General features: G+C 47.0%; 1 long non-coding RNA gene across 3 annotated transcripts; it reads left to right on the forward strand.

Moving 5' to 3' along the window:
* Positions 1-3,222: 3,222 nt before the first annotated feature.
* LOC125084109 (uncharacterized) lies at positions 3,223-26,129 on the forward strand. 3 transcript variants are annotated; one of them, XR_007122474.1, is made up of 5 exons: positions 3,223-3,387; positions 6,062-6,170; positions 7,018-7,165; positions 16,757-16,942; positions 23,443-26,129. It is a non-coding gene; the product is annotated as an uncharacterized LOC125084109 (long non-coding RNA). The 3 variants fall into 3 exon arrangements; XR_007122475.1 differs by lacking the exons at positions 16,757-16,942; positions 23,443-26,129 and adding an exon at positions 15,090-15,842 and having other exon boundaries at positions 3,225-3,387; XR_007122476.1 differs by lacking the exons at positions 16,757-16,942; positions 23,443-26,129 and adding an exon at positions 12,193-12,342 and having other exon boundaries at positions 3,225-3,387.
* Positions 26,130-72,089: the final 45,960 nt, after the last annotated feature.

Consider the following 72,089-nt stretch of genomic DNA (forward strand, 5'->3'; position numbering starts at 1 on the left):
AAATGGAATGGTTGATTCCCCATCCCAACCCTACTCCAACAAGCTGGTTCCCTGCCCCAGCCCACATTTCCCACCTTGCACCTCCGTTCACCCAGATACTTGAGCCAGCAACTCTCAGGAGAGTCTTGACTCCTCCTCCCCTGTCACCCCCCATATCCAGTCCATCAGCATTCCCTAAAGATTTTCCTAATCCGCCCCTTTCCCACTTCCTCCATTGCCACCTTTCGAAACCATGACAACAGCCTATGAAATTAATCTCTCCCTTTCTGCTCACATAAGCCACATCGTATCACTCACCTGCTTAAAACTATGCATGTATCATTTCCCTTATGCATACAGTTAAATCCAAGCACCTCCCCTCAGCCCGAGACCAGGCATGATTCCCATCTTCTTTTCCACCTTCTCCCTTCTCCCTGTTTTCACTCCTCTTTCTCATAGCACTCTAGCCACACTGGCCTCCTTTCCACTCCTCCAATAAGCGGATCTCCTTTCTTTCCATGAGCTTGAGTTCCCTCTCCCTCCCCTTCCCCATATTCAACTCCTTCTCATCCTTCAGGTCTCAACCTACATTTAACCTCTTTGAGTATCCTTCTATGACCCCCTTGAGCTCAGTTAGGCCCCTTGGCCATTCCTTCTCATAGCACACGGATCTGGTAACCTTCAGAAGAGGAAGGACAATCTACTTACCAATGTATATGCAATGCTTTGCATAGTGATTATTGAGTATTTGGTCTATAAATGAACGAACCAATTAAAAATTCCACTGCCCTTATTTCAACCCATCTCTGAGCCCCACACCTTGATTCTCAGCCACAGGTATTAGGCTGTTCCTTCGGCCAGGCCCACTGTGGCCACAGAGGCCTCTCTCTGAAGCTCTCACACATCTGTCTTGGCCCATTCCTCTAGACCCACCTCCTAGTTGTCCCACCAACCTGTGCTACCCTTCGAAGATGGGTGAGATGGTCTCTTTGCTCCAACACTTGGTGTGCACACATGTGTACGTGTTAATTGTGTGCAAGTGTACACAATCTTGCATTTCTCTTGCAATGACTGCTGCCTCTAGGTTGTCCAACCAACAACTCCCAAAAAATGGGACCATGCAAATGTTAACAACGGACTATAGGCCATTGCTTACTGAAGTTGGGCCCCATTCGAGGCCTTCTCCTTGTGATTTCTGAGGTGGTTTCCTGCTGTTGCTGAGGTCAGCATTGAGAGCAACTTTGAACATGGAAGTCTCTCCCATCCCAGGGTGACTCTGGCTTTCCTATCAGACTCTGCACTAATGAGAAGTGAATGCTGCAATCACAGGGCACCCTCTGAGGTCGCAATTACGTAAGGATTATTAATGAAGCAACAATGTCAAAATTGTGTGAAATCAAACTCAGATTTAAGTACTTAAAATAAACAGATATAAAGTAACAGATGTCCCGTTTTGTTCTCAGATGATTTCATCCCTTGTTAAAAATAAATGTCTGGCATGAAAGGAAGAAAAAAATAAAAGGGAACTTTACTTCCATGTTAAAAATTAATTGAATCCAGAGGTTGGTAAAGCAACTAAGTGGTGTGGGTTTTTTTTTTCTTAAGGCAAAGACATATTTGTGTTGATTTTTATTTCAGTGAGTAATGAATTCATTGCATAGCCCCAACTTTGATAGACCAAACTCACGTCCTTTGAAACCCAAAGGGAAAATTTCTCCATAGTTATTATGTAGATAAGAATGGGGCCCAATGTATCTATCTGAGGAGAATTTAGTTCCATGCTAAACCCCCAAGGATACAACAGCAGACGCTTCAGAAATCACAAGTCCTGATTGTCATTCTCGCAGCCATGAGAATCCCATTGAGGTGCTCTTGCCTTGGAATTTCAGTGTGAAAGTCCCAGAGAAGACTCTTACTGAAATTAGTAATGGGAAAGGCAAATTAGGTCATCTTGTCCGTCCCCTTGCCAGCTTCCTACACTGTGGTTAATTTTCTCCCCCTTTGATCAGATACATTTTAAATGTTTCAAGAGATGGAAATTGCACCAGTTGTCTCCCTCCAGAGTTCCACGGTCTACTGAAGTTACAGGACTCACTATTCTGCCTGTGAAACTCTGTGGGAATCTTTCCAAGAGTGGAAGGTTGTTTGTGGGCTGGGGACTGTCTTTCTACCCCCAAATGTCTCCTCCTTGTTTCTGGTTTTGACCCAATTCACAGGGACTAGAAATCCGGAGGAGTGTTCATCTGTCCAAAATCACAAAATGGCCATGGTAACATACAAAGGAAATAATTTATTTGCAGACTTGGAGTACAAACCAAAGGGATTGATACTGATGCCCTTTGAATAAAATATGGAGCAGCTCAGAGCCCTGATGCTGGCTCTCTGTGCAAGAGAGTAGCATGGAGCAACTTTTACTGGAGGGGGGGGATAAATAATCCAGATAAGAAACCACATGTTTCCGGGCAGAAAATACATGTGCTTTTAAGCTGTTAACACTTGGAAAAGTAAAAATATTTTGCATTTTTGAATGAATTAAAATTTCATTACCCTTATTTCAAATCCCCACCTCTGAACCCCATACCTAAGGAAACCAGCATTGGATTAGCAATGAAAAGTAAACAATGGGATCGTGGGGATGGTTGCACCACGTGGTCAAGGCCCTTAATAGCACTGAACTGTACACTTAAACAGGGTTGAAATGGTTTTAAAAAATTTAAAAATGAAGCCTTTCTAACTGTACCCAAAGGAAGCAGGGGTCTACCTTATGCAATGGGAAGAGTGGGTGCCGTCTGCTGCCTGGCTTTAGCACATGCGCCCTAAACTCTGGCAGGTGAAAAACGGCACAATAAAGTGCACATCGGTCAGGGGGTTAGAGACCAGGGTGCTCAGTATAGTTCTGCTCAACTCCAAGCCGCGCTTCTCTGCATTTCATGCTACACCTTCTCCAGAGACAAAGAAAGCAGGACAAAATGCCCTTGAAAGCCTCTCCAGCCCTGGAAGACTCTCCTGTTGCCAACTCCCCATCTATTTTCCTTTCCTACGGACTAAAAGAACTTGGATTTTGTTTTTGAGTGTCACTCTGTCCAATTATTAAAAAAGAGAGAGAGAGCGAGAACATGAAGATCACTTCCCTGCCTCCCTTTCAGCTGGAGACTGATCATGTGACTTGGTTCTGACCAATGAGATAGAGGTAGAGCCCCTGGGGCGAGAGCCGCTTTCCCTCTTCCGCTTCTGCCTTCTTCCTTTTGCTCCTTAAGGTCTGCGATGCTTCAAGAAGCAGCAGCCATCTTGCCAGCCTGGGGAGGAAGCCGGAAGAGAGGAAGAGGATGGGGGGCCGGGGTGTGACATTACAGAGCCACCATACTAAGCCCTTGCAGGGGCGGAAAATTTTCCCTTCCTCCCTTCCAGGTTTGTTGGTCCGTCTAATAATTAAATTGCCATAAGACAGATTAACAGAGAAAGACAGTGTAATTTTGTCTATTCAAGAGCCACAAAGATATGAGATTCGAGGGCAGTTGAGGCTAATATGCCATCCTGAGCTGAGGAATGGGCTCAGGGTCTGGGCCTTCGAAGGGGAAGAAGGGCGATTCACAGGAGGAGGAGAAGAACAGATGTTTAGTAATTAGATGTCTATCCTGCCATACAGATAGGTCTTTCATATAGAAAGTTCTCTGGTGATAGCTCTCTTGCTGGGCCAGACTCCCTATCTAAATTTTTTTAGGTCGTTAAGGGAGAGGTGGAAGGTGTTCCTGAGTCTTCTGGGTCTTCATTGCCATCATCTCAAAATAGCCCATATGCCAAAGTGGCATATTTTGCTCTCCTTGAACAGATGCATCAACAGCGTTTGTGTGTGTATGTACGCATGTGTGAGTGTGTGTGTGTATTCCTAGAACACCTTTACTTTTTTAAACCATTTACATTACAAATGGCTTTACATTACAGCCAAACTCATTTTTAACTGATGTAAGTTCTATGACCTATCATTTGAAATTCACGTTAGTCCTTTCAATGAAGTGCTGAAGGCCAGTGTTAAAATACAGACACTCTTGAGAGGGAACATTTTTAAGTTACAACAGCCATTGACATCTTACTTCGGGGGAGTCCATCAAAATCGCTGTCTGGTCCAATAGCAGGAGCCTAAAGGAGCAGGCCCAGGGACAAAGGGTCTGGATGTGAGGGAGGGTGCAATGAAGGCTCTCTGCTGAGCCCCTGGAGGGACTGAGTCCTGGGGTCTAGGGGCTGGGGGAGGCGAGCAGTGGTTGAGGAGAGATAGAGATTGGAAAAGATGTGGAAAAGGCCAGATTGGTCCTTGAGCTTGGCTTTTGTAGAGGACATTTCAACTCTGAGCAGCTCTTGAAGGCCCTGGGGGTTCACAGAAACTGTTCTCAGACCTTTAGAAGGAAGGTGGGAGAGCTTCATAAAATCACCCAGGAGATTCGAGACTTTAATTCAAAAATACCTCTGTGTACAGTTTCTTTGCCCGGAAATTGTGCTTTCCTCCCCCACTGCCACTGCTTTACATCGCACCCTGCTTGAAGAGCCTACTCAAAGCCCAGAGCCTGCATTGACCCCTTTGGGTCCCCAGAACACTCTCAGGATGCCTGTGCTGCCTTCCAGCTCTTCCCTCCCAGTTCAGATGTGCACTTGCCTCAGCCCCTCATGGCTGAATATCCCCAAAGGCTGAGCTGGCTCTGATTTGCCTTGGTATCTCCTCCAGTCCCTGGTCCCATGGCCTACTTTTAAGCTAATAGTAATTGAGTGCTTGTGATAAGCCAGGCACCATTCTAAGGCATTTATGGGGGAAAATTCCTCTAATCCTCCATCCTCTGGTTGGTCTTCACCAAAGCCAGGGGCCAGGGCCCTCAGTGTTGTCCTGACAGTGTAGGGGCCCCATCTGCTATGTAATACCACTGGGCCCATTCACTCTACCTTCTTCTCTTCTACCAAACCCTTACTCCAGGTAACCTCCTGGCTTCTGCCAACAGCTCCAGACCCTTAGCTACTTCTACTGTTAAAAGATACACTAGTCCTTGTAAAGTGTTTTTTTTTTTTTTTTTAAGATTTATTTGAGAGAGAATATGGGCGGGGGAGGGGCAGAGGGAGAGGGAGAGAGAGAATCTCAAGCAGACTCCCGATGAGCATGGAGCCCACATTGGGGGTTCAATCCCAGGACCCTGAGATCAAGACCTAAGCCTAAACCAAGAGTCAGATGCTTAACTGACTGAGCCACCTGGGTGCCCCGCTGTAAAGTTTTTAATAAAGGAAATAACTTCATCATGAGGCTTAGATCAGGAGGGCAAGGAAACAAGCATCCTGGAGAAAGAATGTTCTAGAATACTCCAGAAGAGGGCCCAGTAAAATCACTCTTACACAGCACAGAGGCGGAAGGCCCCATTGCCAGGCACCCAAATGACCTCAGTAAAATAATCCCATGGAGGTAACAGGGTACCTTGAAGAGCATAGTTCAATGCATCAATATAGGCAGAAGACAGACGTGGTTTGTGTCCCTGCTGTACCACCACCTCACTTTGTGCTCTTGGGCAAGTCTGTCAGTGTCTGTTAGCCTCATCTCCTCATCTGTAAAATAGGTGTATAGTTCCATTGGTTCACAACTCATAGGTTTCTGTGAGAAGACGAGAACGTCCACAGAAAACACTGTGGGTATTTCAGTAGGGGGGGACGTAATACCAGAAACTGGTACTAATGTTTTACAAGGGCTGTTGGAGCCAAACCAGGAAGGCAGTGTTACCCAGAGAGAAATCAGTAACTGCAGGAAGACACTTCCGTCTAGGACAGGAGACACCAAAAAGGACATGGGTTTACCCACAGCTCACAAACTCCTGTCTCCCGAGGCCGCGGGGGCCACCACTGTTGCCATGCTGAGGAAACCAGGAGATCGTGCCCTTGTGGGGCTGAGAGAGCCCAACAAACCCACAGGTGTCGCCACTCACCAATCATGTCCCAGAACCCTGCGGTCACCTTCCACGGCCTGCTGCTGCTGCCACCACCTGCTGCCACAGACAACTTAATTAATTAGATAAATGCTAACATAATAACTTCTCCCTTGTTCCCATTTCCCAAGATTCTGTGAGTGCTTGTCAGTGATAGGACCTACCAGAAGCTGACGAGGAGGTCTGGGAAGTGTAGTTTTTCGGCTGCCAAGCACTGTACATAGAAGGGAAAATAGCAAGGTGATTATGGAGCTGAGAACCAACTAAGAAATCACCAGCATGGGAAGTTAGCACGGTTCAGGTACTTGATTGTTAGCTGTTACCAGGATCATCATTCCCATTACCCTTGTTCATTCTAACACCAACAAGCAGTGGGACCTCTGCTCTCCGGGTTTCAATTGCTTTATCTTTAAAGTGAAAGAGTTGTACTGGGACCCTCCCAACAAAGAATTTTCTTCTTTCCCTCACTTATCCAATCAACAAACATTTGCTGAGCGCCCTGTATAAGTCAGGCACTGATGGAAAATCGGCAAGATCGGGTTTGCTAACTAAAGATTACTGTCTGGTGGCAGAGACCAAGAAATGAATAATTGTGCTACATAGTCATCATGAGATCACCTACCTAGTTAAGAGCAAAACGAACGGACCCCAGTCCAGTACTCATCATCCCTGTTTATCTCCACTTCCCTAATTGTTCTAGCAAATTCCATAGTCGGGGAAATTTTCTTCTTTTGCCTCTGGGTATGCATAGAATCGACAGTCCCTCTCTCCAATAAGCTCCATTTCCCATTGTCCGTCATGCACCCCCTCCCCCACCCGGGCCCCAATATCCACTTGCCAATGATGTAGCAGGGAGATGAGCTACAGAGCAGGTCATCAGCCTGGGGCCCTGGTCAGCACCTGCAGAGCAATCAGGGTAATAAGGGATGTAAAAATATGAATGCTCTGGGTCTCCATGATTTCCCTGTTTGCCCAATCCGTCACTCTGCTACCCACGGATTTCCCACTATTGCTCATGACCCTAATGTGGAGTGGGAGACCCTGCGTATTCCATCTCTTATTCCTGCTCACTCGGAATGCATTTCAGATATTGCCGTGGAAACGTCAATTCCCCAGGCCAAGAAGACCCCCCGTTTCCCAGAAGCTACTTCTACAAACTCTAGAATATAGATGAGCCTGGCCCAATCACACGCTACGTCCGGACCCAGCGGATTTGCAGCACACCTGCATTGGAGGTAAATCGATTTGGTGCTTCTTAATCCTGGCTCCTACCAGGCAGGTTCTCTCCTACTCATTGAAGCTTAGTAGCAACATGCCCTTCACTGTAAAGAGAATTTTTTGTCCTCTCACTTGGGACTAAAGGTCAAAGTTTAAATCTATATTTAATGCCATTTTCTGAAAACTGGATTTGTGATTCCCTTTATGTTGGTATTACATATCTTAAGGGATTTCAAGGGGAGAAATCTGGGAAGCCCAGTTTCTGAGAATGACCTTTACTTTAAATGTGTAAATAGGATGGAGCTTTTGTTTCTGCTTTTTAAACCTTCTAATTGTGCTTCCAAAGACTGTTCTGGAAAGCATGGGCTGCACAGAGTGGTTACACAGGAGCCACTTTGAAAAGCAGCGACTTTGATTTTTGTCTTATGCAGATGAAAGGCCAAAGGTTAATGGCGCCTGCACTGTTGGCCTGCTAGGGACAGTTTCTTTGGAAGCTTTGTACCTTGAGCTACAGTGATCCCACATTAGAATATGCAAATAGTACGGCCTTTAACTGCCTCGGCAAAGGGAAAGTTCAAATTTACTTAATTCTATTTTTCCTCTGAATTTTATAAAACATTATTGAAGTGGTATCAGAATATCATTCAGAATGTCAGTTTTAGAATATTTCAAATATTTACCTAAAGGTTTTCTAAACGGCCGCTTTCACAGTCTGAATGTGGCACTAAAAGCAGATATAAAATTGACTTTCCTCGCACTACAGAAGCTCAGACTTGCGTATTTAAAAGGCAGTGATAGGGACCTCTCAGTTTGCCAAGTGTCCCAGGCATGGTCGGTAGGTAGATGGGTAGGTAGGAGTCATTGCAATATTTAATAAATATACCATGATAAGCTTATTTTTTCCATGGTTGACCTTATGTTATTATCACAGAATCCCCTACTCTCAGATTTCCTAAAATTTGGCACCTGTTGTTTTGAAACAAGACATGATTGTATACAAAGAGGGAAGGCTCTAGAATTAGAGTTTTCATGACTCAACCACATCATAAAATCTGTCTCTAGGAAGTTTGCTCTCTGAGTCTGCCCTTGTGTCTCCCTATCACTTTTGCAGCTAAGAGAAGACCCCGGTAACTTGCTCGACCCTCTCTGGATGCTTTCCCTCTCGCCACAAAATTCACCCATGATAACCTGTGAGGGTGGCTTTTCTGCAGAGGCAGCCCAGGAAAGGACACAATGTGCCAAAATTCAATTCCAAGGTGGTAGGACCAGGCTTCAACCCCAGGCCGGGCTGACCAAGAACTTACACATTGCACCTGATTTCACTCTGCTCCAAAACTGAGTTCCCTGGGCTCTTGCCTTTTGAAAAATGGACTCCTCCTCTTCTTCTTCTTCTTTTTTAAAGAGAGCCATTTCTTACAGTGTTTAATTTTTTTCTTTCATCCACACATGTCCATCAAGTGCCTCCTCCCAGCTGCCTGCCTCCTCCATCATGAAGCCGACTCACGAACAGGTTGCAGCAGATTTAGGCTGGCTTTTGGGCACTTTAACGACCAAATCAGGTCTCTTTGTGGTCAGCCCTGAGCTGGCCAGATGGAACAAAGCTGTACACGCCTGGGGCAGATTTGTTCACAATTTACAGCCACAGTGAATTTCAGTTTTCAGAGATGCATCTAAATATCCACTTTATGATTGCCCCAGACTTTCCTCTGCCTCCCGTGGTCATTGCTGCCTTCGCTGTCCCCTACTGCCAGCCACTTCCGGCCGCTGAACACCCCTTAGGGACACAGCAGTTCTCCGCCTCTGTCCCCTCATCATTTTCTTGGTCACTCTTTGTTTCTTCCCTCTTAGAACCCAGGCTCCGTGGTCTCTTCCCCTTTGTCCCTTTGCTGCCACGTAGCTGTCACCGAAGCCACCACTGACCCTTGCCTTTCCAGAATGGCCAGTCTCCCGCGTCCGGCATTCTTTATTTAGCTGTGGCCGCCTTAGGCGAAGCTGATTAAACTGGGCTCCTCCACTGCCACGCCGCTTCCCTGGGGCTTTGTGTTACCTCTGGCTTTCTTCCTACCTCTCCTGTGATCTTTTACCTTCTGTTCTCTGAGCGCCCTTCAATTCTCCCTTTGCACTTTGTTTCTATCTGACCTCCTCTGTCCCTTCACTTTTAACTGTAGCCGACTTGAGGGAATGTCTTTAAAAAAAAAAAAAAAAGAACACCTGAACACACTGTCTTCCCTCTCTATTCACTACCCTCTCTCTCCCGGCCCCTCCTTTCTCTTTTAAGGCAAGTTGCCTCCTCCGCCTGGAACTAAAATCAAGTTTTATTGTCTTTTGCCTGAGGCCGTTTCCTCTCTCATTCCCAACTCCTACTCTCCAAGCCCTGAGCTCTCATAGGGTTTCTCTCAAATGGAGACCCTCCTTTCTCCAGAACTCTTTCTTCCCCTCCATCCTCAGCAGAAATGTCTTAATTCAGGATCTCTTTCTCTTACGCTTTGGCTGATGAAATGGATCGCCTTTTCATGCCGCTGTCCATGACAAAAACCAAGACTGGCTCCTTTGCAGCAATCTTGGAGGGCTTATATGGTTGTAATCCCATGAGAAGGGGACTGTCATTGCAAGGATTTAATTAATATTGACGAGGTGCAGAGACAGTTCAGAGTGTGGTTTCTGGAGTTGGACAGATGAGGGTTCAAGTCCTGCCCAGATTACTTACAAGTGCCTCATTTCCTCTTCTGTAAAAGATAATGTATAATAAGAGTTCCCATCTCATGTGCTTGTTGTAACGATTAAGTGAGATACTGTGTATAAAAGCTGAGCCACAAGTCTGGTATAAAATATTGTTCAAAAATATTAACTGTTAATCAGTAGTATTGGATAGGCAAGGGGAAACTCCATGGGATAAGATGGTAGTTTCTTATAGCTGGTGTTCTGACTCTTTTTTAAATCTCTGCTTATTTCTAAGTTTCATGGACCCAAAGCGGTTCACCCCTTTTGATTCCCAGGCCAAGTTCTAGTTGTTGCCTATGAGGCATATTTTGGGTATGACTAGCTCCACATGAACCAGGCAGCCTCCCAGCTATGTCTAAAAATGTCTAAATTCACCTCTTCACTCTATTGGCATCCACTGTCTGGGGGTTTCGAGGTACCAGGGTTGGGGGGAGGAGGGGTCACTTTGGGGGACAAGTGTGTGCTTTAGGAAAGAATTTTTTGACTTCTTTGGCCCCCAAATCAGCTCCAGGCATTTTCTGTCATTTAAGAGCCATCACAAGAAAGGCATGGGCATGATTCTTCCACAGGAGAAGTTCACTCTTTTAACTCTTTTAATTAAATTGGCCAACAAATTCAATAAGCATTTTAAAGAAGGATCAATTCAATCAAAGAAACAGGGAATGCAGGATAGCCTTTTTGGTTTTGCTTTTTGGCGAGGGTCGGGGGAGGGGTTCTTTGTGGATGAGCCGCCATTTCAATGGGGACAAGATGGCTGGATCTGGATTCCATCAATCTACTTTAAAGCACTTTCAAGGAAGTCGCCTTGACCAAAGGGTGAGAAGTCGGCATTTCACTGCCTTCTCAGCAAATGGTAATTTTTTCATCAGCCCTGTAAGTGAAAGTCGAAAGCCGAAGTGTTAGTAGTTGTTCCCACGAGAAGAAAAGGGAGCCCAGTGTTGCTGCCAGAGCCAAGGACTGGAAGCCAGGACACTCGGAGCTCTTGGTTTCTGTTGCATGACTAATTCTCCATGAAGGTGCTTTGTTTCCTCTCCCTCGACTTCCGCATCTGTAAAATAGGACTGACTGGTATCTGGATTGGCCAGAATTCACGGGCAGGAACAGGCATTAATGAGGTGGCATATGAAATATTCGGTGAGATTCTTGGATGCGGAATTACCAGGGATTACATACTTGCTTTCCCACTTCCAGATTTCACAAATCTGGTCTGTGAACGCACACTAAAAATTGAAGGAGAGCAAGAGGTCCAAATTTTATTTTGCAAAAACTGCTTCAGACAGAGCCAGTTTGGAAACGTCCCTCTGAGCTTGGGGCTTCACCCTAGCTCCCTAAGTCCGGCACTCACTGTGGTGTGGGACGGATGCTCCAGACTGAAGTCTTGGGGTCACCCGCTCCACACAGGACCCCTCCTCCCCCAGTCTGTGCTATGGCCTCTAATCTTATTTCATAATAAAAGATCACAAAGCTGCCCTTTTTGCTGCTAAGCCTCGACTATGCTCTGATATTAACCCTTTAGAGGCTACAAAAGTATCTTTGTCTTTTTTTCACTGCTGTTCCAATATTCACATAAGTGGGTCATCGAAGTTGCAAGAATATACTTGTTTTCCCAGAAGACTCCATAGAGCTGTTTTCCTTTGAAAGGGGGAGTAAGAGGCCTTTGAAAATACTCTGGTAGTTTTGTTTCCTTAACTGACCTTTTGGTGAAGAGAGTTGGGTAGCATTTGCCCTGCCCTCAGATTACCTCATCTGAGCTACCTTGCAGAGAGAGCCCCCCCTAAACATCCTCCAGACCTCACCCTGTCCTGTCCCCCAAAACGAAAGCGCGTGTTCTAGCCTGGGAGGAATGAAAAAGATACAAGCTGCTACCTTCCCTCGGAGAAGGCTCCTGGCCTTCCGGCTTCCCAAACCTCAGCCTTACTCTCTCCTTCATGTTTTCCTTTGTCCTGTTTGTGAAAAGAGCCAATATGCAGAGCATGTGTGAAGCTGGTCTCCAGGGAGAAGTATGCACTCACTAGTGAACCCAATGAGGGAGGAAGCCAGACAGGGTCATGGCCCCCCCTCGGCCCCCTTAGTGAAACCAAGCTGGCAGTCATCTTGGAATGTCTAAGGAGGGAGACTCCCGTATCCAATCCAATTGCACAACCCTGCAACCCCTTGCCATCATGAGTCACCCTCCCCCTGTGAACCCACAGTGCTTTGATGTAGTCCTTTTCAGAGCCCCAGTCAAGTTGTTGACATGCCTGTCCAGCCCTCTCCCCTCCGAGTCCGGGGCTGGGGAGGGGGGGGCAGCATTACCTCTTTCTCTGTGTCCCTCTGTGCCTAGCAGTGTGCCTGAGACTTTGGAAGCCCTCACTAATTGTCTGTCAGATGAACGAACACAGATAAAATATCGGCTGACAATTAACTCGCTTCAAAGGATGGAGAACTCTATTTCTGGAAGCTGTATTGAAGTAATTGGTTCACAGATTAAATCACAAAAGTGCTTACTGGACAAATGAGTAAGTGACTTTCTTGGCACACTTCATAACAAGTGACACATCTTTGACCAGTCACCAGGAATGTGAGTTTACCCATCAAGTATTTATTGAGACCCATTGATGAGCTCAGGACTGTTACAGTCCCGGGGGGGGGGGTTGGGGAAGGGGGCAGAAAGAGGAAGACAGACTAGTGAGACCCAGGCCCTACCCTTGAGCATCTTAATTGTAATGAGGAGGGACAGATTCAGAAAGCTCTCTGCAGAACCCTTCTGACACTCCAAACTGGTGCCAGAACCCTGGACAAATTCTGTGGGATTGAGACATGGCTCAGCCAGCCAGACTGGTTCTGGTCACAACATCTCAAGACCACATCATGTCACAGTGCGCTATGGTCACATTACTAAAACATCCTGACATTCAGCCGTCATGCAGCCAAACCAGTGTCTGTGGGGAGATGAGTGGTTCCGGTACAATCACAAGTCTGAGAGCAGACAAGGCAAATGAAGAACTCCAGGGGACACAACTGGAGTAGAGATGGGGATGTGCCAGACTCTTCCATCAGAGCTGTTGTCTCCTCTTTCTGTCTGTCTAGATTTCCTCACCTCCTCTCACTGAGGAGTGTGGTGAATATTTTTTTTTTTTAATAACTCAACGTCTATTTCCAACTCTTTTTCTTTTTTTTTTTTAAAGTTTCTTTTTAATTTTTTTTTATTTGTTTATTTGACAGAGAGCTAGAGAGAGAGCACAAGTAAGCAGAGCGGCAGGGAGAGGGGGAGAGAGAGAAGCAGGCTCTCCGCTGAGCAGGGAGCCCAATGCGGGGCTCGATCCCAGGACCCTGGAATCATGACCCGAGCCGAAGGCAGCCGCTTAACCAACTGAGCCACCCGGGCGCCCCTCCAACTCTTTTTCTTACACATCCCTTCACTGAAGCAGCTGGAGAGGCTGACTTTGACTTTTCCCAGCTGCTTTGTGAGGACGGGTGGTCATTTGGTTCCTCTGACGAGGTGGCAGCGTAAGCCCACTAAGGCTTCTGGGAACGCTTCTGCTTTACTGACACTGCTCCCACCCAAACCCCCATTTCTGTCTTGAATACAAACGTGACATCTCTAGTTGGGCAATCTTTTTGGGAGCATGAGATAAAAGTTCAGGATGAAACAGACACATCAGTCCTGACATCACTGAGCTATCCAAGCAAACTGCAGACTTCTTGTTAAACCCAGTTTTGTTGAAGCCGCTGTTAGATTTTTCTGTTACTTGCAGCTAAATGTATTCCAAACTAGATTCAGGATTAAAGGTCGTCTTTTTCTTTACGTGAAGAATGATCAATGAAATGTCAAACTCTGAAGCCCAACTTCCTAAGTTTGAATCCCAACTCTGCCACAAGCTGCCTGTGTATTTTGGCCAAGTTACTTAACTTCCCTTACCTCAGTTTCCACATCTGCAGAGGACAGAATAAGACTTGTCTCCTAGAACTGTTGGAAGGACGAAATTAATTGAAATACATAAAGTGCTTGAAATCATGCCTTATACATAGAGAACACTATAGAGGGGCAGAGCTCTCCTTCTTCTTCTCCTCCTTCTCCTCCTCATCCTCCTCCTTCTTCTTACTATTATTATTATTATTATTATTATTATTATTCAACCCCAAGTTTCTTATTTGACACAAGGACCATATTTATATCAGGTTGTGGATAAATCTGTTTGAATAATAGATGATTCTTGCATATGGATTTTGTTGGCCTTTCTTCATTTACTACCTACATGGGTATCTGTCATGGGTTTAGTTGCTTATAAGTAAAAAGGTAGAAATTTGGAGCACAAATAAATATTTTCACATGTGTCACCAACTGGCAATTAATGACATGCACACACATGTGCACACACACACAGAGCTGTGATTGTGAATCCCACATATATTCAGGTAGGAATCTTTAAATTGTCCCTCCTTTTTCTTTGGGGAGTCCAAGGAGTTTGCCTCAACCTACAATCTGTCAGTGGACTTCCAAGGGCATGAGGTGCCCACACTGCCTTCCTCTCCTGCCTTGGATCCCCTAGAGCTGCCTTTGTGCCCTGAGTCTCACAGACATTCCCAGGAGAACAATTCTCTCACGCTCTGGCTCTCATCCCTATAGCCATGGGTTCAAATCCTGTCCACCACACCAGGCTCAAAATAGTTGTTCCTGCCATTCTAGCCAACTCTTCCTTTCCCTCCTGCCTCCTTTCTCTCTGTTTCCCCCCAAAAAAGAAGAGAAAAGAGAAGTTCCCCATGTAATTAAAGGAATGGTCATGAGTGGGGGTGAAGAGTGGGCCTGTCTGCACTAGCAGCAGCTGGGAGCCAGCTGGGCCAGTAGAATGTTCTATCCCAGTGCTGTCAGGGAACTGTCACCTTAACACTTCATGACAGAGAGATGTAATCAGGCAGGCTCTTAAGGAAACAGGCCACACTGATCCCTTCAATACACAACTATTGATCACTTACTGGGTGCCTGGCATTGGGCCAGTGCCAGGGGTACCGTAATGAATAAATACAGCATCTAGCCTAACTCACAATTTCCAATGAAGTGAAACACAGATGAATTCAAACACATTTTTTTTTCTTTTTTTCCATTGAAACATCTATGATATGCTATCGCATTTGGATAAGACACATTCCCAGCCTGGACCCTCCAACTCCCTCCATAGGGAATAGAAAGATAAACATTCTTTTATTTGCAGTTGACATGGTTTTATTTTCATGAACTAGGAGTGGCCTTAATAGACAACAGGCCCTGCTCTCCAGTGACTGCCAAAAAGGAGAACTACAGAAGATCTTTTCCGAAACCACATCTCTGAAAGTTTAACTTGCCCAGAGTTCACCATCCTACACAGCTTACCATTCGGTTTATAACATCACTGGACATGTCTGATACCTTCTAATCTAAATCTCCAGGAGAGCTTACTAAGAACCTAGTTCCCAGGTGGTCATCCACTAGTATTCCTCCAAGATAAAGAAAAACCCCCTAGGAGAGGCTGTGTAAGTCATGTGGAAATAGACCAAAATATTTTGGGAAGAATTTCAGCAACAATGATTGGAACCAAAATGGAGAAGTCTAATTAACCCTCCATTAACCAGAACATCCTCTAGCTCTAGGAATGTTGGTTAATGACAGCTTCATTGCCCTCTTGAGGATTTGTAGTCACCCGCTCAACCTGGGATGCCGATGGGCCAGGGGACACGGTGTTGCCCAGCAAGTCTCTATCGGGCCTGCTTCGATGTTGGAGTGGTGTGCATTTTCACTTCTAGGTACATCCCCCCAAATAATTAGAAGGGGGAACTGGAACAGATGTTTGTACACGAGCACATGAGAAGATGCTCAACATCCCTAATCATTAGGGAAAAGCAAGTCAAAACCACAATGAGGCATCACCTTACACCCATTAGGATAGCTACAATTAAAAAAAAAAAAAACAGGGGTGCCTGGTGGCTCAGTCGTTAAGTGTTAAGTCAAGTGTCTCCGGGATCCTGGGATCAAGCCCCTCATCGGGCTCCCTGCTCTGTGGAGAGCCTGCTTCTCCCTCTCCTACTCCCCCTGCTTGTGTTCTCTCTCACTGTGTCTCTCTCTGTCAAATAAATAAAAATCTTTAAAACAAACAACAACAACAGAAAATTGTGTGTTGGTGAAGATAGAAACTGCAACCCTTCTACACAGTTGGTGAGAATGTAAAATAGTGCAGTGATGATAGAAAGCACAGGGCAGGTCCTCAAAAAATCAGAACTAGAATTACCACTTGATCCAGAAATGACACATCTCTGTATATATATCCAAAACAATTGAAATTGGGATCTCGAAGAGCTATCTGTAAACCCAGGTTCATAGCAGCATTATAGCCAAAAAGTAGAGGCAATCCAAATATGCATTAATGAATGAGCAGATAAGCAAAATGTGGTATATACATATAGTGGTACATTATTCAGCCTTAAGAAAAGGCCTTCTGATACAAGCTATAAACTGGATGAGCCATTGAGACATTATGGTAAGTGAAACAAACCAGAAGCAAAAGGACAGAAACTGTAGGAATCTGCTTCTTTGAGGCACCTGGAGTAGTCGAATTCATGCAGACAAAATAGAAGGGTGGTTACCAGGGGCTGGGAGGGGAAGTCCAGAATTTCAGCTGAGGAAGATGGAAAAGTCAGGAGGTAGACGAGTGGCGATGGTTGTACAAAAATGTGAATGTACTGAATGTCATTTAATTGTGCACTTAAACTTGATTAAATGATACATTTGACGTTACTTATATTTTACTACAGTAAAAAAAATTTAATTAAAAAAAATGGGTGTTCCTAGAATGTTACATTCAAGTACGTGCCAGAATGATCGCGGGCCATTTGCTCTCTTCTGAATCTTAATCCCCGGCCTCTTTGTGCCGTAGCAGTCTCCTCCGTCTTGGCCATGGTCTCCGTTCCCACCATCCACTAAGGAGCATCTGATTAAGTGGCATTGCTGTATCCACATGCGATTTACAAAAATAATATTTTATCCTCACCATCAGTACTGTTTGTGGCTGCGCAATGGATAGGAATAATTTCAGAAGGTTCCAGCTGGCCTTCCTCAAAAGGTAAAGAAAATCCAGCATTTTTAAGGTTTCTCTAATCTTTTGTTGTTTCAAGTGAATGCTTCCTCTAAAGGACGATTTCAGCATTTCTGGGATCTATTAAGAAAAGCATAATGAATGTTACAGAACCAGCCAACTTGGGGGGGTGGGTACAGGCAGAGAGAGAGAGAGAGAGAAGAAAATATTGCCGACTTGCAGAAATCCCCCCCACCCTCTTTATACCAAAGGAGCCATATCTTCATGCCATAATAAATGCAAACTTGGAAAGGCTCACAAACCCACCTGCCTCTTCAGCTAATGACAGCCTCAATTATGGGGCCTAATCCTGCATTCCTGACACTCCCCTTCTCCCTGCATAACTTCCAGGGGAGTCAAAGGGCCCTCAGCCTTGGCCCTGGCAGGAAGATATTGGTTATGCAGGAGCAGCGCCTAGGGCGTGCTGGCAAATTTAAGGGTCTGTTCATAGAACAACACACACTTGGAAGCCTTAAATCCTCATGCTTTGACTCTTCACCTTCATACCGAAATAAAAAGCCGCAGTAACTCCATTAAAAAATATAAAATTCCTCCACAGGAAATGAACACTAGTTTGCTTCTAATTTATATCGGTTTTGGGTTTCTCCTTTCCCCAGCCCCGTTTTTACTTTTCATGTTAGTGTCCAGCTCTGTGGAAAATATTTTCCTCAAGGAACAAAAAATAAACACGAGCGTCGTGCTCAGTCTTCGCATTTTATTTACTTGACGGGGCAAAACAGCTTTGGTTTGCTGGCTCGCGCCCTCCTGTAAATGAGCGGGAATCCCTCGCAAGTACACCCGTAGGCCACTCCCTTAAGTTGCCCTGTGAGGACATCTGAAGACCTCCGGCTTCTCGCGCAGTGGCCTTGTTTTGTCTAAACGAATCATCCTTCCAGCTACATTAATAACGAGACTATAACTCATTTTCATCCTGGGCACACACTGTGTATTATCTGTCTCCTAATTAATCCCAGGCAATTCAGGGGGCAGGTATTACTACTTCCAATTTTCCTCACTGCCCCTCATGTCAGAGACTCGGCAAACAGAGGGTCATGCTCTGGGTCTCGCAGGCATGGCCCTGAGTCCCAGCCCGGAGCCTGCTCCACCCCAGACACCTCCCTCTGGACGGGGGAAGCCCTGGGAACTAGCACACCCTGCTGATCTCTGAGGCGGTGGGGCTTCCTCAGGGGGCAAAGGACCTGGAGTCAGCAGACATCCGGCAAGCCTGCTTAATGGACAAAGTCAACACCAGCTTCCCTGGAGTCAGAAAATCAAGTCAGGGCCTTGGTACACTGTGCACGGCTGGGCCTGTGCTCTAGGCAGCTGAGAGTCCTCTCCACTAAGTACTCCTCGCACCCACTTGTCCCTCCTGGGGTGTGGGTGCGGTGGTTCCAGACTTTACACCCCCCTCCCTGCCCCCACCAGCAGGCTGCTCTCTGTTCAAGGTCATGATCTTGGGCTGAGGGTTCAAACCCCTCCACCACACATACAAAATCATAATCCTGGGGCCTTCGAAGACATAATGCCCCAAGCAGGAGATTCTTAGTTTTGCTGAAAGAGTAGCTTCCCTTCCTCTTCTCGCCTCCCTGGTTCCAAGTCCAAAGAGACACATGTTTCATCATGAATATGAGCACCTGTAAACCCCTTCAAAAAAGGACCAGCTCTCTCAAATGCTGGAGCCCTTAGTTCCTGGAAAACCTTCTCTTGTTGCATTTGAAGGAGCTCTAAGCTTCAGGTCTGGGGACCTGTATTCAAGTCCTAACTCTCCTCTTAATCTGAATGGTGCTTAAAGCTCCCCCAGCCTCGAGTTTCTCATCTATAAAGTGGAGATAATAGTACTAGTAAGCCCTCATCTTTTGCAGGGTAGCTGTGAAACAACCATCCTTCCTGGTCTCCTTTATAAGCTTCTCTTCTCATCAGCACGCAGTCGTGCCCACTCTCTTCTCAGTCACTCTCCCTAAGTAAGCTTAGCCGGCCCAGCACTGCACCCAGTGGGCTGGGGATCCCATTTTAGGGTTTCCTATGCCCAGGTGTGGTTTGTTTTCAGCATACCTGCAGCTCTTCAGAGGGTGGTGCTCAAGCTATCAGAGCTGCTTTGCCTGCAGGTCAAAGGGGGAGAGAGCCAGGGTTTGTGTACACCCCCCACAGTGCAAGTCCTTCTCTGTGGGTTGGGTGTAACTTACTGTTGCAGAGTTCCCCTTGGAGATCAGGCTGACTCCTGCCCTCTCCAGCGAGTTGTCCTGGATCACAGTCTTTCTTACCTGCTGCTGCTTCCCTGCTCTTACCTAACCCCCTCCTTCCCTTTCCGGGATGGTTGTTTCACAGCTGGGTATTATTTATTTTGGTGATGCCCTGAAACTAGTAGTTTCTCCATAAGCACTTGGGAAGTAAGATTTGACTTCTCTTTCATTGGACTATTGCGTGAAGACGAAGTATTAGAAGTTTCTTGTTCTACTTATTTTCCTCTGTCAGCATTCAGCTTGTTTTCCAGACCAAAAGCTTGACTTATTTTGTGACAATCACTCTCTTTGAAAGCATAGAAATGAAGTTTTTCTCTTTAATTGCTGCATGACTACAATTACTGTAGTTTGGGGATGGAAAGGAATAAATTTCAAATAGAGCCAATGCTTTTGAACAGGGAACCAAATCCACGTGTCTTCATTTTCCCCCCACCTGCTAGACAGAACCTGGGCAGCCCAAGGTAAGCCACACATCCGAAGCTGATTCTTTGGGACTTCTAGGCTGGCCATAGGCAGTGACCACAGCCTTACAATCCAGAAAGGAAGAACATGCCCTTCCTGCTCCCCTTGGAATTCATTTATATTTCCACAAATGTTGCATGCTTTGCACTTCTTTGTCACTAGGCTTGCCTTGATTCAATAATTCCTTATGGTTTACCCAGGTTCGGGAGTCAAAGGAGACAATCAAATTCTCAAGCTTGGACAGAGCTCTGATAATGCTAACACTCAGAGCCAGCATTTTGACAACTCTGTGCAGTTTATACAATGCTTTTATACAAGAACTTTGGGGCTGAGGCTTTCTGCCCTCTTTCTGGAATGTTCTATCCAGATCTTCCTTCCTCTTAGTTCAGATCTCAACTCAATGTCATCTTCCTTGACTAACCCTGTGAGCAGGCCTTTATGTAGCTGTGTATTTTTCCCAAAGCTCTCAACACTCTCTGAAATGACCTTGTCTTTTGTTTCCTTTGCTGGATAGATCTGTCCCCACACTAGAATGTCAGCCCCGCAAAAATAGAATTTGTGTTATTACTCCTGCCTCCTGGGGGCCCAGACCATTGTCTGGCCCATAAAATACACTCAGGATTTTTCCTCGTACTGGTGCATGAGCAAACAACTTCATTTGAGCACTGTGGTCCTGTAAGGTAGTTCTTGTCTTATTTTAGAGATGGGGGACACACTTCTCTGTGAGATGAAGCCATTAGCCCAGAGCCACACAACCAGTCTGTGACAGAATCCTAACTTGAACCCAGGTCTTCTCCTCTAGTCTGGGATCTTCGGATGGGAAGGAAAATGAACTTTTACTCAAAACTGGGTCATGCTGGGTGCTCTTAAAAGCAAGTTCCCCATCAGGGATCATTAAATGTCGGTAGTTTGGAGTATAAAAGTCCTAATAAAACCCTGGGTGTGTTCCTCACATCAGAGATAAAAAGCAGCCACAAGATGAGTTTAAGGGCGCAGTATGAGACTGCTTCCAACAGCAGCTCATGGGTATCTTGCTGTCGCTCTGCCCTTGCACACCGCAGACCCTCTCCCATCCCTCCCTTCCCTGGCCTTGGACCTCACTGGCCTCTGGGTCCCTCATTCCAGGAGACTCTGGCCTGGCTCTAGACTTTCCGCAATTTTTCTGACATCCTAATTTCTTGATCACCTGTGCTGACACGATCCTGATTTCCTTCAATATGTCTTTTTTCCACTCCTGGGAAATTTATGTCTGTTCTGGCATATGTCCCCATCTTCCTTTGTGAAAAGAGAGGCGAAGAGGGGAAAGAAAAATGCCTTTTAATATTTTTTTCACAATGTCTTCATGTTCTGTCAATAAATTACCTCTGCCAGCTTTTAGAAGCCCTATTGGCTCTTGTACTGACCTCTCATTCCTTCTGTGCTTGAAAAATGCCTTATTATTTATCTTAGCCTCTCTTGCAATCTTCTTTTCATTCCTCACCTTTGCTTTCCTTATCATGTTTTTGCACTTTCTTAACTTTGTGCTATAATTTCTCTCTCTGAGTTGCTGTTTGATTTTTTTTTTTTCAGACTTTCTCGCTTTCCTAGTTCTGATTACTTCCCCTGCCACCCCCCATCCTTTTTAGAGCTCTTTGTTTGGCCTCTTTTCTAAACTTGATGTTGCCAGGGAGCACGTCTTTTCTTTGGGCAGCTTCTATTCATTTCTGTCTGATATCACTCTTCCATTGGCAGCTGCTCTTAGCACCCTTGGATCTCCTTGGGAGGAGCTCTCCATTTTGGCTCATTCTGGAACCCCTGCGAATCCATCTAAAGAGGGTCCTCATTCCTGCTGAGACTTACTTGGAATGAGAAGTCCCCCAGACATTGGGCTGCTGTGGAGAGAAAGCATAGTGCCTTGATTTACATGTCACTTGAATTTCCCCAAGTCAAATGGCTTGCGGGTACAAGCAGGATCACTTACAGTGGTGTTTGGTCCACACTGGCAGGTAGTTGAGTGACTCCTGTCCGCTCACTAATAAGACCAGTCAGGTGTGAATGATACCCTACTGGGCTCCTGGGTCAGTGTCCGCCTTCTGGAGGCCTTTCTGTCCTCCAGGCACGACTGCCATTGCTGGGCACAGCTGCCATCTCTGTGGCGGTATTGTCACATCAACTGGGGTCACCAAGCTGCCTCCAGTCCCCTGCGCTGCCACGACTGAGATTGTAGCTCTCAGTATATCAAAGCCAGGCTGCGTCTGGGTAGAAGACACCTTCTCTCCCATAGTATGCTTGGTCCGCAGGTGTCGGGTTAGTGCTGTCTTGGTCTTATAGAGCTTTCGGGGAAGCAGAGTGGGTTTTTTTCCCCTCTTCTAGCTTTTTACTGCTCTTCAGACAGGAGTCCGTGCGGCTTGGCTGTGGTATGCTCAGATACTGTTTGTCCCTCGACACTGAGGCAACATATGTCTGTCCATTTCGTCTTGCATTAGAATGAGGTCCCCACAAGTGGCTCCTTAGTTTTGCCTGCAAAAGAACTTTGGGTGCATGCTTGGGTGGCTCAGTCAGTTAAGCATCTGCCTTCGGCTCAGGTCATGATCCCAGGGTCCTGGGGTTGAGTCCCCGGGCATCAGGCTGCCTGCTCAGGGGCAGCCTGCTTCTCCCCCTCCCTCTGCCCTTCCCCCTGCTTGTGCTCTCTCTGTCTGTCTCTCTCTCTCAAATAAATAAACTCTTTTTTTAAAAAAAGGATTTTGGGTGAAGATACCCAACTACATCTGCCCCATAATGGTCACAATTTAGGGCTCCCTGCATATATTGTTCTTTGGACACAAGTAGAGCCCAGTTCTGACATCTGTTGTAGTCCCATGAAATCTCTGTTCTCAGTTGTCAGCTTAAATAGCATCGTGGGGGGCCCCTGAGTGGCTCAGTTGGTTAAGGATCCAAATCTTGATTTCAGCTCAGGCTGTGATCTCAGGGTCGTGAGATCGAGCCCCACATGAGGCTCCACACATGGCAGTGAATCAGCTTGAAGTTTCTCTTCCACCGCCCCTCCCCACATTCACAACCCCCCCAAAATAAGTTTTAAAAAAATCTTAAAAGAAAAAGAAAAGCCCAGCATTCCAAGTATGCTCCTCTCCTACCAGAGGAAGCAGCATATAGCAGGTGATGGTAATGGATGGAAAATGAGGAAAGAAGGTTAATGTCAGGTACAACAATCAGTACAGGGGTGACTCGGTGGCTCAGTAGGTTGAGAGTCTGCCTTCAGCTCAGGTCATGTCTCAGGGTCCTGGAATTGAGCCCCACATCTGGCTCCCTGCTCAGTGAGGTCTGCCTCTCCCTCTTCCTCTGCCTCCCACTCCCCCAGCTTGTGTGTGCATGAGCACTCTCTCCCTCTCTCTCTCTCAAATAAATAAATAAATAAAATCTTTTAAAAAAATCAGTACCATCAAAGTTTATTCAGACTTACACGTGCTGGATGCAATGTTATCTTTTAGAATTACAATGATCCATAGAGTTCGGATTTGTACCTTTCTTGTAGAACTGAAGTTATGTTAAAGGAGAGATCCACATGAAGATAAGCTTTAAACACAATATTTTCAGTGGTAGGATAAAGGCGTTTGCCCCCACGGGCCCTGGGAGCACAGAGGAGGAGCTGATAGTCCCTCCTGGAAGTTTATGGTAGATTTCCTGTATTCCCAGAGTGTTCACATGAGCAGTTTCACTGTAGTAAATATGTCACTTGCATGGCCCATCCACACCCACTCATGTCTCAAAGGGTATATTAACCACTGCATCACCCCCTATGACTCCCAGGCACCGATCCTCCAATCAAATGTCAATGACCAAGTCTGGACCAATGACGTTCTCTGTCATGGGAATTTGGAATCAGAAAACTGAGAGTCTGAGTCAGGTGTACCCACAGGATGATGGGCACTTGACCTCAAAGGTCATAGACAACTGGCCCTGACATTGATACCCAAGCAAACCTGGACCCCCACGAGGCTGTGAGATCTGTAAGATCATCTGTTGTAATTCTGTAGGAACACTCCTCTTAACTTCAGTTAGTTCAACAGGATTTCTTTGCTTTGCAACCAGAGCTTTAATTAATATAACCTTCCAGTTGCACAGCTCTAGCCTTCTGGTGCAAGTTTTCCTTCTTGACTCGGCAAATGCCTGCTGAGTCTTCATTACCTGGCTTCAACGTTGCCTCCTCCCTGAAGCCTTCCATGATAACTCCGTCCTCCTGATCCTTCAAGACTCTGCTCATAACCATTATATTGTGGCGTCACTGATCTATCTAAAAACACTCCACTCCCCAGACCACCAGGTCCTCAAAGGGAGAGTCCCGTCTTAGTGCCCGCTACCCAGGAGGTCTTCAGTCAGTGTTTGCAGAATTGCCTCAGTGACTCTGAGTTGGTTCTGGAAGCGGCCTGCCATAGCACACCACGCTATGTGCCACTCAATCTTCCCGACACTCGAGGGGTTCTGAGTTTACGCTGACTCTGCTGACTTATTTCACTCCAGTTCCATCTTTGCTCAGTCCTCCCTGGTGTCCAGAATTGCTCGGCTTGCTGGGTCCCTCCTGCTTTGTGCAAACTTCACTACCCTTGGATCGGTGACAGTTCCAAGGCGACCCCCCCTGGGGCAGAGCACATGCTGTTTCCCGGGGTTCTAGAACTCTTTGCTGAGTTTTGGCTCCTCTTAATGGCTTTGTGTGGTTGCCCGGGGCCCTTGATACCTGTGTGTCTGCTCCTGACAGCATCCCCCACCCGATCCCACCATCTGTTTATTTTGGCTGCATCTCCTTCTTTATATCCCTCTTCTGAGAGACGGTGAATAGCAGCTACTTCTCATCAGCCAGAAGCCCTTGCTGCCTTGTCCATCAGAGAAAATTTGTCTCCGGATCCGAGGCAGCTTTCTGACATGGGAGAGGACGTCAGTGCTCATTTGCTCGGAAAAAGCAACAACAACAAAACCTCTTGCTCTGCTTGGACCTTCTCTATTTTATGGATTGCTGTGCCCCCAGCAAACCCACCAGGTTTCCCTGCCAACCACCGGCCATATATCCAAGCTGTGGATCCACCCCCTGGCAGCCTAGGGCAGGGCGTGGCGAGGCGAGAGTTTCACAGCTTTGGGGGCTTTATTTGCTCTACTTTGTGCTCTCTGGTACACAGTGTCTTGAAAGAGGGGTTTCTGCTAGGACACCTGATGCTCTAACCTCAGTACCGACAGGTGTATCCCTATCAGGGATCGCCTAGGGGACCAGTGATTTAAATACACTGGGGCTGTGGCAACTTTGCCCCTCAATATTTCACTTTGCCGATCTCTGCTTTCTGGTATGAAGCAAAAAAAACAACTCAGGTTCAGCTCAGCCTTCCGAATTTCAAAACGGACTCCCTTGCCTCCTTTGAACTACACCTCTCATATTGATAGATACGGCTTTTACCAGTTCTGGGATTTTCATGTGTCTTGGTCTGGAATGGAGTCAGACCTTTTGGCTAAAATAGCACCTTTCACAGTCGTGTGCCTGGGCTGTTTCTGATCTTCATGATGGACTAGGGACGTCCACTCAGGACGGACTGTCTCAGAAAGGGCTCCTCGTTTCAGAGAAGCCCTGGAGAAAAGGAGCTCTTCTATACTAAGTAACATCGCAGACGGTCCCTTTGGCCTCTTGCTGTGGGGCAGGCATGGAATGAAAGAGGAAGACCGTCTCCAGCTAGGCTGAGAGCCACAAGTGAGTAGTGCAGGAGTGAATGGCTCTCGTGTGGACTCTTCCTCTCCATGTCTTGCTTCCTTGTTCATTCAGAGATCTCAGCACATCAAAATATTAGTGAAGGAGATAATTTAACCTGGGGACAAAATGACACCTCTTTAAACCTACTTACCAATCAGACAGCTAGAAGTCGTTTGCATCTGACCATAAATTGCCCCCCAAAAGCTGTTCTTTTAAAATGTAAACCTATCTCTGGGATTTGGGGACAGCCTAAAAGTACATATAATAGAAGAGAAAGAGCACTTTGCCAGGAGTCAGGGGCCTCTATTTCTAATGCTTGGCTCATTACTAACGATGTCACTTTGGGCAAATCATTCTATTTCTCTGGCTTCATTAGTGACCTCAGTGGGAGCAGTTTTAGTAGAAAATCTGACATCCTAATTGCCAAATCCATAGGCTAATTTTCATTCCTCATCCTACATGACAACTCCATTGCCTATCACACTCTTGACTGCTCTTTCCTTCTCGAAACCGGCTCTGCTCTTGGCTCCTGGGACCCTGCCTCTGTGAATCCTTCTTCCACTTCTCTCACAACCTGCTTCCCTCTCCTTGCACCCACCCGGGTCCCCCTTGCCTGATGGGATTCCCGAGAATTTCCCTCCTCGCTCCCCTTCTCATCACACATCCATTTCCTAAGTGATTCAATCCACTCCCTTGGAGCCCCCGTCTCTTTGCGGATGACTGCCATATCTCTACTTCAGAGCTCTCTTGGTCTCTCTTCTGAATGCTGTCTTGCCTCTCTGGCTGCCCAGAGGAGGACCCGTCTAGCTGCATGTCAAGCCCCTCAAACTCAGCCTGCCCCAAACTCAGTTCACTGTCTTCTTGCATATACCCTACCCGCCCTCTGAAACCTGAATCCTTTGCAGCCCATTCTGTCTTCCATATTTCCATTGGTCTCTGAAGCTGAATGGTCTTTCCTGCTTCGTTCTCCCTAAAACAACATTACTACCAAGTCTACCTGAGAGGCATTCCTGCGTTTTCATGCTACCAGTGCGGCTGAGCATCAGTCCTCAGGCTGTCCCATCTGGATCTTTGAAATAGTAGCCAAGATAGATAAGAAGAAGTTTGGCTGACAGAACAAGAAAGCGGGGCTTGCTGTGGCTTGACCAAACAGAGCTTGGAGTTTATTTTTTCTCACACAATTTGAAATTCAGACAGACAAGGAAGGAACCAATATGGCAGACCCACAAAGCCTCCAGGGAGCCCAGGTTCTTCTGCCTTTCCGGGCAGCCGTTCTTGACATGTGGCTACCTGTGTTCACAGAAGAGTGGCTTCTCTTCCACACCCCATGTTCCTGGCAAGAAGAAAGGGCAAGGGCAAAAGGGCAAAAGGCAAATGCCTCATGAGCCAACCTCCTTTCAAAGAGCTCTCCTGGAAGGTCCACCTAATGACATGCAGTCCATTGGCCAGAACCGTGTCACGTGACCACTCTCTGCGGGAAGACCGGGAACAGTAACTGGGGTGGGTTGTTTGATTTAAGCAGGACACACTGTCTCCCTTATTGAAGTTGAAATTCTGTTAGAAAGAAAAAGGAGAATTGCTACTGCAGGAAAAAAAATAACTGTGTTTGCAGCAGCCTGGTCTTGGTCACCAGAATCTTCATCTGCTACTCTAGTCTCTGTATCCCTGGGGGGGGGGGGAGGGTAAAAGTGACCCTATTGTTCCCCTATTTTAAATATCTTTATCAATCCTCATTGGCTACAGAGTAAAGAACAAACATCTTGGCCCACAGTCTGAGTTCCATCTTCATTTCTATGCTCCTCTCTTGCCATCACCCTTTCCTCCCGCCTGCGGAACACACCCTTAAGAACCCACAGAACTTTCCATGGCTTCCTAAATCTGTGATGCTGTTCTCTCTGCCCTATTGCCTTTCTCAGCTCCGCACACTTCTTAAGTCTTCATTGCCAGGGAGGGAACAGGCCTGTGTCTGTCCTCACCTCAGTTTTCTTCCTCAACTCCTCAACTCCTCAACTTCCTCAACTCAACTCCTAGAAGGACATTCTTCACACCTGTGAGTCCTCCCTGTCCCCTACAGCCTCCACCCCAGGGAACAAGGCATTCAGACTGAAAGGGCAGAGCCCAGCATTAGGAGAGCCATGTTTCCTGGAGGATGGAGGATGGGATTGCTGAACTGAAAGAAAACACACATCTCAGAACACATTCTTTGCCATTTGGCACTCTCTCAGTGAGGCCCAGGACCCTCTCCCTTACTATTATTTCACTATTTGTTCCATCGAATAAAGGAACCTTGCATAGGACATCTCCAGCAGCCATCTGGCCACCTCCCGACTCACTCCATTTCTGTATTTCATCCATGCTGTTGCGTCAGGAAACTCACTCAGAATCTTCTCAGAGACCCAGAAGCCTCTCTATTATTCTCTGCAGATGACCCGGGCGTAAGTATCCCAAGACTGCCCTGTATGGGAGGCAGGGTCCCCAGGCATATACACTGAAATCTACCAGAGCATTGCATTGTGATATTGGACATTTGTCAGGCTTCTGATAAGAGCAATGCTATGTTTTGCATACAGCTGGGGATCCTTGTGTGCAGACAGCGATGGGCTGATCAATGTTGGACAACTGGCTTTCCAAGGTGGGGGTAGATAGGGAAGGGATGCTCTGGTCTGTAAGCTTGACCAGTTCCTGTGGTGTAAATACTCTGATCAGGAACAAATTCAAGCTACTGATGTGATGCAATTGAACTTGAAGTTGGCTCTGCCACGACCGTGGGAAACTCCAGCAGGGAACAAGGATGCATGCATGACCAGGTCTAAGCACCAAAACCACACACAAGCTTAGCAGCCCTGCCCTCCGCAACACCTCTGAATGAACATCCCCTCCCAGCAAAAGAGAGCTCTCTCTTTCCCCAGTTCACAGGGTTCTTTGATTCCTCTCCCACCTTAGTGTTTTTGAACAGCTTCTTCTGGGTGAATGAGTGCACTATTCTACAGTGTGGATTGCCTCCACCACTTACTCCACGAATGGGTCCCGAGGATTTTCTGTTCCATGACTCCCTGGTGAATCCTCTTTCCATTAAGAGGTTGCTATACTTCGAATTGCCAGCAGGAGGCGCTCTTCAGCATCAGGCACGGACAAGGAGCCTGAACAGCACTGAGCACACAGTAGGGCTGAATACCCATTTGCCCGATGAATGAAGGACAGAAAGAAATGATATCTTCTTACTTCACGCCCAACCTGTCCTCCCCGATTTGCCTGGCTATCTCCTACTTACCTTCTGAGGCTCAATTTAAATGTCTCCTGTGGCAAGCCCTTCTCGGACCACCTAACACCCCCAACCCCTCTAATGTGGATTTAGAGGTCCCTTCTTTGGGCTCCCATCAACCTTTGCCATCAGGAGAATTGCTCACCCTGTATACCTGGATTTCAGTGTTGGCAGGATTGCCTGTGGGCTGTGAGTTTCAGAAGGGCAGGGGTCTTGTCCGCATTGCCTTGTACAAAGAGGTACTTAGTAAACACTTGCAGAACAGGGGGCTGAGCAGAATACGTAGTACTTTCAAATATTCCCTGGGGAGGTAGTTTAATTTCTTTTGCCTTTGTCTTTTTCTTCTGCTATTATGGCTTTTGTTTTTCCCACCCAAATCCTGCTTTCAGTATGAGAGTACAAAAGAAAAAAAGGGAGGGGGGGTCAGAAAAGATTTCAGTGAATTGCAGCTTCCAGCTGGTTATCATTATTTAAATTTGGGCTTTATCGTTGTGGGCAACTGAAGCCTATGATTTAACCTATCTCTAGCTGAGTGAGGAGGCTGGGACCCGCCCAAACACTCATATTTCCAGAGTGCACTTTGCTGTGTCAATATACATTACTTGTCACATTGCAAAGAGTCTGAGAAGTTTGATCTCCACTGTTAGACTGTTGTCATGTGTCAAATCACACAACCCAGGAGGAATGAGTACAATGCACACGAAAAGCAGACACTGAGCCATGGTCAGACTGCCTGAAAGATAAACACTGTTGTGTAGACCAGAAAAAGAAAGGTCAAAAAACAATCTGAAGATTCAGACCTTCTTTGCTTTCATTTTCTTGCCACTCTGAGCCTTCAATTCCACCAGCAGGGGCAAATACACATTTTTTTCATCCAACTGTCCTTCCAGCTGATTCTCCAGCAATAGTGGTCGCATCACTGGTGACGCAGGGCAGCCCCCACGTTAAAGCTGACCAAACAAAGCAGGTGAGGCCACTTGGCAAGCCCCTACCCACTGTCTCCAGTGAAATGGAAGCTCAAGGAAATGTGCAAATACAATTAGACCCCGCGAAGAAGAATCCACTTCCGGAACTACATGCTTCGCAAGCAGGAAGAACTGGAGAAATTCCTTGCTGCTGCTGGTGGCAGTCTTTTTCTTTTCTTTTCTTTCTTTCCTCCTTCCTTCTTTCCTTCCTTTCTTCCTAAAGTTGACCAAAAAAAAAAAAAAAAGTTCTGGTTGTTCCTTATTAAAGAAGGAATGGGTACAAGTCAACCTCCCCATTTAAAGATGCCCAGACACTTCAGATAGTTTCCTAGAAAGGCAGCTGTGATTTAAGCAGTGTAGCCTAGCACCCTCGCAAGGCCATTTTTCCGACCCCTTCCAAATCCTCAATGGCTGATCCCGAGGTATGACAGCCACACACCAGATCCATTGCACCCGACAAGGATTAGGGGAGTAAAATTAGTCATGTATGTAAATTGTAATCACGTTGGACGCTTGTATGTGCTCATTTAGGCATTTTAACAGTGTGCGATGCTATCCTCTCCACAGGACTAATAAGCATTAGCCATAATGAGGTCAGTCAGTCAGTCAGGCATTCCCCGGGGATTTAATTGGGACATGGGTCTCTGCTGAAGTGAAAATTAATAACTTTTGTCAATGTTCTGGTGAAATGTTCTGTCTTATTAAACTATGAGGGTCAATTAGAAAGCATTATGTAATAAAGTCCCCGGCAGCAGAACTCAAATTGAGTTATACCACCGTCATTATTGCAGGGCGAATGCATTTGAAAATGGAAAACCAGAGTGCCATATGGAGGCTTCGGGTCAGATTTACAAGCCTCGCATGTTAAGGCTTCAACAAGAAGGAAACAATTAAACATAATACCGAAATAAATCAGCGCGCCGGGCGTGCTGTGCGGGGGCCAGGAGCCCGGGGGTCGCCTGCAGTCCCCCCGCCCCTGACCCCCCTGGGGCGGGGACACCATGAAATGGCCACGTTTAAGGGGGCTCATCTGGGCTCCGGCAGGCGGCCCGGGGCCCGCAGCTCTCGCCCGGGGCTTCAAATCTGGGGCACACCTGGAAGGCTCGGGCCTGCACACAGCCGCCTATAAATAACTCTTTATTGTGTGGCTATTAAGACGAGAGATGGCTTTTATTAAAGTGCAAGTTATTGTGGTACAGCAAATTAAAAAATTTTAAAGCATACTAAACAGCCACCGATATTCCCCATTCGGTCATGTTTTATGGTACTTTAAGGGGGCAAGATGCTGTTAGGGAGATAGAAAGGCTGTGACAAGCTGGGGATCTGGCAAGAACGGGGCTTCGGGTGCTCCTGGCCCTGAAAGGTCACGGCTACCTGCCTGGATGGGGGCGGGAGTTGGGGGAGAGGTAGGGGAAGGGAAGGGAGTGCCAGGGACCAGGATGTCCTCTGTCCTCCCGAAGACTGGGGAAGGTGGTAGTTGTCTGCTGCACCCCGGCAGAAGAGGACATCTTCCAACCAGATTTTGGAAGGTGCTCTGCAGCTACAACAATTAGGAAAATGGAAGCAAGTGAGGCAGGGAAATGGAGAGACGATGGGGGCTGTCCCATTACTGAAGGATTACAACTTTCCTTATCTGCGCAGCTGGTCATTTCTGAACTTTCTCTTCTCAGGTGAAACAGGCTGGGTCTGATTATTTCCCCTTTGATCCCTAATGTTGATTATGTTTCTCATTAAAAACAAATTGTAACAATGCCCCCTTTCTTGGCTCCAGACCATCATGGAACCCCTGGTCGCTCCTCTCTCTCACCTCTGCCCTGCCCCCCAGGGCTGCTGTGGTCTGAGCCCCTGTCCCTTGCCACCAGAGCCTGTTTCCACTCCAGCTGCCTCCCCCCACTTTCTAAAAACACAGATCTGGCCCTGCTATTCCCCTACTTAAAACCCTTTATCACCTTCCCTTTGCACAAGAGATAAAATCCAAAACCCTGACCACAGACCACAGAACCCCTCCCAGATGTGCCTGGGGCTCACCTGGAGCCATGCTTCCCTCCCCTACAGCTCTTGTAGATTCTGGAACACATGAAGTTCATGCTCTACCTGGAGTTTTGACACATGTCGTTCCCTTAGTCTGGAATTCTCTTCCTCCTGATTATGTGCGGCTGGTTCTTCTTAAGCCTCAACATCCATCCTCCAGGAGGCCTTTCCCGAGCATTTTATCTCGGGAAGCCCATCAAGAATTCTGCACCATCCCATGTGTGCTTGCTTGCAGTGCGGTCCTAACCAGAATTTGTCACTTAAAAACAACTTTAACACAGCAAAGTTTCAATCACTACGAACTATTATTGTTTTCGTTATTATTATTCCATTTACCGAGTAAAATATTTCCATTTCCCTATGTTGCTCCCATAACATTAAAGATGGCCATATCTGGGTGATTAATACAACAACAACTTGATCTTGGTCTACTCCTTCTCTTTTCTGACACCCCCAGTCTAAGAGTACTGCTATGACAAAGATCGTGTCTGTTTTGTTTTCCTCTGAATCTTTAGCAATGGGGGTAAACAGCAGGTGCTCACTCTGTGTCCAGTGAGTGAATAACGTATTGCATTCAAGGGTTGCCTTGGAGGGACACCTGAAGTTCATCCAGCTCTTTCATGTCATGGCAAAAGTGTTTCTGAGCATGGGTGGAATGGTATGCACAACGAAACCATTGAGATCCCTGGGGCCACTCCCCGGTTTACCCTCAAAATGTTTCCTTTTACCTTTTCTTCCGCCCAGTCCCCCAGTCCTATCCAATCACACCTGGTCTTCGCCACTATTGGAATAAATGGCATCCTAAATCTGACAGTGAAAACATGTCTAACACCGATTTAAAAGCTGAAGCTGCTCTCCCAAGAAGAGAAGAGATGACTGAATTCTCCTGTATCCATGTAATGGGATACAAAGGGGAATGCAAATGAATGAATCAAGGCCATGGGCACAAAAATGATTGAATCCCAAACCCGTAATGTTGAATCAAAGCAGCAAGTCACAAAAGAGTGCACACACTGTGACAGCCCTTATACAGAGTTGAAAACACAACCAAAACTAAATAATATGGGGTTAGTGATGATGTGATAAAACTATAATGAAAAAAGTAGGAATAAGGAATTAAAAAAAAATAATGAAAGCAACATTCAAATAGTGGTTACTTGCCAAGTGTTGGAGGGGGTGGGTAGGAAGGCAGGGGATCAGCACGAGGACTTGTTCCAGGGATGGATGGAAGAGGACCACGTTCATTATCTTTAGTTGGGCAGCAGCTTCATGATTATCCATTTCTCTCTCATGCTTCATAATGAGTAAGTTTGTATGTATTTGAAAACTGCACACATTTAAAAATAAAGCTGACATGATTTCAGCTTTGCCTGAACATACCCAATCTCAGAAAAAAAGAGCCTCATTCCCGTTCTCCAGCTAGCCACACCCACTGACAGTCAAAAGACAAGTCCTTGGGACCTGTCCCTGGGCCAGGTCAACACCACACAAAACCAAGCAGTAATTGTGCACACTGGAAGGGGGTGACTTTGGACACATTGGGGTAGGGCTCTTGAGAAAAATAAGCCATTATGGGTCCTTCCACTAGTAGCAAGGTTTTCCTTGCCAACTTCAAAGCTTTTCCACCTTTTGCTAAATTCCCTTATTAAAATCCAAATACCCTTGAAAGTATCCACACCAGAATCAACACCCTAGTGATCTTCATTAACTGAGAGCAAGAATGGGATCCCAGGGTTGGGGGTATACTGCAGGGCACCCGAGCAGGGAAGAGGCATGGCAGAAGAGAAGGAGGTGAGGGAGCCCCAGAGGCAAGCCAGGCCAGCATCCCATTTGGTCCAGGGATGCCTAGTCCACTTTTCTACACATCCCCACTGATTTCACATTCTCTTCATTATTTTATCTGAGCCCTAAGCTTGTTACCAACACAGAATGCCCCCAAGATGGCCAGTCAATGTGCCCCTGGTGATGTTGCCACATGCAGCGATTCTCCTTCTTGAGCAATTCCTCTTTCTAATGTTAGTGGAGGGGGTTCCCACCACAGGGGTTTCTGGCTCATTTGTGTTGCTGGGTCTCCCAGGGCCACACTTCTGTTTCGAGAGAGAGTTTTGGCGTCAGGATCCTTCTGACATGTCAGCCTGAAAAAGTGAATTTGAGCCAAGAGTTCTGTTGCCTCATTTCGGTTATTTATGAGAAGCTGGTGTTTTCTGCTAACAAAGACAACGGGAAATTTCAAAACCTAAAAATGATCAAGCTATTGTGGTGGGAAAATAGAACTGGTGAAGGATTTCTCAACTGGTTTGAGTAACTTGCCTTCAATATTTTTTCCCAGGAGTAATGATGAACAGAAATGCCACTTGCCTTCTGGAATCTTTTTGCTGAAAAGCATCAAGTGGTTCCGGGAAGGATGGAGACACAGAAGGTCTCCATTATCACACACTCTTACAGGAAAATACAGTCTGCCTGCACCACTATGCTTTGGCTAGTGAACGAATGAACGGGCCAATGAATGAATGAACTGCTCAGCCTTACATGAGTAATGCCACAGATCAAATGCCTGTTAGTCAGGCATTTGAAACTACTCTCCTAGTTTAAGGTCCAATTGTTTCTTTATCTAAATAATGTGGGGTTTTCTGTGATTACAAAACAAATATATGCAAATTATAAAATGCTTGGAAAATACAGAAAAGTACAAAGAAGGAAACAGGAGCATCCATACCCTACCCTACAGAATGATCTTATTAACATGGAGGTCGAGGTCACACCAGGGTTTTCTGAGCATAGAAATGTTCCATGGCTGAGATTTTACCATCTACACTGCATATATCTGTGTTCAACAGAATTCTAAGATGGCTCCCAATGCCCTCACCCTTGTTTAATCTCCTCTCTGTGAACATGGGGAGGAGGAACCTGTGAATGCGTTGGGATGGTGCCCCCATGATTAGGTTCTATTAGTTGGCACAGTTAACTTCCAGAAAAGGAGATTGATCCTCCTGGTCACCTGACCTGATCACGTGAGCCTGACCAAGGGTGGGGCTTTACTGGGAGATATACATGAAGAATGAGAGGGTCCGAAACAAAGGAAATCTTTCCTTGGTGGCTTTAAAGATAGAGAGGACCACATGGTAAGGAAGGCTAGAAGCCTACCCAAGTTAAGAGCTGCCCCCACCAACATTCAGTAAGGAAACAGGGACCTTGATCCTACCGCCACAAAGAACTGAATTCTGTGCTTGCATGAGCATAAAAGAAGACATCCATTCCAGATGAGAGCACCACCTGGCTGACATAGCAATTTTAGTCTTTATGAAACCCTGAGCAGAAAACCCAGCCTAACCTGCTGGGATTTTGGACCTATAGAACCTATAGAATCTATAGAACCATGAAATAATAAGTGGGTGGTGTTTTAAGTGGCTAAGTTTGTAGTAATTTGCTCTGCAACCAACAGAATGTTCTACATTTTCATTCACATGAAACCTTTTCTCTTATTATTAACTAAAATTTTCATGTCTACATCTAATGTGGGTATGGGTCATAACTGATGTAACCAGCCTGTAGGTGCTGTCATCACAGGTATTAGAGATTGGTTATTGAAAATGTAAGTGCTTTCTTCCTGCTTTGGTTGTCTATGTTTGTTTTGGCTTCTATGCTCATATGAGAGATGAACATCTCTTTTCCAGTATCTGCTGAGTTATACCTCTGCTGACAGAGAGAGAGAGAGGCAGGGTATTCCTGAAGGCTTTGCTCTGTTCCCAGATGGAAACCGAAAACTCTGGAGGAGGGTATGATCCTTCGTGTTTCAAGCATGAAGGCTCTTAGCAGCTGTAGGCTACACCATCCAAGGAGAGGCTGGAAAAGAGGCTGGGTCCCCCCAAGACTAGATGAGAATTAACAGTTGGACTTTGAACTCTGAGCCTGGCACCCTGGGTGACCTCAGGGAAGGTCTGCTGTGTGACTGTCTCTGGGGTGGGGACCACCCACCATGGCCGGGGGTGCTCTGCCAAGGTCCTTAAACCCAGCTTGAGGTTGAAGAATGGAGAACTCTTGCCATCACCCTTAGCTAGTGTTGGCTTCAACCAGATCTAATTCCACTTTGAAAAATCAAGAAATGTGGCTTTTTATACCATTTGGGGACTACTTCCTATTATATAAATAGTACTGTGATAAATAGCTCTACATAAATATGTATCTATATTCATTATTATTTTATTCGAATGAATTTCTAGAAATAGGTCAAAGGATATAAACATTTTAAGGTCCTATAAATTATCAAATTAGCAGGCTTTTAAATTTCCTAAGTTAAAATATATATGATACTAGATTTATCATAAATTCTCTCTTCAGTCTCTGCCTCCAACCACCCCAGTATAGTAACTACAAAAGATTCGAGGCCCGCTTGGGCCTGCCTGAGTTCTGTGTACTTCTTCACGGAGAAAGGCAGTGTGCAGCCTACATCGGGGCCGTCATAACAAAGTTTCACAAGCCGGGTGCTCTAAACAACATAAATGTATCATCTCACAGTTCGGGAAGCAAAAAGTCCAAGATCAAGGTGTTGGCAGGGTCGGTTCTTTCTGAGGGCCATGCGAGAAGACTCTGTTCAGGCCTCCCTCCCGGCTTCTGGTGGTTTACTGGAATCACGGGCATTCTTTGGCTTGTAAATAAATGACCATCCATTCTTTGTGCTTTTACAAGGTCTTCCCTCTAGCCTAACTATCCCCTTTTTATAAGGACCGTGGTCCTATTGGATGAGGGCTCACCCTTATGACCTCCTTTTAACTCGATTGTCTGTAAAGACTCTGTTTCCACATAAGGTCACATTCACAGGCACGAGGGGTTAGGACTTCAGTGTACAGGGGGCCGGGGGGGGGGAATGATTCGATCTGTAATATCTTGGAGAGTCATATACATTCTCTAAAGCTCTGTTTCTGATCAATCAAGCAGGGATGCCCCTCGACCCCCCGCCTTGTTGGGAGGATTACGTTTATCAGACAAGTGGAAGGCTAGACAGATGACAGAACACCTTCCCCATGCCTGGCATGTGATAGTTGCTCAATAAATACTGGTGACCTGATCAACTAAAACTTTTGCTAGTTTTACTTCATGTGGATACACAGAACCCCACGCTCAGCGGGGTGGATTTAGGTCTACGTGGCGGCCATGATGCCCCTGTCTTCTTTTCAAATGTCTGTGCCTTTGCCTCGTCCAGGCCTCGCAGGCAGGTTGTAAGCCAGACGCAGCCCTCACCTCTCCCACAAAGCCTGCTTCGGAGATCTGGCGCCTGCCTTCTGCCGCTAGTTCATTGTCGGAAAAGTGCTGACACCTCTCTTTATCCTCGGTGCCAGGACTCGGTGCCAAAGCTGCCCACATGAGCGAGATGTTCCCTGCACGCCAGGGTTTTAGAAGGTGAACCTGGCACCAACCAAACACAGAGAGGCCCTTGTGATACACACACACACACAAGCACAAGCACACACATGAGCCAGAGACCAGAGACCCCAATCAGTACTTAGAGCAACTTTTAAAAGGAATAAAAATTGCCCGATCTCTTTGATGATATTCAAAGGATCTTTTTTAATATATGAGAAAGACATTCTACATTCTGAACACATCTGGTGTCACCAGCTCTTCCCCCCCACCTTGCTCAACCCCCCCCACTCTAAACCCTCTTAATTCCATAATTTAGAAGGTCTTAAGACACAGAAGGATCTCACCGCGGCATAATTGGGTATCTTGCGTCTCCCAAGTAGGATTGCATGCCCCACCTCGGCCTGGAAACTTTTTTGTGGAGTTGGACAAGGAAAGGTTTGAGGCAGTTGGGGCGTGGGGGGGGTGGCGGTGGTTGCAGGAAGGGACAAGGACAGTGTCTGCTTGCTCAGGCGTCTTGTATAGGAGAGCCGAGCTGCCGGCAGGAAAATGTTTGCTATTCATTTTGCCCTGACACTCCAGGAGAGGAGCACAATTTCTTTTGTGATTGGAAGTAATATAATCTACAGGAAAATCAATGTGAATCAGGAGAATCGCCCAGCTGATCTGCAGACCAGAGACCCTGAATCACACAGGCTGCGGTCGCCACTTTGGCAAGGCACTTCCTGCTGCCTCTGGGAGGACAGGGTCTTGGAAAACTCACACCCTGGAATGCTCCTGGCTCTTCCGCAGCCTGCCCATGCCATGCGGGGCTGCTAGGAATTGAGGGACAGAGTACTCAGTCTGGGGAATGAGGTTAGGGGGCCGTGGGGCCACAGCACATCCTGCTGGGTTCCGGAGAGAAGAGAGAGGGACAGAGATCCTGAGACTGTAAGGTGGAGACAGAAGGAGAGAGGCAGACACACACACACGCATGCAAGGACTTCAATTTTAGATCATCTGCATAAGCCTCTATCACTTTACCACTTTTTAAATTAAAAAATTCAGACTGTGCACCCCAAAACACGCATCACGGCTGGCGATCAGGAAAGAACATGTTATTAAAAACAATAAATGAGAAAGAGTTGACAAAAAATCACTCTCGCCACCCCAAAAAAACGCACGCACATCTGCTGGACCTCTTCGTCGGCCTGGCTGAGCTGACGTCAGCACACCAGCTTCCGCGGCAACAGCAGCAAAGTTGGCAGGTGTCACCCCAATATGGCTGTGAACTGCGTCCCGTGATTCACAGGCATAAATCAGGGTAATAGGCTCTGGCTGTGCCCTCCCCACCTGCCCCCTTTCCCTGAGCCAAGGCACGGACAGCCCTCTGGCCTCTGGAGTTTGCTTGATGAAACGACCAGTTACTTCCCCCTCCAATTCCCCACCGGGGGTACTTTTCTGAAATCTGTTTAACCTCTCCATATCATCAAAACACCCCTGTAGTCTATTGGACGAAGCCTTTGGAAAACCTCATTTGGGGAAGTAATGGGTTAAGAACAGCAACTGAGAGTCAGCCCCGGGAGGGTAGGCCTGCGGTGTCCATCAGTAACCAGGGGAAGTTCAAGGAATCTGGAGGCGCTGGGTGGCCCAGAATGGGTCGGAACCCTGCCTCCCACATTTCTGCCATCTCGAATGTGGAGTGGGCCTCTTGTGCCCACCCCCACTCCCTACCCCCCACGAACTTCCTGGCAAAGGCTTCCGACTTCACCTACTATGTTCCTGGCAGAGACTTTTTAGGGCCAACAAGGCGGCAGCCTGGAGCACGGTGTTTTCAAAGATTTGGGGAGCAATTCCAGGACCGAGTTGGCTCCTCTTCCCTTTCCCCCTGCACCGTCGCTGCCCTATAAGGAGCTGACAAGGGCTCTGGACAGCGGGACAGCGGGATCCAATAAATCTGAGGCCTGTCTAGGTGCTTCATTTATCAAGAGGCCTAATTTACCCAGGCCCTTTAGACTAATTGCAGATTTGCAAAAACTGCTGAGAGTGTAGAACCGAGCATTGTGAGTGTCCCTTGCCATATTTCTGCTAATGTGTTTCATCTGGAGTACATAAAGAGGCAGGGATGCTGATTTTAGACACAGCACTTTGGGGCTAATCCAGCTAAATGATTAGCCCTAAAATTCTGCAGTGATGTCATTTTCCCTACAGTGCTCTGCCAGTCGGCTTGTTTGCTTTATAGTGAGAAATATGTACTTGCAGACCCAGGCTAGCTGTCTCGGCATCGCAGGAAAATCTGCCCTCCGTGGTTTATTTGGGGCAATAACACCAGCCTGCACATCGGTCTCTGGGTCTCTTCTCAAGATGACAGGAGCTGCCGGCAAGACGGCAATAATGGGAAAATACAACTTCTTGAAGGGACCCTCAGATAAACTTTGCTCTCCTCCCCCACCCCAGGCAAGTCCGTGAGCAGGTTCTGCTTACTGGGGAAGCTGTCCGGGTTCTGAGTCCGAGCAGCACAGGTGTGATTAAGATGTGTTAAGTCTCAGTTCTGCTTCCAGCTGTGTGGGCACATGCCAGTCCCATGGCCTCCCTTAGCCTGTTGCTTCTTCTACAAAACAAATAGAAACACCTGTCTTGTCTGATGGGGCAGGAAAGTGAAGTACAAAGGACAGAACTTGTGTGCAAGGGTCGCCCCTTGGCAGCCCTGATGGGAGCGATGAACATGGAGCTTTGCAGCAAGACAACTCAAGATCCAGCTCCATGTCTTCCAAGCTCTGAGACGCCCCCTACTCATCCCCTCTGTGCTTCAGGCTCCTCTTGCTTTACACGTGGACAATAAACGTGGCCTCACAGGGTTATCAGACTTAGCATTCACCACCAGGCATCCAGCCCTGTGCTCCACGCATCAGAGTTGTTCAATGAAGAATAACTCTGCTTTGGGTTGATGCACTTCCCCAGCACTGGGTCCACAGGTCCATTGCAGAAAGAACTGGGCTGCAGTAAATACATTTTTGATACCTTTTGCACCCTAGAATGTTATTTTCCCAATAAATGCAAATGAGTGCTTTTGGCACAATCTCAGAGTTTAAAGATAAAAGTTCTTAAGGTTAATTAGACTCTCTGGAGGTCTTTGATATGTTCTAGAGGAGGTATAGAACTATCCCCTTTCACATGTAGCCAAAGGCTTCTCAGATTCCAAAGTGCATATCCTAATTCATATTTACAATAAACATTTATTGAATGCTTAGTATATGCCAAGCGTTGTCACATAACCACTTTACATACAACCACTGTTCGATCTTAACTATAGGTCTCCAAAGCAAACACTGTTATTACGTCCATGTTACTGAAGAGAAAGATCTTTGCAAGATTAAAGGCTTTACCCCAAATTGCACAGCTGGTGAGGGGCAGAGCAGAAACTCAAACCTTGGTTGAGCTGCCCCAAAGCCGGAGCTGGATCCAGGACACCACACAGAGGCAAAACCACAGAGAGGAAAACCTGCACACATAGACAATAACCCAGCAGTGGTTTACAGCATGCCAAGTGCTGTGCTGGGTGCCCTCGACCCAGTCTCTGTCATCTTCCCAGCACTGCTGCAAAGCAGGAAGTGATATTGATCCCCTGTTGCCGGTGAGGGAGGGAATGCTTGTGTAATTCCCCCAAGTCGCAGGGCTTGAACATGGAGGAGCTGGGAGCCGAAGACAAAGCCAGCTGCCTCTAGGGGCTGCCTCTTAATATGTGCGTTACGCTGAGAAGGAGACGAGCCCTTCAAATGGGCTTACAAAGCAGACGTCCATGATGGAATGGCTGGACCCATAATCTTTAGATACTGGCTGTGGTTCCATTGTGAGTGTGATCTTCACAACGAGGCAGGAGTAAATGAGGCTAGGTCTTAGCCACCTTCACAAGGCCCTTTGCTTGCCTAAAACCTCTACTACATGATCCTCTAGCCTAGAGAATTGTTAAATAACAGACCAGGGGTAGCTGAGGGCAGAGCCCTCCTCTATGTCCTGAGTTGGTGGATGTTAAGCCATTTTATTAATTTGGGCTGCCTGGTGGAAGTGTTTGTCCTAATGGATCAAAGCTTGAGCTGAGACACAGCACCCAAAGCTAGGGAGGCAACATTTGTCTTACATCTCCCATCTCTGATTAAGAAGCCGGGGGCACAGGCCAAATTGTATGATGGATTCCTCACACATCGTACTATAAATCCCCCCACCAAGGGCCAGGCGCCGTGGTCCCGCCTGTGTCAGCACACTAGCACACAGCCTCAGAACCATAACGTAGTGTTCTAGGGGGAGGCTAAAATTAATGAAACTCTGGCTGACATTTTGAGCACGCACACACATATCTCAAGATTATCCCACAAGTATATTTCTTGCAGAGAGAGTAGTTTTTCCATATTAAAAGATGGCATTAACCTTCAATACTCCATCACTTGCTTTAATTCTTTCCACCTGTAAATATTTCAGATGAAAATATCACATTGGCTATGGCTCTGTCTTACAAATGTGGCTTATATATGGATCTCAGGGAGATGATAAGTTGAATTTTGTCACTTGGAAATACCCAACACAGTCACAGTCAGGGGCACCTGAGTGACTCAACTGGCTAAGTGTCCTACTCTCAGTTTTGGCTCATATCATGATCTCGCAGTTGTGGGACTGAGCCCCACATCAGGCTCTGCGCTCAGCAAGGAGTCTGCTTCAGGTTTCCTCTCCCTCCTGCTCTTTCTCTCTAATAATAAATAAAAGTAAAATCTTAAAAAAAAAACCCAAAAACTAGAATCAGTGGGTGGCGGTATAAGGAACATGGAATTCAGGGTCCACAAGGTTGGGCTCAAATACCAGCTTTTTCGTTACCAGCCCAGGAACTTTGAGAAAGTTGCTTGGCAGTTCAGTCCCTATAGCTGTGGAATTTCTGCCCTGCAAAAAAGAGCTTCATGCAATTAGTCTGTCTAAAGGGGCTGCATTTTTTGAAATTCATCTGCCTGAATTTATTCTTTATTCTTTTTTTTTTTTTTAGATTTTATTTATTTGGGGGAGAGATATATAGAGAGTGCAAGCATGGGGAGGGGCAGAAGGGGAGGGAAAGAGAGAATCCCAAGAAGACTCCATGCTGAGCACAGAGCCTGATGTGGGACTGGATCCCTGGACCCTGAGATCATGACCTGAGCCAAAATCAAGGGTCAGACACTTAACCAGTTGAGCTTCCCAGGCACCCCCTAAATTTAAATATATACATCACTGTACGCACGAGTGGCAGCCCTGTTTTCTGTCTTCTTCAAGGCTTGTTAGCCTCTTCCATAAAATCAAGAGCATACCTTCTTTTCCAGGTCCTGAGCTTGAGAGATGCTATGTATATGAGCACAGCCCCATACCCCCTGATGGAAGGGAGGCCCAGTGCAGTCACTAGCTGGTCAAAGCTCTAGAACCAGGGTTGCAAAATGGCAGGCTGTGGGCAGGAACCATTCCACATAGATGTTTTATTTGGCTCACGCAGGATTTAAAAATCTTCTGAGCCAACCTTTAAAAACTGTAAAAGTCAGGAGGTTAAAAAACCTTTGGAAATCAGAAGACTTTCCCAAAAACGCTGTACTTCTCATTCCTCCTGATGAATCAGAATGTCTGGGCATGCAGATGGTATTCCCAGAGAGCACTAGTCAGCAGGACCTGGGAATAGGGCTTCCTCCACACAGGCAAGCTCACTGCCGTCCCCATGGTCCTCAGCTCTCAGATGTCCTATAGCCACACCAGCCACCTCATTCCTGGTCATTCGGTTCTGGCTCCTGTGGCCACCACCATTTGAACTTGCTTCTCCAAGTGTGGCCTGTGCCAGCCACACCGGGGAGTGTGTTTGAGAAGCAGAACCTCGGGCCCCAGCTCAGACCCGCGGAGTCAGGATCCACAAGCGATCTACACCCACGTTAAGGCTTGAGGAACCCTGGTCTGGGATGGGAGTGGCAATCTACGGCCAGCACGCCAAGTCCAGTCCGCTGCCTGGGTTTGTAAATTACGTTTTCTTGGAACATGACCATGTCCGTTTGTTTATGTGTTGTCTATGGCTGTCTTCACTTACAATGGCAGAGTTAAGTAGTTGGACAGACCCTCAAAACCTGAAATATTTACTATCTGACTCTTTATAGGAGAAGTGTGCTGAGTCCTGATCTGGAAGAATGCTTTCAAAAAATATTTTATTATAGGTTCCAGTTGGACATTCCAAGACTCCACCAAGGAATAAGCATGCAAGGGCATTTCTTCATGTGAAGGTACCACTTTCAGCTTTCCCAGTTTCTTCTTTATAGGGGGTTCTCACTTCCCAGCTGTCAAGGGCCCACAACACCACATCCTTGATGCTGGCAGGGCACCCTCTTCCATTTGGACACCTCACCTCCTGTCTGCCTCTGGCCCAGCCTCCCAGGCATTTACTTGCTTTTTCCCTCCTTCCCCAGGACTCCTCCACTGCTTGTTACTCCTTGAGCTTGCTCAAGTGTCTTCTTGGATGATCTTGGATGATCTGGGTCAGCCAGAAGGCGGAGGATGGGCTTGGCTCTTGGTGCAAAACCAGCAAAATAAGCGGGACTCCCACCTTGCCCAGATTCAAGGTTTTTTTCTTTACTGGTACATTCCTGAAGGAGGGTCTCTCTCCTTCTGTCATCCCAGGCTTACGTGTAGAGCCGTCGGGGGAGACAGAAAGGTGCAGCGAGGAGAAACCATTTTGCAACCTAAATAAAGCCAAGGGCAAGACACACCCATGATGAGACCTAGGGGGTCCGCCTCTCTTGAAGGCATTTTGTTTTATTTCTTTCCTTAGCTGGAGGCAGAAAACTCTGCAAAATACTACAAAGCGAAGTCATTTTTGAGCCAAAAAAATGTCTAGAGCCACACACAACTCCCACATGCGGGTCTGATGAATTTTCAACTGACCAGTCGACACAGACCCTTCAGCTTCAAAGTGGAATCCAACATTTCAGAAGGTGTGCCAGCCGGAAAGGTGTTCACCACATGGGGTGTCCGTGGTGATTGGAAACTTCAGATGGGCCCCAGAACTTGCACAGAGTATCTGGGGATCAGGCAGGGTCCAAAACCTTCCCTTCCGGAGGAGGAGACTGGATATCTCAGGGGCCCCGCAGGACGTCATACAGGTATTTCAGGTCCAAGCTGGAGGTGGGACCCACGTGTACCTTTCCACCCCATGACACTGCCCTTTGCCTGTTCAAATGTGACGCCATCAGGGGAGGACTTTCAGAGATCATTGTGCAAATTCTTTATACTTCTGAGCCGGTGAAGGGTTTCACAGCCTATTCTCATCTCTGCCTGGAAAGATCCTTGGGCAGAACTGAAATCCCTCTTGCCATGCTCTCTGCCTTCCATTTGTTCTGTCTTTCCTGAAGAAGCACTGGCTGCCATTCTGTCTTTAATAATCTTTTTGTCCCAGAGGATGGCTTCCCAACCACCTCAGCCATTTCTCCTGCAAGTTAATAATTCCAATTCCTTTCATCTTTCCCCATTAGTCCTGTTTACCAACTTAAAATCCCAACTTTCAAAATTCCAAATTCCCTGCACCCCTACAAACTGCTCTCCTATTTAAAAAATTGTATAAAAATGTGTCAAGTAAACACATGAATAGGGCAGCCGTGGAGGAAAAAATTCCATCACATCAGAGATGTTGCCCAGATTTCTTCAGGAGGAGTGCTCGAAGTATGAGTCTGGAGCTGCCATTTTCCCATTTGTTTGTTGTTTTGGAGTTAGGGATGAGGAAGATGGTTGACAAAGACTTACTAAGAAATACTAGTGGTAAGATTAACAATGATAACAATGGTATTAGAGGTTTATGATCTACAATGTTCTGGACTAAGGTTTACACTTGTTATTTCACTTGGTCCTCATAATGCTCCTTGGAGAAAGTACCATCCTTGTGCCTGAATCCAAACAAGGAAACTGAAGCCCAGAGAGGTTAAGCAACAGGCTCAGAGCCTCTTCTAGTAATACTAGGCGATCTTCCAAAAATGTTCCCATTCTGCTACACAAGGGTATAGAATTCCACCAGATACAAGAGAAACCAAGAAGCCTATTCAGGGAAGGGGCAATGGCTTTATTCCTCACTGGACGCCCAGCACCTAACAGAGTACCTAGCACACAAGAGGTGCTCAGCAAATATTTGTGGGATAAATGGATGAGTAAACTTCAATGCAAGCTTTGAACATAATGTCAGGGCTCAGTGGACACCTTGAACTTGGACCCAGATGATCACATTTACTCACAAGAACATCACTGACTCACGAAAGAGCGATCTAACCTGGCTGAGCGGCAGAACCACCAGAGAGCACTGTAAAGGGAGAGTGACCCTGGGCTCATCTCAGACCTCCTAATGGAATCTTCCAGGGGCAGCCTGGGAACCTGTACCTGTTATCAAACCTCTCCATGTGATCTTCATGCAGAAGTGACTTGGGGGTTCCTTCATCCCCACCTTGTGACCAAGGAAGGGGAACTTTATAGAGCACACATATAAGTGCTCCTGCCCTCTGGAGCCAATTGGGTCCAGCCATGGGGAGGCACCAGCAGAAGATCAACGTGGAAGGAAGTAAAGTGGAGTATTAATGCCCCAGCTCCCTTCTGACCAAGCCCCAGGGCGCCATGACTGTTTTACCAAAGTCATCAGGCAGCCCTCTGTCAATAGCAGCTCTCTCCCTGGGTTCCATCAGGGCTCCTTCCCTCACCTCTGCAGTCCTTCTGGTTCTCTGTTGTTATTAGCCTACTGCCCTCAGCACCCCTCCTAGATCCCCCTTAGCTCTGCCCACATGGCTGAAAAGAGTCCCTCACTAAACTCTGTTCCATATACCTCTTAAATGTGCTATCTACTCCCTGCTGGGACCCTGATTGGCACTTTGTGCAGTTAGGTTATACACACACACGTGCGTGCACGTGTGTGTGCACACATATGGGATATGGTGTAACACGGGCCACCACGGGTTCCTTCCTAGGGGGTTTGCTTATGGGACCGCACCAAGTAAGGCCGTTATCCTACTGCTTAGACCCAGAGGTTAGCAGCTGGCAAGGTCTTCCCGGGCTCCAACTGTGACAACCCAGACCAGGATTTGTCATATTTTGTTCAAAGAAGGGCGATCCTAACACTATCTTTTGGAGTCTCTTTACCATTACATGCCTAATTTTAAAACCGTATTAGAACAAAAACCATTCCCTTCAGAGGTTTCCATGTCCAGATTATTGGAAAGCCAGTCTGCTCGAGGTAGCTCTCTTCGCTCGCTCGCTCGCTGCACCTTGGAAGGCTGGGGTGGTGGGTAAAAGAACTGCCTGAGCCTTTTGGGAATGAGGTTGGGGAGAAAGGGCCAGAATTCCCTCCTGGAGATGAAAATCAGGCTTCAATCACTCTCCCAAAAACCTCAAAGGAGAACTAGTCAAAGCCCCAGGCTTTGCCCGCTTTCTGCCCAAGCCCAGTAAATCAGCCTGTTCACATACCACCCAGACCAGCCTCTGCTGAAACAGTCTCAAGCCCTGAGGAAACCCAGGCTGAGAAGGCTCCCTGCAAACCCAGTCTAGAGCTTACGAACCTTGGCCAACCTCTCCCAAGCACTTGGCCCAACACGCGGGTCTGGTCCTGGTTTAGGGTTTCAGAGTGGCAGTTTCAAAGCCGTCTCATTATTACTGATGACCAGGGCTTGCTGAGAGCAATAGTGTTTTATAGCCCACTGAGCAGAGGGCCCGGGCGCTGTGGGGGATCGGCGGTCTCTGAACTTGTGCAAGGCACCAATAGCAAAGGAGGTGGAGGCCACATGCTTGGCTGAAGCTGCCCTGAATGAGGGTTGTGAAAAACAAACAACCAACTCCTACACTCCCACGCAGCAGCCCCGAGGCAGAGCCGCCATATTTAGGTGTGGCCTGGGCCTCATCTCAAAAGCACAAGGTAACTATAAGCAACAGCTGGGAATGGGAGGGCAGGTTTTGGTCCCTCCGGACATTATCAAGTACCCTTAGGATTACTGTTGTCCCAAATCGGAGATATATTTCAACTCATTCCCTGGACCATCTTGGTGGGAATGAGGCCCGAATGCCCATTCTTTACCAAAGCCGGTCTCCTATCAGCCTTCATTCCTTGATTTTCTGGCCCACAGAAGTCCTGAAAAATTAGAGCTCAGGTTCAGGGAAACAAAGGAATAGCATTTACTAAGATGCCAGTTTCTATCCTTGAGTTCCACATTTAATCTCCATAGCAATCCTGGGAGGTGGCAGTTTTAACGATTATGGCTAGAAGGCTAACACTCAGAGTTTTAGGCAAAGTCACCCAGCCAGAATGGAGAGGCCAGGTTGGTCTGACCCACGGTCAGGGCCAACCCCACTGCCCTCTTGTGTTGGATGATGACAGGGAGGCTTCCCCATAGCCCGCCTCAGTTTTATAGTCTGCTTTTTCTTTGCAAGATACGGTAAATGACAAAAGGATAAGTAAAGATTGTCTATATACAATCTCACCAGTTTTTAAAGAATGTGAAGGTCCTTCTGCCTCTCATTAGTAGTTGGGCAGCCTTGGGCAGCAAGGAAGAGCACACACATGGCTCCTGTTGATGTAGGCAGTAAGACACTGACTGTCTAAAGGAATACGAAGTCCCAAGGCCACACGGATCCAAAATTGGTTAACTCAGAAACTCGTGATATCAACCACAACCCAGGTTCCTTCCATCTTTCTTCTCTGCCATCCTCTGGGTGTGCACTTGGTCGCTGGGTTCAAATATCTCATGGTTCCAAAATGGCCACCGAGATGCCACTGTGCAAAAGGCAATGCACACAGAAGTCTCTATCTTGTAAAAACAGAGAAACCTTTCCCAGAATTCCTTCAGTGGATTCCCCCATCACCTCTCACCACCAAGTCACATAACCACTCTTAACCAAACCAGAAGAGGAGCAGAACTATGGGGATTGGCATAGATTAGTCAGCATTCCTCACAGAACTGGGAATGTTCTGTTTTTGTTGCCATTGTTGTTTTTACCCCCAAAGGGTGGATGTCTGGATAAAGTTGGGATTCTGTTAGAAAGTAAGGTGGGCAATCAATAATGACTGCCAGGGGGCACCTGGGTGGCTCAGTGGGTTAATCTTTTGCCTTCCGCTCAGGTCATGATCTCAGGGTTCTGGGCTCTCTGCTCAGCAGGGATACTGCTTCCCCTCCTCTCTCTCTCTGCCTGCCTCTCTGCCTACTTGTGATCTCTCTCTCTCTGTGTCAAGTAAATAAATAAAAATCTTTTTAAAAATTTTTTTGAAAATTTTAAAAAATGACTGCCAAACCCACACACTAACATGAGTATATATACACCTAACCAACCATGGGTTATTCCTATTATTAGTGTGTATATATGTTGCTACCCTTTTATTGAAAGTAATCTGGCATTTTTTACTAAGTGTTTTTCATGCCAGAACATACAGATTTTTTTTTAAGATTTTATTTATTTATTTGACAGAGAGAGAGATCACAAGCAGGCAGAGAGGCAGGCAGAGAGAGAGGAGGAAGCAGGCTCCCCGTTGAGCAGAGAGCCCGATGTGGGGCTCGATCCCAGGACCCTGGGATCATGACCTGAGCCGAAGGCAGAGGCTTTAACCCATTGAGCCACCCAGGCGCCCCCAGAACATACAGATTTAATCCATGTCTCCTCCATAAGCATACAGCATTCATGGAGAGCTATACTCACTTTTAACGATTTGGCTCTTCCTGGACTTCTAGGTCATTTCTGATTTGTGATATTTGGCTTTGACCAAACAGCCTTGTATGCATTTTGAACATCATATGCTGTTATTTCTAGATGATAGCTTCCTAGAGTAATCGCTTTAAAAAAAATATTTTTTCACAGATTGTATCCATTTACACTCTTGGAGCACCTGACTGTCCACACCCTTGCCAGCAATTAAACTTGGCATTTGGATTATTGCCAACACAACAGGTTAAAAAATGGTTTTCCTTTGTTTTCAACAAAAACAGCATGAAACAGGCTGGAGCACTCTGAGAACTCCCAAGTTCAGTGTGGCTGACCCACAGGGAGGGGCCCCAGAGGAGGGCACATGGGCTAGGAGTGGAGGGTGTGAGTAACAAGATGGAAGGAAGAAAACAGTTAGTAAACTTTGTAGTAATCCAGGCGAGAGCCATTGAGGACTGAACTCAAGCAGACCAGTGAGGAGAGTGAGGAGAGCTGGCCAGGGGGGACTGTTAAAGAGGTAACCTTGACAGTATCAGGGCGCAAGTCGCCCAAGTTGTCTAGCCCTTCTTTCCCAGAACTCCCCGGGCATGCAACTGAGAGCGGCTGGAGCTTGTTTCTACATAGGTGACAAGGTTTTGCTCCGAGCAACACTCTCTATCCCAGTAGTAACTTTACAGGACACTTTGTTCTTTTATGAGGTGTTTTCTCCAGGGAAAAGAAGTCATTTATTTTGTGTATGGAGAGAGGAATGAGTGTTCACAGTCGGGGCTCCCACAGGTGCTTGCCTGCCGCAGGGCTGCCTCCTACAGTCAGACCCCCAGGCTCCTGCTACTGGAGGTGTGAAAAATGCCTCACGGTGGCAGGGAAGGCAATGCAGAACTTGAAGTCAGAGAGGAGACCTCAGAATTTGAGCTTCCGTAAATTCCTTCTTTGGTGGCGAAGTGGCTTAGGATTTTGAATCCGATGTGTGCTTTCCCAGCATTGCTACTGGTACGTTGCAGAAGGCAAAGGGTCCATCACTGGGTGGCCTGTCTGAAGGCACTCCCCTGTGTCTCCTCCACCCCAACCAACAGCGAGGATACCAAGAGAGCTCTCTAGCAGACAGTCCCGGGTGGACAGAAAGCACACTTCAGCTCCACCACGAGCAAAACCACGTCATTTTCAGAACAGTAAACATTTCTTCCTTCTGTTGTTTGAAATTGCAAATGTTAACATTCCACCCTCAAAAAATGAATGAAAATGTCTCCCAGGGTAGGATCATCCATCATTATAAATGAACAAAAAGGGGATAGGGCTGGGTATTAACAAGTTTATTTTGTCCATTTTTATTTGGTTATGAATGTTTAATTCATAGAGCAATTCACCATTATAACCATTTCAAATAATCCATTAGATTGTTCTGGGCACTGCCATCACTGGACTATTTTTTTAAAAGTAAATTCATTCTTGACTGCCATTAAATTGCGTTGGTAGCACTCTGACCGTGTTTTCCATTCATTTGATGTGCTTCTCCAAGATGTTTTTCAACAAGTGCCTATTGTCAAGGTTGTCTTCTTTCTGTCCTGCTTCTAAATGTTAAAATACACGAACATTTGTTTAAAGTCATGGCAGTGAGGGCATGGACAGTCAGGTTTACCTTGCTTTATGCAATACACAGACTCCTAAAATGTTGCGTGTAAGTGGCATTTTGCAAATTATCTCATGTTTCATGTTCTTTTACACAATAAAAAAAATCAATACTAAACTTTTATCTAGAAATTAAGATTCTTCATGCCAAGTTTGCCTAAACTGAGATAGACCCAAGAATCCTCATTTGAATTAGGTAAAGGCTGAATGTACATACCTTTATTGATGCATTCATCCAACACACATTTATTGAGTACCTACTGTGTGCTGGACATGACTCTAAGAAGCTGAAATTTGACAATAAACAAGCCAAAATCTCTTCTCTTATGGAGATGATATTCCAGTGGGACAGTCAGACTAGACAAATAATTACGTGACACAATTTCAGGTGGCAAAAAATGCTATAAAGATAAATAATGCAGGAAAAGGAGATCGAGAACAGGGGCAAAGAATGTATTTTAGATGTTGTATTCACTTTCTATTCCTGCATAACAAGTTACCACAGACTTAATGGCTTAAAGCAACAGAAATGTATTATCTCACATTTTCCATGGTCGGGAATCAAGGCATGGCTTCTCCGTGTAAATCTCACAAGGTTGTAGTCAAAGGGTCAGCCAGGGCTGGGTCGTATCCGAGGTGAGGGGTCCTCTTCCAAGATCATGTGTTTGTTGGCAGAATTCGGTTTTTTACAGCTGTAGAACTCATGGAGACTGAAGGAGAATATCTGTTACCGCTTAGTCCTCTTTTAAGGGCTCCTCTGATGTGGTCAGCCCCATTCAGGAGAGTCTTTATTTGATTAACTCAAAGTCAAGTGATTAATAACTTAATTATGGAGGTTCTATCCCATTAAATCACAGATTCTACCTGCACAAGGACATTATACCAGAGGGCAGAGATCATGGAGGCCATCTTGGAATTTTGCCTACTATAGACAGAGTGGTCAGAGAATGACTTTCCACAGAGGTTACACTTGGACAAAGACCTGAGGGAAAAAAATCAGGGACTGCGCTATATAAGGTCTGTGACAAAAACACACCAGCCTATGCAAAGGCCCTGTGGCTGGAATTGGTATATTCAAGGAATACAAGAAGTCCAGTGGAGTTGGAGGCTAATGAATGAGGGGAAATATTGTATGAGGTGAGATCGAAGAGGAAGACAATGTAAAGATCATGAAAAGCCTTGTGAGTCATGGTGAAGGGTATGGAGAACTCTGTGTAGAGAGTGATATGACCTAATTTCTATTTTAATTGCCCGTGCCGACTCCTTTGTAAAGAAGGACCTATAGAATGGAAACAGAGAGACTATGACTGAGGTCCAGGTACAACATACAGGTGGTTTGAACTAGGGTGGCAAGCCTTGAGTTGGTAAAAATGAATTCACAATGTGTTTTAGAGGTAGAGTCAATTAGATACATTTAAAATGTAATGATTTAAAAACATACACTCTGGATCCAAACTTCGTGGTTTCAAATCCTTGCCCTGCCATACACTAGCCACGGGAACTTGGGCAAATTACTTAACTTCTCTGCATTTTAGTGTCCTCATCTGAAAAATGGGACTTTTAAGAACACCTACCTCATTGTGCTTTGTGAGCATTCAAGGAAATGGTCTTTGGTACATAGTAATTGATGTATAAATGTCATTTGTGGATACATCGATGATGACTGTTACATTTATTGATGATGGATTAAATGTGGAGTTTCAAGGGAAAAGAGAAATCCAGGACATGTTTAAGGCCTTGGCCCTGAGTAGCTGGGAGAACAGTGGAATGGAGGAAGACTAGCAGATGCTCCAGCACCAACTTTTCCAAAATGGCAGTGATTAGAATATAGTTATATGAGGTATGCATTTGCCATTGGATAGCCACGAAAGCTTGCTTAAGTAATTTGACCTCCATGAACTTCAGTCTCCTCATCTGGGAAAAAAAAAATGGAATTAGTAATATCCATCTTGGAGGATAGAATGAGGTAATGCCTATGGGAATCCCCAGCACACAGTAGGGCAGCAGGAAATCTGAGGCTTTCTTGCTTTTGTAAAGCAAGAGGAATAAGGCAGAAGAATGGCATAAAATCTGTCTCCTTTATACTCAGCTAGCCAGAGGAGAATTCTGTGGTCACTTAAAACAGCCTGGGATAGCTACAGGGACTGTCACTGGAAAGCTGCTAAGTGGAATGGCTTTGGCCTCCACTGTCCACCAGGCTAGCTGGGATTCTAGCTACCACCTGACCAAAAGCAGAAGTGACAACCTCGCCCTGGGGTGGTGGGAAGGAGCGCTGGCCTCCTGATCACCCCAGGACACGGCCAGCAGTGCTGGAACCCTTCCAAATGTGTGCCGACTCTACACTCTGACACATTCTAGAAAACAATGGGGACTGAAGAATTAAGAATACTCTCTCTCTCTCTGCCATCCTAGTGTAGTAATTCTTAATTCTTGAGGTAAAGTGTTCATTTCTTCTGACTAGCTTTATCGTTCTCACGGAATATAAGAACAGGAAAGGACCCTGTATTTACTGTCCCAGATAGCTCCCACTGCTGCTTTAGCATCTCAGCATCCCTCAACCAGCCCCCCAGATGGGGCACCTGAGCCGGCCCCCCCAGACCCGGTCAGAACTTTTGGCTGTGCGTTCTCAGGGCTCCCTACAATGTATCTTCATGGTCATAGCGCGTAATTATTGCCCAGACTGAGATCTGTATCCCCTCCCACTCTGTGACTTCTGTGAGGATAGAGGTGACAGCAGTTTCACTCACCACTGTGTCACTAGCACCTCACGGAGACAGTCAGCTGGAGCAACTCAGCTCCCAGCACTTAGCACTGACTGCTTGTCAGAGTCAGTGCAAGCCGCTGGGAATACCGTAGTTTGCAAAATGCAGTCATTGTCTTTAACGGGCGTATAGCCAGTGTTAACTGTTAACTGTTAACCCTCTCACCCGTGGTCAGCTGAGATGTGCTATTGGAGGAAAGGAACATGTCGGTGTGTACGTTATCTCGGACATTTGAGAAGTTTTAAGGACGCACAAGGAGCAGGGAATCAGACGGTTATTGCAGGGAGCTATTGACACATCACTTTCCAGCAAAAATCTGTTAAATTTGTTGAGGCAAACGCCTCCTAGTCACGTTAGGCTTTCAGAGATAAGAAATCTAGAGACCAAAAAAAAGCAGTCCCTATCCCATCGGGAGTAAATGACCCTGATCAGGGGGACATAGGACTGCTGTCCCATAATGGGGCAGGGAGGAAAATGCTTGCACTGAGACATCTCTTGGCAGTCCTCTACCCAGCTGTGATGGTAAATGGCTAATCTTGGCAACCACAGCCCGGAAAGGGCATGACGACCGGGAGCCCACCCCTCGCAGGTGGCTCAGTAGAGGGACTAGCCGGGGATGAAGGGCAGTAGGGGAGGAAGATGATGGTAGTTGCAGCCATAAGGGCAACGTGGCTTGTTTCACTAATCTTCCTCTTAAAAGTTTCCGCAGGAAAAGAGAGCAGCCAGAATCCTCATGAGTTGTTTGTTCCCAGGGGCGGTGAATGAGTTTCACGGAGCGGGTAGATTCGAACGACACAAGGGGGTAGAGAGTAGCGATTCTTCAGGGCGCCGTCCAGATCCCCTTTTCAGAGCCAAGACTACCAGTTTCCAGAAATGACGACGGATGACAGCTCACAGGTTCTTCCCTGGGAACTATACTTGGCCAAAAGGAGCTGGCTTGCCCCAAATTATACCCCTTCTGCAGGGAAGACTCACATCCACAACAGGACCCCTCCTTCCTGCATTCTGAAGCATCTCTGAGAGGTCACTCCAGCTTCAGAGCATCCCGAGAGCCTGAAGGGGGCCTCTTTGGCAACCACATTGCAGCTCAGCTCCTCCCTCTGCCCAGTCCCACTGCCCCTCACCCCTTACCGGCATTGTTCCTGGGCATTTCCTAAGAAACCGCTGGCATGTGATGCTGCGTCCACTGGGCTAGCTGACATTTCTTGAGCATTTCCTGTCTTCTCGGCTTGGGCTACCCAATATGCTACTCTCAAGCCACTTGGGACTTCTGAACACCTGCGATGTGTGCTCTAAGTGTAAAATACACACCACGTTTTGAAGACGTCACAAGCAAAATGAATGCAAAACATATGACCAATAGCTTCTTATATTGATTACTTCTCGACATGATGATATTTGGGGTAGTTTGAGTGAAAGAGAATATATTATCTAATTTTTTCCCCTGTTTCTTTTTACTTTTTTTTTTTTTTAAGGGGGCTAGCTAGTAGAAAATGTGAAAGTTCATGAGACTTGCCTTTTGACTCACAGTACATTTCTTTTGGACAGTACTATGATAGACGCTGAGCAGATCTTTATAACAACGCTAAAAATAAACATTGTTTATATTCCTATTTTACCAAACAAGAAAACAGAGGGTCCAGAAGATTAACTCACTTCCTCGAGTTCACCCAGTCAAAACATGGTACAACCAAAATGTGAGCGTAGGTGAGGAATAGCCACACAGCAGGTCCATGGAGTACAACCTGTGTGTGACCCAAGTTCCCACACTCAGGACAACGTGGTTTAAAGCTCCAGGCTCCACAGTCACCATTTTCAGATTCCTAGGGATTTTGCCTTTGAACTTGGGTTTGCCAGCGAAGTCCAACGGGACAACGGAGCACATGCCTGAGCAGAGGAGATGGGTACAGTGCATGCACCGTTCCTTGCCTCCCTGTTCACACATAGCGTTTGGGATGCCCCATGGCACAGAGTTTCCGGGGACCTGTGATGCCTGATAGTTCAGCGAGTCTCAAAGTAAATACGAAGTAAGAGTGTTACGTCCATGAGTAAGTAAACAGGGTGCTGACCGCCCTGAGAGGATGCATCGTTTCCATCGGAACCAGAACTTGCCTCTGATACAGAAAGAAGGCAACAGCATTCTAAGAAACATAAACGATCAATGAACCCTATCCTAGGCTTTATGACTCTTGTTGGTTCTCTTTATTAGCCAAATACTTCCACAGAGAGTGATAACATGGAAGGAAAGACAGAGAGAGGACAACCCCTAGCTTCTCCCCTCTCGGTCTTCCCTCACTCACCAGCTGACTGGTGGTACTGATGTTGGTAGGATGTATGCGTGTTCAGGAAGCAAAATAAAACGGTTGGGTTCATTTTGTGCCGTGTCCCCTCGGCTCCAGGAACAGTGACGTACATGTGTAAGCTGTGACACAAGAACCGCGTCGTAACAATTCTGCACGAGTTCGGTGCCCTGATGTCAATTTTCAAAAAAGCATTTTAAAACTTAAAATTGACCATTACAAGGTGCACTAATAATTTAAGATTTTAATTTCTCCTCTTGGAGAATGACATTAAATTGCAAATTAAAAAACACCATGATAAATCAAGAGAGAGGCTACAAAGGAAAGGAAAAAGTTTTGTTTCTTGTTTGTATTTGTTTGTACGCTTAAAAGCTTTTTAAGTTTTTTCTTGCTTATTTATTTATTTATTTATTTATTTTCAAAGATTTTATCCATTTATTTGACAGAGAGAGATCACAAGTAGGCAGAGAAACAGACAGAGAGAAGAGGAGGAAGCAGGCTCCCCGCTGAGCAAAGAGCCCGACGCGGGGCTCGATCCCAGGACCCTGGCATCATGACCTGAGCCGAAGGCAGAAGCTTAACCCACTGAGCCACCCAGGCACCCCTTTTCTTACTTTTTTAAATGAGGGACGCTGTGTTTTCATTTTGCGCTGGGCCCCACAAATGTAGTCGGCTTTGGAATGAAGTTCTAGAAGCTGGCGCTATTAGATGCCACTTTGTATTGCATTCCCCCAGACAAGTCCCGTTCTCAGAACCATTGTATGTGTGTTAGTAAGAAGGGCTGTGCTGACCATCACTACGCTATGTCCTGTCTGTGTCACATACTCTCCTGACCATGACACTGACCTTCAATATCTAGCACCAGTTTTCTTAGAAGCAGGGTGAGAACAACGTGACCTCTCCTACTAGGTGTCTGTGAGACTTAAGTAAACACACTAAATCATTGTTATGTATCTCTACTTGTGGGAGGAATTGTGATTTCTCTCTCCCTCTCTCTCTCTCTCTCTCTCTCACACACACACAGCCCACAAAGGGCAAGCATGTCACAGTAGCCCAGGTTGGGCCTCTCATGGGAGGAGCCAACGGGCACAGCTTGTGCTTTGTGGAGCCCCAGAGACCAAGTGCTCTCTATTTAAAGTCCGTCACGGAGATGGCTCTCTGTCCACAGAGTTCTGTGGAGAAAAAGGGGATTCCTGGTACATTCAAAGAATGGGATAGAGCGTGTCACCCAGCAGGTTTGGGAAGACAAAGAAGACATCAGACAGGAAGCACCATACTAAGAACCTCTGGGTCAGAATCTTCCATCCAAAAACCCAAGTGAACCTGGGATGAACCCCCCAGCCAAAGTCACCAGTTGAAAAGTTCATGTGAACTTTGGGGTTTTGTTGCAAAACATGTAATCAGGCCAAGTTTCAGGTTCCATAACAAAGTTCTTCCCAGCCTGGTGACCACAAGCCAGACTGACATCTGTAAGTACATTTCCACGAAAAAGAAGGTGCTGCCTAATTGCATTAGGAAAATTGTACCACACTCCATGGGAGAGCGGTGACGTGTTTTGACAAACACAAGGAAAACTTACTCCTCTCTGTGCTGTGTCCGTCTTCTTTGGGGTCATGGCCATTACCATGGAGATAACAAAGAAAGGCTCAATCTTATTTCCCTAATGAAAACCAAGTTGGCTGTTCTTTCCTAGTAATGATCACAGCAACCACCCAGCATGTTGCTACCAAACCATCTTACTTCCTTCCAGTCACAAGGATTGTAATTCTCTTCTGCACAATGACCTTGTGACTTAGAAGCTCCCAAAAGGGAAGGGAGTACTAAGTGAAGGGAGAACCTAGGGTAGAGAAAGGGCAAATAGGTGGAGATAAGGTATTGCAGAATCAGTGTTGTTTGTTAACTGGAAAAATAGAGAAAGAATGTGGAATAAAATCCTTCAAAGACAGTCTTTCAAAGTACATAGGACTCTGGGGAAAGTGTTTTAGGAAGGAAGTCGAAAATTATGGATGTTTCAAACAGGAAAATTGTATAAATGGACATTTCCTAAAACGGGAGTGTTTGTGCTTCTTGAAAGCTCGGAATCACATTTCTGTAACAGGGATAATATTTTGCAAATATCACACTTCTAACTTTCTGGTTTCCTCTTAAATCACCTTTCCTGCTGTCTTCCACCTCCAAGGCTGAGGCACAAGGCTTCTGGCCCCAGGGACACTGCCTAGAACAAAGAGACCATTGATCAGTTTGAATCTCAAAGCTGACTTTCTTGACCTGTTAAGCAAGAAAATCATCTTCAAAGCCAGGCATTGTTGAAAAGGAAGGGGATTTTCTAAATTCCTTTAGCTCCCATTAGTATATCGAGAGCCATACCTGGTGGAATAGATCCTAGAGATTTATTCTGTGCCATCAGGATGGGATGTCAAGGTGTAGAAAACAGGCTGTGTTCAACCTAAGAGGTTGGATGAAGAAGGCAAAGGGGGCAGGCAGACAAGGAAGCCGGGTGGGGCCTGAGCTCTCCTCTCAGATCCTAAGCCCTGGGACAGGCGATACAGTGGACCTATGAGGGGAAGGCAGAGAATGTTAGGAGACTAGAGACTCACTCCATGTCTCACTTCTCTGGAGAGTCTCAAGAGAGGCTACGACCCTCGAGAAGTCACTGCCAACATGGTGCGAGGCAATGGGACAACAGTGGAAGAAGGTAATCGGGCTTGTAAGCCTATGACAACGTTCTAGGTCACTAGTGTTCCTAGAGGGCACGTGGGGAGCCCTAGGGTACCGGGGTGTGAAGGTGGGATGATGGGATGATGAAAACCATGATCAGGATAAAGAGGCCATAATAGACCTTGAAACCAGGAGAAATGTCCAGAAGTGGAGGTCATCATATCACCCCTAAAAGGCCAGGTGGATATTGATCCCAAGACAGTGGCCAGGGCAGTCCCGCCCCTCTGCCTCAAAGATCCAGAGGATCCCACATGGTCCCCTTTCTCCTCTCCCACCACATAACATGAAGTTTCTTTAACCACCCTGCCATAGAAAATGAGCTTTTAGAGGGCAAGATGTTTAAGGGGGAAAATCAAACCAGTCCCAGAAAGGAATTGAATTTCCAATAACTGAAGTATTTAAATTAAAATGAGAGCATTTAAATTGGAAGAGACTCAGATATTGCTAATTGGCAAGGTGGGGGGGGTGCCTAAGGAAGCTCAGACCAGCTTGATATTGCACATCTGGGTGGAGCGTGAGTGTATTTGAAACGCTGTTACATCTGTATTCCTTGCCGCTCCTTACCCTTCTACTGAGTGTACACGCGTCATCCTCCTTCAAGTCAAAGCAGATTTGGTGTTTGGAAGTGTCCTCCGGGAAGCCTAGGGGCACGAGAAACTTTCTTTAATGTCCCAAAAAGGCAATAGCAATTTGAAGTTTGCAAGATATCCTCTTGAGAAGTCCTCAATGCTCACATCACTTGAATTAAAATCAAAGCTGCAGGAAAGACTAGCTGAGCCCCACTGTGCTTCGTGTGAAAGTGGAGGTCAGCATTCTTTGAGGGAGAGGAGAGTGTTGCCAACAATTGGCGGGTGGGGGGGAGAGACGTGGAATGAAAAATCACAAGAGCCCAGCTCCCTGACAAAGTCTCCATTGAACCTGCGACGTGTTGAAGCAAACTAGACAGACTCAGGCTGGCATGGGAAAGGAAGATGAAACTTCGTGATGTAACTGGTGATCTTTGGGGCCAGGGCTCCGTCCGGTGGACACCTGTGCTCCCACCAACTATGGATCTGTTCAGGCCATTAGTGATGAGGCCATGTGCACATATAAATGTGGCCCAGGAAGAGCCCAAGGAACCATTTAAGGACAACTAATGGCGAAAGTTCAAAAGCAAAGCTGAATGGGTAGGGGGCCAGGGAGAGGGGGGAGGACTGAGTAGGAAAAATGGTTGCACGTGTTGGGTTATGTCCAAGGTGCTTAACTGTTACAGAATGCCCACTTTATTGTCCTGGGCTGTGTTATTAAGGTGCCCATACTGAGAAGCAACTCTCACCTGCCTCTGTCAGCCCTCATTGATTTTCAGCAAAGTTTCTGAAAATTACGCCCGATACCTAGAGGAGCCTGACTTCTTGCAAAGACATCAAGCATCCGAGAGGTTCAACGTAAGATAACCGGCCAACTTGAGCACCGAAGATTGAAGTACGATCCACTCTGTTTTATGGCTGAACATCAGATGTTCGACAAACAGTACAGACTCGTTTAGAATAATGGTTCTCCTCCCTTTCACCAGCAGGCCACCAAATTCCAATCAGTGTGTGAAATTCATTTCTGTTCCAACAGGGGTGCATTCTGTTCTGGTGATGTCGGTCAGATGGAAGGGAGCCGAGCCAGCCTGCAAGCGTATGGAGCGGGGTCCACCTGCTTGAGAGGGTAAGAAGTGAGACGTAACGAGGAGCCAGTTCTCAGGGTAGAGTGGGGTTTACTTGAAGTGGGAGAACTTTCTGAGGAATTATAACAACGTGTGACTGAGCTGGTCAACAAGTCTACTCAAGGGCAGCTCAGTGCTTAAGGACAGGCAAGTAAGCAGTGAAATAATGATGGATGGACCTTAATCCCATTAGGAGTGCCACCAACAATTCATAGATTCAGAGAGCAGGGAGCAAAAGAGGAAAGAGCCACTGGTTTAGTAAAATAAATCCTTAGGAAGGAAGTCATGCGTTCCATGCACGTTACTATCATAGGCTGACATACATGAATGTGATGGTTAATTGCTGGGTCATATGTATCAACCTGACTGTGTCACAGGGCACCCAGATGAGGCAGTTTTTTTCGGGGTGTGTCTGTGGAGCTGTTTCTGGACAAGAGTAGTGTTGGAATCGGTGAACTCAGGTAAGTGGATTGCCTTCCCCGGTATGGCTGGGCACCATCCAAACCCTTGTGAGCCTGAATAGAATGGAAGGTATAGAAAAGAAGAAGTCACCCCTTCTTCTTCTTCTTGTCTGCCTGCTTCAGCTGGGACATGGGTCTTCTCCTGCTCTTGAACCTTGAGCTGGGAGTTAGATCATTGGCTCCCCTTGTTCTCAGCTCCTCCAACTCAGACTGAATTACACCACTGATTTCCCTGGGTCTCCCGTCTGCCAATAGTAGATCATGGGACTTAGCCTCCATAATCTTGTGAATTAATTCCTCAGGTAAGTCCCTCTCTTATACATGAAACACGCATTGATTTAGATACAGATACAGATACAGATACAGATACAGATACAGATACAGATAATTCCTACTAGTGCTGGTTCTCTGCAGAAGCCCAATACAATTCATTCACAAACTCCCATTTTGCACTGGAAACGGTTTCAGAAATCATCTTGTCCAACCCATTCAGACTTCTGTACACAAGTGGCAGGTCCTGTGCACTCGATAAAAAGAGGATGAGACTTTGCTTTCAGTGTGATCTTATTTAAGACGATTATTGCATAGTCTATGTCACAGAATCATAGATTCTTCAAATGGAAAGAATGAAAAAAATCACCACATCCGATTACCCCCCCATTTTTTAAAGGACTCTAATCAAAATATTCCTATCAAACTGTCCTTTGACACTTGCTGCTCACGCTTTTAGCCACTGGGAACTCACTACCTCCAAGAACAGCCCATTCTATCTTTGAAATTACAGTTATTATGAATGACGAAATCACTCTTGGGAATTGTTTCTGCTTTGTTTTTGTTAGCTGTCATTAGCCAACTCCTTGAACACCAGACATCGGCTATTTTTTTTTTTACCATTCTCTGCAAAATATTATATGTGTATACACAAACGCACACACTCAAACACAGAACCAGCTAGTATAGTACTCCCAAATTAATAGGATTAATTTGGAGTCAATTGCACTATGGGTGTGTTCACACACACACACACACACACACAAGCACACATATGCACACATCTTGTTACTCTGGTTCTTAAATTGTCATCAAGAATGGTTTATTTATTCAACCATTGGCTGCTCTTTTCTTTGGAAATTATTAACAGACCCAAAGAGTTTTGTGTGTGTGTGTGTTGTTGTTTTTTAACGCTCACCAATTTGCCTTGGGGCAAAAAAAATATGAGAGCCATTTATCATTTTTCCAACATAAGTAAGCCTTGATAAGGTGAGTACACATCAGTTGCTTGAGATAATACTGGGAACGTTGGCTCGGACACCACTCATTCATTGTCTGGGTACTGGTGGACCTGGCCAATTCATAGACTCTCACCTCAGCCTATACCCAAATCATCTGTGTGCATGCTTCTAGCTATGTGTAGGCTTTCCCTCTAAGAGTTATCCCATGGAACAAGGGTTACTGGGCTCACTGGCATCTCTGAAAGATTAAATACTTTCCTTCTGACCATATTTCCCCATTTGTAACACACTGACAGTAAGACACGCCAACGTGTTAATATCACCTTTCAGTGGGCGCCTATACATTTAATGGACAAGTCAGCTGTAAGACGTCGTGATCTCAGAAATGGTGAGGGGTGGGCAGGGAGCATTTGTTGAAGTGAAGGGAATGCACCGTTTACTTTCTTGAGCCTCAGAGACAGAAAATGCAAGGAAGTTTTTCAACGGCAGCACCACAAAGAGGAACGAGCATGGGTTTGTTTGGGGGGTCTGCGTTCTGTAACTCACTCCATCTCCCCACCCCAGCTGTTTTCCCAGGGTCCCTGCTTCCCATGAAAGATGTGCTTTTCACCTCCGTTAACATTTTCTCCTGGGCACATTTACTTCGTTGGCTTTGATGTTTGGCAGTGGTGCCAAGCTGATTCCAGCCAGCCCAAGCTCCAGCCCTCCTCGGAAAGGGTCTCATGCGTGTTTGTTTTAGCTTCTGAGGCTGGTACATCCCCCCAAACCAGCTGCATCAGGAGAGAAGCAGCCCATGAGTTACGGACATAAATAGCGTTGGGGAAGATGGACCTTCACGGGGACAGATAAAAAAGTGATATCAGGGAGACAAATAAGAACGCAGGGATAAATAAGTGATAATCCCCAAGAAAACTTTTCTTCTCCCCAAATCAGCAACCTAAAAACTTCAGAGTTACTGTCTTTCTTTCGTAAGAAAGCTCTCCAGAATTCGTCCACAGCCTCATCATTTCCCCCAGCCAACGGTCTAGCAAACCCGAGGCGGCTAGGCCCCGTTGCCCAAGTTTCTCTGTGAATATCGGTGTGGTTCGTCGACGGTGAAAAGCGCACTCTTCCTGAGCCAGCTAGAGGTCAAGGCTGGGCATGGGATCAGGGGTGTCTCTTTTCCCTTGAATCAAATCCGAGAGACATTTGCTTAAAATCCTGCTAGGAAATTAAGAGCAGGTCAGAAGCTCTCCGGGTCACTATTTTTGCCAATCCATTGGCAGTCCCTTCCCGGGCTTTGTTCAGCTAATTACTCCTCCCAGACACTTGTATTCACCACATGCAAATTATCACAGAAGGGAGCTTTTTTTTTCCCCTTCTATTTTTTTTTTAAACATACACTTGAATTATACTCTTCTGACATCAGCTTCCAACCCCACTGAGGGGTTTCCAACAGCCTAATAACAAACAGATTAGAGGCCAGAGAAGCATGTATGTTCCTCGAGTCCTTCCCTGCGTCCAGCTGTGAGGCTGTTCCGAGATCGGAGGCGGAGGCCAGCCCCGGCTGCGGCTCCAACTCTGATGTTAAAATGGAAACTCGGTGTGAAGGCCCCGGGGGGATTCCAGAACACTAACTCCGTGGCCCATCCGAAATGGAGACTCTTCCCCCATTCTGTTCCCGCTGGTATCAGTTCCAAGTTGGAAAGCGGCCTCCTCTCCGAATTCAAGCTGGGGCCGGCGTGGAGCAGGGCTTCTCAGATATTATAAGCCAGTGTGAGCTCAAAAAAGAATTCACTGCTCAAGGCCAAATAGCTTCAAAGCTAATAATCCTCCAGAGTCGGTGTGAGAGCGCCGCAACTGTCAATGTCAACTGACACCATGCGTGGGGAGTGCGGAACTTCAATGGTGACATCACGGTGCAGAGGGCAGAGGGCAGCCGCCGAGGAGGGAAGTGCCGGGGCCCTTCAGATCTTGGAAACCTGCGAGGATTTAGCTGGACTAACGTGTCTCCATGTAGTCATTGCAGTCTTAGGCTCCTCTGATTAAGGATTTAACGTATTCAAAGGGTTTTGGCAGCCGCGAGATGACACGTTTTCGGGAGCTCGATTGGATTCCATTATCTCCTCCTCTCCTCTTCTGCAGACGTGCCCCCTCCTCCCAGGCCTCCAGACCAGCTTTCCCCAACGAGAGGCTGGCCAGCTGGGGGTCCCTGCTGGCCCCCATCTCTCCTCCCCTTTGGTTCCTGCCTGGGTTTTGATTGTCAAGCAGGTCCAGCCGCCCTTCTGCCCTAGAGCATTGGGATGCAGCCCTCGGGGGACTTGGGTGGTTTCCTCCAGGGCTCCCCTGAGCGACACAGAACCTCCTTACCCTGCCCTGTGGTGGGAGGAACGCAGGATCCCGTTGGAATACACCCAGAAATATATATATGGTCAAGGTCATAGTTCAGAAGAATAAACTTCACAGAATCCTCGGGGAGAGTAGAGAGCGGGAAGCAGAGCTCAAGGCAGGAACAGAAGGTCAAGGAGGGATCTTTCCAGCCTCCCCCACCCTACCTCCGGCCTGTGAGGACAAGGCAATTCAACTCTGCCGGGGCTTACAGTCCATAAATGAGGCTATCAAGGACTCATCACACAGCCCAAGCCTGTCTGCCAGGTTCCCGGTGCACCAGGTAGTGACGGCAATACCGCGTCAGTATTCCTGAAGCTCATTGACGAGAACAGAGTCCAAGTCGGAGAGACCTGAACTCCAGTCTTGGTCTAACTAGCTGTGTGAGCTTGACAAGGGCCTTCCCCTCTCTGTGCCTCAGTCCTAATCTGAAAAATGGGAGTAATGCCTCAGAGGGTCAGGTTATGGGAAGATTACATACAAAAATGCAGGTGAATCGCTTAGTGTAATGGCTGACCCCAGTGTATGTACAATAAATGTGAGCTGTTAGCATTATTAGTACAATCATGGGCACTCAATGAGTCTTTGCCTATACCCAAAGGAACTAAAAATATTGGAATTTGAGGGGACCACAGAATCACTTCAGAGAGAAGAAATAAAAATTTCTATAGATCACACTGCGTGCGGCTTTCCATACAATGAATGTCAATCCACGTAGAGATTGGTCCTTGCAAGTGTGGTCCAAAGGAATGGTTCTGGAGTGCCCAAGTAGTCAGGCTCAGGAATGACCATGAAGGCCCTGGGACACTTCTCAAATTCACCAATATCTGTCCTGGTTCTGACTCTGGGTCTTTCCTTTTCCTTTGTTTCAAGCTTCAGTGTTATATTAACCTTCCTGGAGCACAACTGACACACAGACAAATGCACACTTTTTAGGTGAGTTTTGATGAGTTTGGGCAAATATGGTCGCTTGCATAGCTACTATGACAGTCAAGGTCACAAACAATACCCCCATACCAGAAAGTTCTCTCGTACTCCTTGTTAGTTACTGCCCACACCCATGACCCAGTCCCAGGCAACCGATAGTCTAATTTCTGTAGATTAGATTTGCCGGTTCTTGGTCTTCAAATAAATAAAAGCAGAGAGCGTGCATTCTTTTGTGCCTGGCTTCTCTGCTCGCTGTAATGTTTATAAGATTTGGTGTTCTGCTGCCTGCATTAGTAGTCCAGTCAGTCTGAATTGCTGAAAAGGACTGCACTGTATGGATGTACATGTTGTTGATCCATTCAACCTATTGATGAACGCTTGGACTACTTCCATGCTGGGGCTCATATAAAGGGAGACGCTATAAACACTTTCTACTTGTGTTTTCTCCTGGGTAAATACATACAAGTGCAATTTTTTAATTTTAAAAGAAACTGCCAAGCAGTTCTCTGAGGCAGTTGCACCCCATGGCATCCCTGCTCTCAAATATGGCTGCATATCGTGGCCCAGAGCGGGCTGTCAAGGGAGGGGGCTCTGGGAGGGGTTTGCCCTCCCTGGGGAATAATATCTTATCACTGACATTGTTTAGAATTGCTGATGCGTGGGGATAATCCAAAACAGATTGGCTTTGAGTGGTTCTGTTATTGTTCCCTGCCCTAGACAGACTGCTTACACTGCCCCACCCTTGGCACAACCACTGTCCGCCAACAGTTGGTGTAGTCAGTCTCTTAAATCGTAGCTGCCTTCGTGCCCATGTAGTGGCATCTTCTGCAGTTGAATTTGCCTTTCCCTGATGGCTGATGAAGTTGAACTTACATATCTTCTTCAGTGAGGTGTCTATTCAAATCTTTGCCTTTTTTTAATTGAGTTATTTGTCTTCTTATTGTTGTGCTATGAGAGTTCTGTAGGTATCCCAGATGTAAGCCTTTTGTCAGGTACACATATAGTGAGTATTTCTCCCAGAGCGTGGCTCTTTAACACTTTCCTTTCTGCTAATCCTTATCTGACTGACCTACACGGACATCAGCTTTCTGCCTTGACACTGACAGTCTATCAAGTACATTTCTACCATAACCAAGAGAACTGCAGAAGTCACGGGTTCCGCAACACCACTAACGGGGAGGAGGCACTCCTCTCTCTTCCTACCCAGGGTGGTTTTTGTTGCTACTGGTACTGTGGTTGCCCATTTACAGACTCTAGCTTAAATTGGGAAGCTCTGCCCCCTCCCCCAGAACCTGTTGCTGCTGGGAACACACTTCAGCCTTCCCTTCTTTCCTGCTCCCACCCTTGTCCATCTGAGTGCCTTGAGTGGCCTTTTCCAGTGCTTTCCTCCAAAATGTCCTGCCCTCCTCTACCACCCCATGTCCACAAAACCTCGAACTGGGTTTCATCTTCTTGATGAAAACCAGAAGAAAGTGAGTGCTTTCCACAGCTTCCTGTGTTCACGGCTTCCTCCCCAGCTGTGGATACAGGTGTGTTGACCCGTTCCCTTCTTCATATCCATGCATAGAACCTGGAACCTGAGTTGGGCCTTTTGAAGCCACCATATTCCCTTCTGCACAGAGCTATCATGGTGGGATGGGGCCAGGGGGTGGCAGGAAGCCAGGTCAGAGTCTTCCCAGGGAAGCAGAGACCTCAGGCACCTTCCAACACCAGGCCATGAGGAGGCTGTGCTGGTTTGTTGTGGTGCGATTCAGGAATGGGCAGAGCCACCAGGACCTGTAAAAACCGGACTACGTGCCACTGCTGGATAATGTCAGGCTTGCACTGGTGGGTAGATTGTGAGGATTCAAAGACATGCTACATAAAAGGCACTTAGTATGATGTCTGGCACCAGATAATTGCTCAGGAACTGTTAGCTATTAGATCGAGATCCCTTTTATCTGACGCAATATGAACTGGTGTTGGTCGGTTAATGGAAAAAGTTGGTTGAAAAGAGAAATCCGAGAAAATTAGGCTACGCACCTTCAACATTTTAAGTTAAAACATGTACATGTACATCCACTCCCTGGTCTTTGATGTGGGTCCAAAGGCCTTTCCTTTGAGTGTGGGTCCGTGGATGGGCGTGTCCAGCCGTCTTTCCTGAGTAAACCCCACCCAGTACTGCATCATCTACACTTCCCAGTTTCCGTTCCTTTCAAGTGCTGCGAGAGCGGACATGTGCCAAGTGCTCCGAGTGGAGACTCTCCCGAGATGTGCTCGTTTTCCCCGCCGCCTCCAGTGTTAACTACCCCACACCTAACAAGAGCGCGACTTCCAACCAACCCGTCATCATGTCATCTTCCAAAAGCACTTCGCTCCATTGGCAAAGGAATGACGACTCTTTTCTTTCCGCTGTCATTATATCATCTGTTGGCAGAACGTTTCATTAAACGCCTTAATTGCAATAAGGCCTCAACAAAGACAAGCAAAGCAAGCATGACACAGGTTTGGGAACAAGGACTCCCTGGCGCTTAGTAAGCGAGCGTCCACGTGGCGGGAGCGGAAGTGCGTCGTGGGGCCGGGTGGACGTTGGGGGGTTGGGGAAGGGCAGGCTCGTGTCCCGGAAGAGCGCAAGGAGGTGCTAGAGAATGACTCCTAGCCACGGGCATTCACTGTGTCCTGGGCATCACCCAATGTGCTTTAGGAAGGGGCTGAAGAACAGTTATTATCTAGAAGACGGGTGAAGCAGACGCGGTAGAGAGAGCGCCTGTCTTTGTTGTTGAGCTTTGTCCTGACCGTTGGGATGACGTGCTACACCTCTGGAAAAATCCGTGGCAGGAGACTTTGGGAGTTACAGGACCTACGTTCTAGTCCTGGTCCTGTCAATTATACAACTTGTAACCTTGGCCATGACACTCCCCCTGAAGTCCTAGAAGGGAAGTTTGATTTGTTCAGAAGTAGGTGATTCTGCCCACATCATCCCCAAGGACATAATGAGACCGCGTGTGGGAGAACTTCTCTGTACATGTTACAGCCCGGCTCAGCCTGAGCAGTGTCTCCTGTCAGTCTGCTGGTGGCCGTGACCCAGATGCCAAAGGACAGGCCAGGCCACATGCAGGGGCTTTCAAATTCTAGGCACCGGTCCCTAGGAGAGGAAAGGGCAAAAGCACATTCCCTGTCAGATCCTCTCAGCATCTTGCTCTTGCCTCCCCCCTCTGCCCTTTCACGGCTGCCAGAGCGCTGTTTATCGGGCAGAGCCCCCAGCCTGGCGCCTGGGCACGTCCAAGGGCAGGAGCTGCCATGCCAGACAGCCCTCTGCCAGGTCCGCGTGCTGGTACCCCCCACACACCATTAACCACAGCCAATCCACGCCTGTTCTCTACGTGCCTCTTTTTGCAGGGAGGATGGAGAGGGGAGAAGGTGTGATTTGGAATATGAAGAAGGAACCCGTGTTAAAGACCTCCACCCACCAGGCACTGACACAGCCTCAGGGGCAGTTCCAGAGAGCAAGGGCATCCGGTAAGACTTGGTACTCAGAGCAGGTCTTTGCTAAGTACAGTGGGCAGCCCTGTGCATGGGGGTGCTTTTGAGGGTTCCCAGGATGACTTCTGCCCCACTCAGTTCCTCTCATCAACTTCCTGAGGCAAGAGACCCCACACATTCATAGCCATTTGTCCCTGGATACAGCAAAACCCCAGGGAAGGAACACATTAAGTTCTATCAGTCATTTTCCCTCTGATCTGAAGACCCTAGAATCTTCCTGCAGAGTTATTTTGTTGTTGTTGTTGGGCTGGGAAGGGAGACTGGGAGGACATGGAGAGACAGAGAAGGAAGAGGGAAGCAGTGTTTGTGGTAGGAGACAAGAAGAACACAGGAGGGAAGAGGTCCAAGAGAGGCCGTCCCAGGACGGGAAGGGAAGAGCCTAAAGGTTAGCCCGACGCCTCTAGAAGACTCTAGTGCTAAGAGCGCACAGATCCAGAGCACAGAGAAATGGGCATTCCATGTGTGTGCATGTGTGTGTGTGGGTACGTGTGTGTGTTCTTACAAAAACCCTAAAATGATTTGATATTATTTTAACTTTTTTCCAGAATGAGCAGATTGACATTCTGTGAATTTTTCCCGCTATCTAAACCCAGCCCTGATTTTTCTCTCTCCATCTGTGTTCCTTTGGCAGAAACTTGTACCAAAAGAATGAAGGAGTGAAGGGTCATTCTGGGAAGGACGGGATGTGGGCCAAGCTGGGAGTTCACTTCTGCTGAAAGGGCTCAGCCACCGGCCACCCTGTGAAACATTAATGAGCGAGGACTTTCAGGGCCTGGCCAGGGGACTGATCCGTAGACCCATTTCTCACGTGCTTGCTTTTACGCCAGACTCGCGGCAGCTCTGTGTTAGGATTATTGTATAGTTTTGCTTCCTTTTATAAAATTTCAGCCCTGCTTTCCACACAGCGTGTGCTGTGCCGGGGTCGGGGTGGGGGATGAGAAGAGGGTCACATGAGCTTCCCGAGGCTGGAATTTCAACCCTGGTTGTCCCCACACATCTGGAGGCTGAGGGATAAATCCTACATGTACACTTTTAACCATTGAGTGCCTGGGTCGGCCCTGAAGACAGTGTCTGTGTGATACCTCCTCCCCCTCCAGAGAGCCGACCTTGGTGGATGTATCCCTTCTGGAAGGAACCTGTCTCCCCAGTCAGGCAAAGCTGTCTCTGATCTAAAGTGTTGTCCCTGGCAGGTGGAAAGGAAGGGAAGCTTTTCCAAGGCAGCTAGGAAATTAGAAAGAGCATGACTTGAGGAGTCCACGTCTGTGCTGTCCTGTCTGTGACCTTGAGCAAGTCACTTAATTTCTCTGAGACCCCAGTTTAAATGTGTTTTAGACTTGACAGCGGCGTTAAATGAGATCTGAGAATAGTTCCTGGCACCGATTCCGAAGGTGGTGGCCACTCTTCTTATCTGCGTGGCCTCTGCATCCTTGTCCCTGAAGAGTTCATGATGCCAACAGTGAGGTAGGACAGAGCAGGCAGGAGGGCATTCAGCCAAAGATCCCGAGCTTTCTGTGTTCCGCACTCCCCCCAGCTGCTCCCCAGAGCCCTCAGGGATACACGGGTAGCCCACCGAGCAGTCTTTATGACTCTAAGTGATCCATGGAGCAGCCCGTGAAAGGCCAAGTGGTGCTAATAGGAAGTGATGGTTGATCCTGTTTAGTTCGAAATGTCCAGAAAGGCAGGATTTAAAGGAGGCTCGAATTCCTGCAGCCCCTCTCATGGGAACTCCGGCGCAGGGGTGAGAGACATGGTCTGTAACGTGGCAGGGAAGGGGGTGCAGGTGGGGAATTCTGGGCCCTGCGTGGTTCCTCCCCATCACCCAGGATTATGCTATTTTCGTCCACTTCTATTCAGACAGAGATGGGGGAAAGAAGGGTGGATGTTGGGGAGGACGGGGGTGGGGTGCTCTCTGGCTTGTAGCCTTCACAGACAGGCAGAATGGGCTCCCAGAGTCTGTGCCTCTTCTCCCGGGAAACCCAAGCAGGGATAGGGATGTTTGGCTAGTCCTGAGTTTTGGCAGTGTGCTGCCCGGACCACTGAAATGTTCCACCACTCATTAGTAGTTTCAGGAGCGCAAGACTCAACAGGGTCATCGTCATTCGCTGGCTCAAACGGGTGATGGTGTTCATGACTTCCTGTGATCCAGCAAGGCGTCGCTGGGACACCTTGGAGATTGAGTGTCATTTTTGGTCCAAGAAGGGGAGGACCCCTGGCTTGCTCTAGGATCCCAAGCATCTGTGGAAGCATGACCCTGCTGGTGCAGCCCCCAGAGCCAAACCTGCCTACAAGATGCGTGCCAGGACACGACTCTCAGCAGACTCAACTTTCCCCACCCATGGCCCCTTACCTAGATAAACCGGTAGGAATCCCTTGGTTTCTCAAGGAGCAGCCCCCTGGGGCCTGGCTCAGGAGCTCTTCACCCCCCATCCCGGCAACTGGGGCCCAATAGATGAAGGCATGGGCCATGACCAGTATCCTGGCATCCCCTATTCACCCGGAAGTCTTGTCCTCTTGGGGCAGGGACAAGTGCTCACTTCTAACCTAGGGCCTGGCACCTTCTGTGTATGCATTCCTTTGCCGAAGTTTAGATATATAGCAAAATCCCTGGCCCAGGGATTTAGACCCATTTGGCTAGCTGGGTATCTGAGTCTGTTCAGGTTGCTCTAACAGAATACCACGGACTGAATGACAAAAACAATGGAGACCTATTTCTTGCAGTCGTGGAGACTGGGAGGTTCAAGATCAAAAAGCATGAGCAAATTCAATATCTGGGGAAGGCCTGCTTCCTGGTCCATAGACAGCGGTCCTCCCATGGTGTCCTCCCATGACAGGAGGGATGAGAGAGTTCCCTGGGGTCCTTTTTATAAGGGCACTAATCCCATTTGGGAGGGTTCCACCCTCCTGACCTGATCACCTCCCAAAGGTTCCCATGCTCCTAATGCCATCGCTTTGGGGGTTAGGACTGCAGCATAGGAATTTGGGGAGACAATATTCAATCCACAACACCTCGTCTGGCAGATACACAAATACCTGTTGTATATTAGAACACACAGAATGTAGGTGTCTATTACTACAATATCCAGTTGTAGCAAAGTAGATACAAAAGGGACATGAGTGGAAAATAAAAGATTTAGGAAGGTCAAGTAACTTGCCCTAAGCCTCATCTAGTCACTTTCTGGTATAAACAGAAAAGATTATCCAGGTTCTCTGCACTGAGACCGGGGAAGCTCCTGCCCGGTCCTGCACCCTATCGTCCCACATGAAATGAGGAGCTAGCAGGGAAGGCAGCCCAGAGCGATGGAGAGGTCTGAGCATGGAAGCTGGAGAATTCTGGCTGTGACTCCTCTTCCCGACTCTTCAGGACGATGCGGGGCTCAGCCCCGAAACAGGCATAGGGCGGGAGAGGCTTTGTTGAAAGGCTCTACTGAAAGAATCAAGGCATGCCTCAGTCCTCTGAGCCTCAGTTTCCACATCCGTGAAATGGGAACAGGAGAGCCCCCTGCGCTCTGCCTCTCGGGGGCCCGGGAGCCCATGAGAGGGGACACAGCAGAAGGCCTTGCCCAGAGCAGCTGCTTGACGGACACATCGTTCGCCGGACTATCAATGACAGAAAAAGCCGCTTCTCTGCAGAAATGAAGGTGAAAGGCAGGGCTGAGGGCGAACAGGTGTGAGAGCCCCGACAAGAAAGATCTCCAGGAGGTGAAGGATGACCTTGCAGGGGGGCTTGCCAGGGAGGCGCTTGGCGAGGTGAATGGCATTTAGCTGAGCCAGGCATTCTTGGCCTCGCTCTCCTGGCCCCCTCGGCCTGGATAGAGTGCCCTGC

Source organism: Lutra lutra, chromosome 13 (assembly GCF_902655055.1).
Source record: "Lutra lutra chromosome 13, mLutLut1.2, whole genome shotgun sequence".
In the NCBI taxonomy this organism is placed as follows: Eukaryota; Metazoa; Chordata; class Mammalia; order Carnivora; family Mustelidae; genus Lutra; species Lutra lutra.